The 68662-nt window shown below is 41.4% G+C and overlaps 12 protein-coding genes and 1 pseudogene across 13 annotated transcripts; 9 read left to right on the top strand and 4 right to left on the bottom strand.

Moving 5' to 3' along the window:
• Positions 1-1574: 1574 nt before the first annotated feature.
• LOC311492515 (uncharacterized protein) lies at positions 1575-3242 on the bottom strand. Its single transcript, XM_084550806.1, has 2 exons — positions 2290-3242; positions 1575-1868 (listed from the first exon to the last, which is right to left on the bottom strand). The coding sequence occupies exons 1-2, from the start codon at positions 3150-3152 to the stop codon at positions 1826-1828; spliced, it is 906 nt and encodes a 301-aa protein (XP_084406932.1). The 5' UTR covers positions 3153-3242; the 3' UTR covers positions 1575-1825.
• Positions 3243-4515: 1273 nt separating this feature from the next.
• LOC311493266 (uncharacterized protein) lies at positions 4516-6657 on the top strand (the record flags this gene model as incomplete). The annotated part of the gene is made up of 1 exon (XM_084551828.1): positions 4516-6657. The coding sequence occupies one exon, from the start codon at positions 4516-4518 to the stop codon at positions 5380-5382; it is 867 nt and encodes a 288-aa protein (XP_084407954.1). The 3' UTR covers positions 5383-6657.
• Positions 6658-6900: 243 nt separating this feature from the next.
• LOC311493231 (uncharacterized protein) lies at positions 6901-8943 on the top strand (the record flags this gene model as incomplete). Its single annotated transcript, XM_084551792.1, has 2 exons — positions 6901-7853; positions 8475-8943. The coding sequence occupies exons 1-2, from the start codon at positions 7459-7461 to the stop codon at positions 8941-8943; spliced, it is 864 nt and encodes a 287-aa protein (XP_084407918.1). The 5' UTR covers positions 6901-7458.
• A 3397-nt stretch (positions 8944-12340) lies between these two features.
• Positions 12341-13219, top strand: LOC311493456 (uncharacterized protein; the record flags this gene model as incomplete). The annotated part of the gene is made up of 1 exon (XM_084552136.1): positions 12341-13219. One exon carries the CDS (start codon positions 12341-12343, stop codon positions 13217-13219), a length of 879 nt encoding a protein of 292 aa, XP_084408262.1.
• A 2253-nt stretch (positions 13220-15472) lies between these two features.
• On the top strand, positions 15473-16997 carry LOC311493674 (uncharacterized protein). Its single transcript, XM_084552417.1, has one exon. It carries the CDS (start codon positions 15583-15585, stop codon positions 16519-16521), a length of 939 nt encoding a protein of 312 aa, XP_084408543.1. The 5' UTR covers positions 15473-15582; the 3' UTR covers positions 16522-16997.
• Positions 16998-18582: 1585 nt separating this feature from the next.
• Positions 18583-19887, top strand: LOC311492384 (uncharacterized protein; the record flags this gene model as incomplete). Its single annotated transcript, XM_084550649.1, has 1 exon — positions 18583-19887. One exon carries the CDS (start codon positions 18583-18585, stop codon positions 19465-19467), a length of 885 nt encoding a protein of 294 aa, XP_084406775.1. The 3' UTR covers positions 19468-19887.
• A 3936-nt stretch (positions 19888-23823) lies between these two features.
• Positions 23824-24613, top strand: LOC311492385 (annotated as a pseudogene). Its single transcript has one exon. The product of its transcript is annotated as an uncharacterized misc_RNA (transcript).
• Positions 24614-28251: 3638 nt separating this feature from the next.
• Positions 28252-29856, top strand: LOC311492472 (uncharacterized protein). The gene has a single exon (XM_084550764.1). It carries the CDS (start codon positions 28472-28474, stop codon positions 29357-29359), a length of 888 nt encoding a protein of 295 aa, XP_084406890.1. The 5' UTR covers positions 28252-28471; the 3' UTR covers positions 29360-29856.
• Positions 29857-30963: 1107 nt separating this feature from the next.
• LOC311492540 (uncharacterized protein) lies at positions 30964-31877 on the top strand (the record flags this gene model as incomplete). The annotated part of the gene is made up of 1 exon (XM_084550830.1): positions 30964-31877. Exon 1 carries the CDS (start codon positions 30990-30992, stop codon positions 31875-31877), a length of 888 nt encoding a protein of 295 aa, XP_084406956.1. The 5' UTR covers positions 30964-30989.
• A 3862-nt stretch (positions 31878-35739) lies between these two features.
• Positions 35740-38458, bottom strand: LOC311492516 (protease-associated domain-containing protein 1-like). Its single transcript, XM_084550807.1, has 5 exons — positions 38252-38458; positions 37900-38000; positions 37710-37819; positions 36940-37107; positions 35740-36844 (listed from the first exon to the last, which is right to left on the bottom strand). The coding sequence occupies exons 1-5, from the start codon at positions 38325-38327 to the stop codon at positions 36724-36726; spliced, it is 576 nt and encodes a 191-aa protein (XP_084406933.1). The 5' UTR covers positions 38328-38458; the 3' UTR covers positions 35740-36723.
• Positions 38459-38800: 342 nt separating this feature from the next.
• On the bottom strand, positions 38801-43824 carry il12b2 (interleukin 12B 2). The gene is made up of 7 exons (XM_084551262.1): positions 43101-43824; positions 42722-42979; positions 42417-42519; positions 42092-42282; positions 41648-41796; positions 41433-41543; positions 38801-39752 (listed from the first exon to the last, which is right to left on the bottom strand). The coding sequence occupies exons 2-7, from the start codon at positions 42963-42965 to the stop codon at positions 39609-39611; spliced, it is 942 nt and encodes a 313-aa protein (XP_084407388.1). The 5' UTR covers positions 42966-42979; positions 43101-43824; the 3' UTR covers positions 38801-39608.
• A 3907-nt stretch (positions 43825-47731) lies between these two features.
• Positions 47732-50923, bottom strand: LOC311492801 (transcription factor BTF3-like). Its single transcript, XM_084551214.1, has 6 exons — positions 50846-50923; positions 49863-49931; positions 49438-49551; positions 48949-49150; positions 48798-48854; positions 47732-48055 (listed from the first exon to the last, which is right to left on the bottom strand). Exons 2-6 carry the CDS (start codon positions 49929-49931, stop codon positions 48009-48011), a joined length of 489 nt encoding a protein of 162 aa, XP_084407340.1. The 5' UTR covers positions 50846-50923; the 3' UTR covers positions 47732-48008.
• A 317-nt stretch (positions 50924-51240) lies between these two features.
• On the top strand, positions 51241-57165 carry utp15 (UTP15 small subunit processome component). The gene is made up of 12 exons (XM_084552075.1): positions 51241-51442; positions 52107-52215; positions 52342-52434; positions 52520-52704; positions 52942-53120; positions 53334-53459; positions 53615-53750; positions 54343-54427; positions 54820-54975; positions 55130-55231; positions 55337-55470; positions 56035-57165. Exons 2-12 carry the CDS (start codon positions 52126-52128, stop codon positions 56336-56338), a joined length of 1590 nt encoding a protein of 529 aa, XP_084408201.1. The 5' UTR covers positions 51241-51442; positions 52107-52125; the 3' UTR covers positions 56339-57165.
• The last annotated feature ends 11497 nt before the right edge of the window (positions 57166-68662 follow it).

A 68662-nucleotide genomic window follows, 5' to 3' on the forward strand; every position in this document is an offset into this window, starting at 1 on the left:
GCAGCGTACACTATGTTTCTCTGCAGGCTCATGGGGTTTCACATGTAAACTATTCCATTTCAGCGTGTGATGCATGTACTGCACCAGCTGCCATCAACATAGAAAACATCATCAACCTTGTAATTTCATTTTTTATCAATTAAACTGAAAGTTTGAAGTCTGAGGCTCCAAAGCTTCAAACCTCAGTATCTCAAAATTGATAATATGACTCCAGTCACTTTTTATGTATTTTTTTAATTTTTGGTTTGGTTTTAGGTAATTATGGACAATGTCTGGTTGTTGTTTACTTTTTTTGTCTGATAGTTTGTGGCCTTTTGCGCAGGACTATAACTTAAGCTATTTACAGATCGCCTGGTGACCAGGGCGATTTTAAACTCTCGACCTGGTCTGATGATTTAGGGGTACAGATAGAGATAGAGAGAGAGGGAGAGAGAGAGGGCCTAGGTTCAGAAATTGGGCACCAGATGTGCGGAAGTGTGGCGGTACGCACTGCACAGGCTCCTCCTCTTAGCACAGCCAGACCCCTCAGCCAATAGAAATTTCCATAACCAAACCGATTGGGTTCACAAGCACACCGTTTATTCAGTCTCTAATAACGAGATGTTGATAATCGCACTCGCAGCTACCACTGCTCACTGGTTCCAAATCACTCGGGTTGATCCAGACACCGTAGAAGCGTAATGTGCCATGTTTTGTGCTTACTGCTCACATTCCACGGATATCGGCGTTATGGCGCTGTGCCAAAGTGCTCTCCTGACACTGTGTGGTTGCCGCGGAAACTGCATCCTCTGTGGAGAAGCTCGACACGCCGTGTTGCATAATCAGTGTGCTCGGATGCATTACATGTACGCAACAGCGATACAATACAATAATTCAACGAATACAGCTATATAGCTACAAAACCGCACTGCACTTTGCAGTTCATTAGGTACAGGGGTGTCCTCTGGATCCATCCATCAGCTCTGGACTGTGGATAATTAAGATAAACACCTGTCATATGTTCATTAGTATGAGGTCATACACTGGAACTTGGCTCCATAATCACGGTGTAAACTCCCATGATGACGCCTTCAGATAAGTTCTGATCTATGACCTGCTCAAGAGGCCTTCTTTCAGGGGCCCCTGGTCTCAAAACTATACACTATACTCTTGTCATTTCATTAGGCACAGTAGTGGAAATTAATGCATTCTAACAAAACAACCCTGCACTAAACATTATCTTCATTCTGGATTTACTTCAAATAAAAGAGGCTGTGGTTTGTATTGAATTGTATCGTGCTACACCGACACGTGTTTCTATTATTTTTGCACCACAAACTACTCCAGTTAAATTATCACATTTCTGACGCTGTTTCGTGAAGGATGATTCATATTAGAATGCATTCATTTTCACGATATGATCAAGGTAACAGGAAAGCTGTTGTTGCTGAAAAGAAAACAACATGTGAAAATGGCAACAGAAATAATAAAGAGTTGGCAGGGGTGAGTTTGTGCTGTCACTGGCGACTTTAACGTTTTATTTGCTGAATTAGGCACCTTCCAGGACACGCCACAGGATCTGTGTTCACTTACAATTTTACAATACATTCATTGTGATGTGAAAGGCTAAACAGAGTTACGTAAAAGCAGATAGTTTGCTGAGTCTAAGATGAAACAGATCCAACATCTTCAAAAAAAAAAAAGGAGCAAAAAAAGAAACTGAACAGAAAAACGTTTGACCTCTTCCTCAACGTTTGACAGTTTATGTTCATTCATAAATAAAACAAAATCTCCATCAGTATTTGATTAGCTTATGTTGGCATGTGTTTAAAACAACGCTGTCCACTTAGAAATGGTTGTTTTTTAGGTGGAGTCGTCCAGGATGCACGCTGTAAAAAGGAGACAGATTGAAAACAAGGTTATTTGGATCAACGTTCCTCACTATCAAACCATTGCAGCAGTTTAAGGACACTAGTGTTTTCACGAAACAAAAAAGACTGGGAGGTAAATCGTTGTCAAACAAGAGCCAACACAAAGAAACCCATAAAGCATACAGTACAATACATGCAATATCACACATATATTCATGTCAGCGAGTCCTGAAATGAGGTGGATATTTGGAGATGCATTCAGAATATTGTCACATAATCACAGACTTGGCACCCATAATGCATTTTCTGGGAGAAAAGGAAGACAAAGAAAAACAAATCTAAATGAAATTCATTTTCTGGCTGTATTCAATACTACATCACAAACGGTATCTCTTGGTAAAACAACGTGTTGACTCGTCAAACATTATCCTCCTCTCACCTCCTCCCACCGCAGGGTCTCCACACTTTGGCGAGCAGCGCCTGTTTGAGCGCAGTGCAGCCCCTGATGTACAGGATGGGGGTGAGGACAGCGTTTACACGGGGCAAAATGCGAAGCGGGTCGGTGCCTTCGTTCCTGAAGGTATAACAGGTCGAGCCAATGAAATTACAAGCCAGAATGTGACAGAATATGGGAATCCACGTCCCCAAGAAAAACGCAGCCACCACCAGAATGAGATACACAGACGAGCGCTTGTTGTCTCTCTCCTCAGAGGGCGGCTCCCTCTCCAGCTGGATCCTGGCTATGGTGAACAGTTTGATATTCAGCCCTATCATTATAGTCAACGTGAGTATGTTCCCGACAAATGAACCCATGCTCGCGATCTGCCTGGCCACCCCGAGTGGGACTAGGTTTTGCAGAGCCACTATGAAGAAAGCATAGAGCCAGTAGGCTAAAATGATCACCAGGGTCCTGTTTCGGGTCAGTCGCTGGGAGTATTTAAAGGGGGACGCTATTGCATGGTACCTGTCTGCCTGCGCGGCCAGGATGGCCAAGAACGACAGTCCTAGAAATGTGTGTACGACGTAAAAGGTTCTTGTGGGGGAGTCAAGGGTATCCCTAACATCGAGAACACCCACATAATAATAAGACACGCCGGTGCAGATGTCGCTGAGGCAAGTGCTCAGCATGTACATGAAGCGGTTCTCCATGCGCAGCGCCTTGCTCAGCAGTATGGAGAGAAACACAGACACGTTAAGGAAAACGATGGCGGTGGCCAGGAAAATGCCGAAAAGAAGCAACAGCACATTGCCAACGCTAGTGGGGGGCAGCACAAAAGACACAGCCTGGCTGATGTTACTCATCAGTGCGGAGAAAAAGCTGTGTGCGGCGTTCAGGTCTTCATTGCACTGCAAGGGCTGGCCCGCAACGCAGCTGCAACTGGACAGCCGCCTGGGTTTACTTCTGATCTGATTTATGTAGGGAGCACAGTCAAGCTTGCAGGGAGACGTCAGTGGCTTTAATTCCCATGGACGACAAGTCCACAAGCCCCTGATGCAAACTCAGAGATCAACAACTCATTAATGTATAGGCCTAGATGTTATTGTGCAATTTGAATGAATGTATATATTATCTTTATAGCATAAAGTTTATTAATGCTTCTCATACATTATTTTAATATAAAGCACTGTTAGAAACATATATTGTAGGACACCAGCCTCTGAAACAGTTTGTTCAGATCGTGCTTTTATGTTATACATCTAGTTGTGTTGTTTTTGTCCAGTGACCTTCGTTAGAGAGAAACCAAACAGAATTCAACTGTGTATAATGATAATAAAGTTAATTTATTATTTCATTCATTCGTTCTAAGGGCTATTTCTGAAGAGTGTCAGTGAAATATAACATTTCTCTCAGTGATCCACAACTACATACGAGTTGGAATGTTTTTCCAATTATAATTTATTTAACCATTTACGAAGAGCTTGTTTAGAAGTTCTTCAAGTGAACCAAATGCGTTTCAACATCATCGACTCAGATCAAGCTCATACATTAAAATCAACGCACTGAACACAACTGGTGAGACAAACGCGAGGCCACGATGGCACTGGACGAGAAGCCACGCAGCTTGTTTGGTGCAACACCAGTTGACTGCTCAGCTGCCACTGCAGAGAAGTCGGTCATACAATAGAAAGAAAGATGAGTGCTCCCTCTAGTGGCTGAAAACTGACTTGGCTTTAATATGATCGTTTAAGTTATTATACAGTCCAGTAATAATTAAATGCACAGGCCAAGACAAATGCGTAATTGGGAAGATGAGTAGAGATTTCTGAGAAGAGAAAAAATCCTACATTGCCACCGTAAAAAGGAAAGATTTGCTCAAGACAAAAAGTCATAAACTGTACACATACCTTGCCTCTTGTTGTTCGTGTTATCAGTAAATATTTGTCGACACAGATGTGATCTTGAATGAAAAGTTTGAACAAAAGTGATTACAACTTCATATAACTCCTCCACCAAGCCAGCAAAAGAGTGGAAATCAAACAACACCTTTGACCTCTTGAGATCAGGCCTATTTAGTTATTTCCATATGACCGCACCTGTAAACATGTCACCTGCTCATGCTGAAGCTCATATCCCCCGGAGATTAAGAGGTTTGCTTGAAAACTGACAGGTGGCACCGTCCATCTATAAAAGCAATCGGTGCTCGTCGTCTGGCGGAGCGTCAGGATGCTCCTCAACTTCACCATCCCTCTGTCGGTGGACTTCGACACTCCCGAGGACTTCGTTGTCTTCATCTTCCACATTCTGTTCGCCACGAGTGCCGTACTCGTGGCCGGCTCGGTGGTCGTGGCGATATCCTCCACGCGGTCTCTGCGAGGCCAGAACCGTTTCATATTCATGCTGAACACGAGCATCAGTGACACTCTGACCGGCTTCTCGGTCTACTACCTCGGCCTCTTCGACGTGCAAGAGGGCTACCCCTCGAGGAACGGCACGTACTACATTCTACCGTCATTTCTTGGCGTTAATGTGTTGACCTTCCTCTTCGCTCAGTTTGACCGGTACTTCGCTGTGTGTCACCCGTTCTTTTACAACCGCTTCATAACAAGGTCTGTTGTCATTTCGATTTGTGCTTTCTGCTGGATCTACACATACACCATCCTCACCGTGCAGAACATGGTGCCCATCTCAAAGGCGGCTCAGATAAACGCGTTTGGTGTCATGACTCTGCAGATTATAGTTCTCATCAAGGTGCTCATGACGATTAAGTTATACATCATTGCCAGGAATCACCTGGTGAGAGAGGCGCCCAGCGCTGACAGAGACAACAAAAACGAGTCCCTGCGCATCATTGTGTTTGTGGTGATTTGCTTCTTGGCTCTGTGGTGTCCTTCCTTTGTCAATATAATTGTCAGGCAGCTGACCAGGAACGGCCTGAGGTTCAGGAACGAAGCCACCAACTTGTTTGCCATTATGGCACGCCTCAACGCGCTGGTCACCCCCGCTGTGTACATCTGGGGGAGCCCGGCGCTGCGGCTGGCCGTGTGGAGAACGGTGTGGCGCAGGGTCTGCCCCAGACGCAGGGCGAGGTGAGAAAGCTTCTAAAAATGGGATGTAAAATGTGTCATGTCAAATATGTAGGCAATTTTCTCCAGATTTTGTGTTTGATCCTGAAATATTCTCTGTTTTGCAGAATTGGCTTTGCATTGAAGCTGCCTGCATCGACATCATCAAAGGTGTCATAAGGAGAGATGCGTAAATGGCCAGCTGAGAGACCATGTGTGAGTCTTCAGTCACCACGTTTAAAATGTTTTTTGTAATATTTTTTTTAATTACTATTTATATTATTGCTATTATTATAATATGAATGACATGTCTGAGATAGACCAGGTGAAGGAAGATAGTCGAAATATTCTTCCTCTATGTGCCATAATACGAGGACAATCCTTTCGCTTTGGGCAAAGCCGAACTCTGACATTTTATTTGAAAAGGATAAATTGTTTTTCACATCATACTTTTTTTGTTAAATTTTCCTCAGATGCTATATTAAAGATCAAATGTGTTTGTTCCTCCCTGTATCCGGTGTTCTAATTATACATGTCTTCTGCTTTTAAAAGTTGGGACCACATGTTAATTCTACAGATTGAGATAAAAAGATAAACAAAGAAGGACAGCTAAAAGGTTCCAGGTTATTTTCTCCAGATTTCAAACTTCCAATACGCCAAACAAATGACTATTGTTACGCTGCAAGTCTTGCAAGGTTCGCTGTTTAATTACAGATGTGAATTTCACAACCTGCTGCACGTCCTTTCTACACAATGGAACAAAACTTGAGGCACAGGTTTAATGATGGATCCAGTTCTCCTCCTCAATGGCAGACGCTCAGGTTAATGTGTTCATGTTATTGTTATGTCGAAATATTACTGCTCTGATAGGTTCAGCTGTGATGGGCTCCAGACCTGCCAGCACGCATCTGCTTCAGTGTTCAGCTCAGCTGGATCATATGTCAAATTTATTTACACGTGTGTCATGACCACCTCAGTTTTCAAGGGTATGCTTACATGCAGCATTTTCACCAGCGAACTCTGAATTTGTTCTGCATTTGTTCTAAAACAGGAATGTGCACATTTGTGTAACTGCATTTGTTATGAACCCCTGCACTTGTTTCTCCTTTGTAAAGTCTAATCATTGTGGGTGTACGAGCATACAGCCCCCAATGACCCCTTTCTGAATGGCAAAGAGCAAATGCATCTGAACCGATATGTCGAGATTCTCCAGCAGCAGAACAGCTGTCTTTACGCACGATGGATCCACAAAGTTGAGGTCAATTTCAACGCCCAAAACCACCAGCTTCACGCAAACCTACACCACTATTATTGTGTTGATATCACTGTCATCATCAAAAAGTGTTAAAAAGATGGCTAGTGGTTGGTTTATAGTTCTCGTAATGACAGGGGCGCAGTTACATGCCCAAAATTCACTTTGACGCATAGCAAAGGAGAAATATGAGCATTCGCTGGTCACAGTCTAATCATAACGTTGAGATTTCTGAGCAGAGGTACATAAACTTGTTTTGTTTTGTCAAAACATTGGGCTAAACACGAAGGCCAACAAGGTGGATGGCAGTAATGCTTTGGTGACAGTCTCCAACAGCAGAAAGCTAACATTAACTGGGCAGAAACGCAGAATGTAGGCCACTCTGATCTGCTCTTATGAGCACAAAATGAACAAATAAGTTCAGGTTCATGTTCATTCGTAATTTGATGATAAGCAACCGTTGGTGCTAGCTGGACATTGGACAATCAGCAGGTTCAGCACCATGGTCAGCGGTGTGCCCAGACGCAGATGACCCAGGCTGCGGTTGACCATCGCTGGCAAATCAGTTCTGTTGTTGATTTTCTCTACAGCAAGAAGGTCCAGAGTCGTTGTGAGGGTAAGAGCATACACTTCTACTGTAGTGGAACAACAGGATAGCCATGAAAAAAATAACACTGATCACAAAGGGAAAAGAAGATGGCGGCCTACATCATCAGTCAGTGAGTCAGTGTCTCCTCCTACATCTATCCCAGAACATCATCTTTTCAGTCTCTCGAAAAGTCTTTAAAACACAAGTTTATCTCTGTTTGTGTCGCAGTTCAGGCGGGGCTGCTTCCACTGCGCACTCTCATTATGGTCCTCTCCATCAATGTGACGTTCGTTCCTTTGTGTGTTGACTTTGATAAACCAGGAGACTACTTTCTGTTCATCTTTCACATACTGGCCGGGGTGAGCACCGTGCTCGTGGCCGGCTCCGTGGCGTGTGGTATCATGAATACTCGATCACTTTTGGTACAGCATCGTTTTCTGTTTATGCTGAACACAAGCATTTGCGATACGCTGACCGGCTGTGGTATTTTCTATCAGTTTCTGTTCGATGTGCGTGTAGACTACCCGTCTAAGAACGGGACTTATTACATTTTGCCTTCTCTTCTTGGGGTTAACATTATGACGTTTTTGTTCGCCCAGTTCGACCGGTATTTTGCCGTGTGCCACCCTTTCTTTTATGACCGTCAGGGCCGCCCCTGGCCAAACTGGGGCCCTAAGCAGAAATGTCTTTTGGGGCCCCCCCACCAGACACGCGCACACACACGCGCACACACACACACGTGTAAAGAAATGACGAGCACAAAATGCCATTTAGGTTTACAACCTTCATTTGGGGTAACAAAACAAAGAATTTTCAACTATGTACATGTATTTACAAGCATTTACAAGTTAACCCGTCTGCATTTTTTTGAAGCAAAGTCATCAATGAGGTCATCGTATGACAGCTGCTGTGCCAGTTCAGAGTTTATGCTTATCACAGACTCTTTATGGTACTCACGGTTGCCAGATTGGGCGGTTTTTCCACAAAATTGGGCTACTTGGTTTATGTCCGGCGGGGGAGTGTGACAGGTTTCCATAGGTGGCAACTTCGTGGTTTGGGCTGTTTTTATTGGATTGGGAGGACCAGCGGAGCGCTCGCGCTGGTCTCTCCGCCGCCGGAGCGCTGCGCGTCCTTTGCGCATTTTTAGAAAATGCGTCATCTTGTGCGACATGGGGCCCCCCATGGATCGCGGGGCCCCACGCGCTGCGCGTGTTCTGCGTATAGGGCGGGGCGGCTCTGATATTAACATAAAGTTAATTGTGTTCATAAATGTCTATAGCTGGTTGCATGTGTATAGTCTACTCTGCATACAGCAGGTGGTGCCTCTGAACAAAGCCATAGATATCGCAGTGTACAGCAGAATCAGTTTGATCGTGATTATTATCACTAAAATATCCATGACGATTAAGCTGTTCGTCGTGGCCAGGTATCAGATGTACAGAGAGCCGCCAGGACCCGAGAGAGACAGTAAGAAAGAGTCCTTGTTAATCATAATAGTGGTGGTTGCGCTTTTCTTGGTGCTCTGGGGTCCATCCATGCTTTACACGATTGTGTCTTCGCTGACGGGAAAATATGCCGATATTAAAAACGATGCCATAAACCCAATGAAAATATTATCCAGGAGCAACGCTCTGTTGACTCCATCCCTCTACCTGTGGGCGAGCCCTTCACTCAGGGCAGCCGTGTGGACAACTGTGTGGAGCAAAATCTGCTGCTGCAAAAAACCCAAAAGGTTGGTTAAGTATTAATTAAAGGGAAATATTGTGTGGATGTGATCAGAGTACGAAGTATAAACTTCAAAATTAACGGTAGTTCGTTTTAGTCTTCAACCCAGACTATAGATGAAACATAAATATAACTAAGGCAACGATCACAGTCACTGCTAGAAAACTAAATATGGGCTAATGAGAGCAATGCGCAGTAATTTTAAATGTTAAGACAACAACCTAATTTAATGTGTTTTCGATGCAAATTGCTGTCAACAAAATAAAGTAGTTAGGCTGTTAATTATTCACTGACTGAAAGAAAGAAAAAGAAAGGCTCGGCAGCAATAGAGGCCTTTTTTACTGCAGACATTTGATGTTTCAGGGCCTTCTATTGTCGCTTTTATTACCGTCTTCATGGGAGTATACACTTCTAATTTTAAACAATGTGTAATGGTATTGATGTTATGATGCACTTTTTAGGTGTCTGAATTACGAGGATGAGTCAAAATGATAATAATTACGTATCTCTCCATGTACAGACCGAAGCAGTGTTCCTAGAAGACAGGGTTGCAACGGTTTAGTATAATTAACATTTTCAAAGTTATTATAAAATTCAGAAGCTTATGAAATCAACTCGGTCCTGTATTATTTTTGTCATCATGTCACACAGTCATCTCCCCTGTAAAGCTGAGCTTATGAAACAAATTCACAAACTGAAAATCTAAAGTTGCAGAAGACTGATGCAATTAAAATTTAATAAATTATATCAGATTCTTTCCAGTTAAACCAAACTAATGTCAACCAAATTCTGTTGTCTAAGTATAAGTAAGAATATTATAATAGTATCGTCAATACTAACAAAAAATGTATGAATGTAGTTTCTTTAATTGTTATTGAATATTTCAGTTCTGTTTTATAGTATTTTGACCCTCACTTGTTTGGTTCAGGCTTTCATAATGCCAGATTAATTTTTACACTGTTCATATTTCAATTATTAAATCCAGTCACGCTTTTTCTTCTTATAGGACTGAAAAGGTTGGTGCAATGACTTGGAAGGTTTCACACTGACTTCTGAGAGCTCATAAAGACACCACGTGTGAAGAAGTGTTAGAACCTTTAAAGTCTATTTTTGTAATATTTTGGTGTCACCATCCTCTCATATGTCTGAGACTGTCAGAAAATAATGTACTGTACAGATGTTTAACTGCTCATATCCCAGCTGTTTCTAAAAGTTTTGCAGTCCTCTCATTATAACTTTTAAAATACACAGAGTAAAATTAGACCCATTTTCCGGACTATTTGTTGAAGTGTCTGGGATTTAACATTTTTTAAAAAGTTTGTAATAGTAAAGATACTCAACAGCAGTTTGTATTTTTAACAACCTCTGACATATTCTCCTACGTTAAATCATTTATATCTTAAGAATTTTAAACTTCTTTTGTGAACAAAATGTACAATACCACTAAGTTGGTGTTTTTTGTTTTGAACCTTTCTGTATGATTAAAAGTAATTCCATCAGTCTAATGTTGTCGTTTGGATGGAACAATTTGAAGTCCTCACTTCAGACTGTATAGACCTACACTTGGCAGAGTCATGGTCTGTTCATGACATGGCAATTTGATGTAATAATAATTTAATATATTTTTCAGTAAGTTACACTGCTTTACAATAAATTTAATGAAAGGCAGCAACAGATGCTCTTTTTTCCAAAGATATACTGTATTCTAGCTGCCAAAGGCCCTACTCTTTAAATTTAATTTCTTATCATAGTGTTATTGTAAAACAGCTAATATATAAAGATATATAAAGATAATTTTAATATATATTTAAAATTTTTTATATCTTCCCAATTATCATAATTTTCCCCTGGGATAATGACAACATAAACTGTTAATCCCAGAAACATTTTTGCCTGTTACCATTAATAAACCTTTCTGGAATAAATACCAACAAAACTGACAGTCATGTTGATGCAGGTTTTGGTGTGGTCACCGGATATTTACATTTCGTTTTAGTAGTTAGCGCCTCACATGTTCAGTTCAGGCTTTGTAATGTGCCAGATTACAAACATATTGACCTTTCAGATTTTCAGCAGTAGATGTAGTAGTTCCTGAATGTTTTCAAATGACTATTTAAGGATGGAGCAGTGACTTGGAAGAATATCGCTGTGACTAAAACCCTCACCTGAACCAGAGTTCAAATCTCTGAAATATAGTTTTGAAATATTGTTGTGTCATGTTCCTCCACACTGTCAGAAAGTCGTTTACTGTACACATTTTTAAATTCTCATGTCCCACCTCTTTCTAAAAGCTTCCTGGCCTCTCATTGTAACTTGACAGTAAATACAAATAAAATCTGATGATATATAGCTCATGTAAAGAACTTTCAACTAAATTTATGTTTAAAAACAGTATTTAGCTATCACTGGATGAGAGGTGGAGGTACAGCATGCAGGTCACCAGTCCATCCCAGTAACAAAGAGATACAAACAACAATTCACAGCAGGCACATCTACACCAGAATTCAGAATCAACCAGTTAATCGAACATGCCGGCGTTTGGACTGTGGGAAGAGGCCAGAGCACTTGGAGAAAACCCACGCAAGCACTGAAAGTACAAATAAACTTTGGTTGGTATGTTTGAACCCAGACGCTTCTTGCTGTGAGCTGACAGCGCTACTCACCGCACAACCTTACAGCTTCTTGATCTTTGCACAATGCCGCATGTTATCGTCTTGACAAATCTCTTACTACTTGTGACAATACAATGTTCTGCTGTTGGACCTGGCATTCATTCATGTGGATGTTACTTAGACATGTAGCACCCACCTAGACCAGACCAGGCACCACCACCCCATAGCAATGACACTCCTTGATGGCAGCAGCCATCCCCAGCAGGATGCAGCCTGACACAGGCACACACACAAAAACACTTTAGGAACAAGAACATCACAAGGTGTTGACCTGGCCTCCAAATTCACTAGATCCAAACTGATCAAGTGTCTGTGGGATGATCCACAGAGGGCCCTCTCCTCGAAGGCCCCCCACTAACAACATCCTGTCGCCATGACACCCTCAGAAGGCCACTGAGATGTACACAATATTAGTAAGGTGGTCATAATGTTATATCTGATTGATGTACATAAAATATAAAAAAATACTGATGGCAAATACGCAGGGCATGGATTGCAGGTATTAGATAAGATGTGTGTCTAATGCACTTCAAAATCTCTTTTATGTTTTATGTCTATGCGTCAAAACTAATTAGAAAAGTTTATTTTTTTTATTTTTTAAATGAGCATTGATTCATAAGGAGGGAGAAAAGGTTGATCAGGTTATGTGAGCAAATGTAAACCTCATCCCCTGTAGGGACAGACAGTTGTCAGGGGCTCATTACGCAGCTATATAATGACAATACATTCAAGCCGCACATAAGAAACAATGCTCCTGTCCAACATCACATCTCCAGGAGTTCCTCTGTCTGTGGACTTCGACGGCCCCGTTGATTACATCGTCTTTATTTTCCAGGTTTTATTCGCCACTACTGCTGTTCTCGTGGCAGGACAAGTAGTGATTGCCATCTTGGCCACCAGAGCGCTGCGCCTCAACAACAGATTTATTTTCATGCTGAACACTAGTATTTGTGACACGCTGGTTGGCTTTTCGGTGTATTATCTGGGTCTGTTTGACGTCCAGGAGGGGTTTCCGTCTAGAAACGGAACTTACAATATGTTGCCTTCCCTTCTGGGGGTGAACATAATGACATTTTTGTTTGCTCAGTTTGACCGCTATTTCGCCGTTTGTCATCCTTTCATGTACGCGCGTTTCATGACTCGACGGGTGATCATTTCTGCAAACGTCTACTGCTGGTTTCACGTCTACTCTCAGACGATCATTACAGTCACCTTGCCACTTTCCAAAGCGGTAGAGCTCTACGTTTTCACTATTGTCGTCTTACAAGCCATCGTGCTCACCAAGGTGATCATGACCATCAAACTGTACATTGTCGCCAGGTACCAGCTTGAGAGAGAGCCCCCGAGCGTCGAGAAAAAGAACAACAAAGAATCTTTGAGAATAATCATATTCGTTGTCATAAGCTTCTTGATGTTGTGGGGCCCCTCTTTTATTAATATAATCCTCCGACTTTTGTTAAGAAGGGGGATGACTTTTAGGAACGAGGCCACTAACCTTTTCGCCATCATGGCTCGTCTCAACGCCGTGTGCACGCCGGCGGTGTACATCTGGGGGAGTCCGGCTCTGAGGAAAGCCATTGTGAGGACGGTTTGGAGCAGGGTGTTTCCAGGGTGCAACAGGAGGTAAGAGCCGAGACAATCACTCAGTTGGTAGATGTGCAACGAGCTGCTGTTAACCCGCTTCTTTCTCAGAGTCGCCTCCGTTTCCGCGGAGAAGAGCTGCAGAAGAAGGCCGTGATGAGGATGCGTCAACCGAGGACCTCTGCAAGAGACTGGTAACAAGAGACTGAATGAGAATGACAGCTGGCGACCAGAATTCAAACTGTAAATGTACTATCAAATAATTAAAAAAAAATGATAACTGAAATATGTTCTCTGTTTCTTAGAGGCTGGTCCTGACCTTGAACTCCAGTTTGCCCATTTATTAATATCTTTTAAATTTTGTCTCTTTACTGTTACGCGCGTAAAATCCGACTCATTTAAATACAATAATCATAAATATAAGCCCCGCCAGTATTACAGTAGAGGACGTTGTTGTTTATTATTATTATTGTAATTTATGTGTGCGTAAAAAGTCAAATCAGCTGGCGGACATTCATTAAAAAAGTGCTAAAGATTGTAATTAATTCATTTTAGTTTATATAAAAAAAAAACATTTTGACAGTACATTATTTAAATCGTTGTTTATAAGATTAACTTTCTTAATAGGTTACACAATAAATAAAACAAAAATAGATCTGTTTTTTCAATATAATAAGTGTATAATTAAAATTGTGTGACAGGGTGAGAAACTATACACGGTCTGTAGGATCTTACTAATGAATTTTACTCTTCGATGTGTTGTGTTTAATAGTTCAATATCAATGTAATTTACATGCTCACTTAAGACAAAAACAAATTCTGACTAATGCAATTAGTCAACATGTTTAGTCAACGCTCTATTGACTTTGTTGTATGGGTGGATTGGGGTCTTAGTCTGAGTTTAATGATGTTGTTTCCAAAAGAAAGACTACAGCACCCCCAGGTGGACATGTTGGTCAACTATGCAGTACTTATTATTACTGTTCTTAAATAAATTGAATCGTGGTCAGTACCAATTAGCGTTTTTTAGCGATTAACAAATCTTTTTAAAGTGAAAACTGATTTTTACGATTTTAGCTGAGATCCAGCTGAATGGTGCCAGAAGTTTCACAATAACTGAAATACCTGGCACATGTGTTAATCTGCCTAGTGCAGGAAAGAAAAAGACAAAATGACTGGAACCACCAAGATATCAAGAGTAAAAGCGTCATCATCTGAGACAGGACAGGCTGTGCATAAAACAAGAAAGGATTTTGGTCCGATAACACAATCTGACTAGACGCTGTGTGTGTCGGACACGGCACAATACCACTAACACACCCATCATGAAGCAGCAGGGCCCGCACGGCCTATAACTGTGGAGGGTAAAACGAATGCAGCAAAATACAGGGAAATCCTGTATTTAGGGAAGTCTGATCCGGTCTGAGAGAAGACTTTGGAGATTTGTTTTCCAGCAAGACAATGACTCGACACATAGAGCGCAATCTACACTGACACGGTTTAACAAGGTGAATGTTTTGGAGTGGCCGATTCAAAGCCCAGACCTCAGTCTAGTAGGAAATATGTGGATGGACTTGACTTCACTCCCGATCCCCATGTAATCAGAGAGAGTTTGTGCAGGTTTGCAATGGATAGAGACTCAGAGATGTAATTTCAACCAAAGATCCATCTACATACAGACTTGCCGCCACTTATTTTACATTAGATACTTTTATTTTTTCCCCAAAAAAATAGTAAATCGAACATGAATTCATTAACAAAAGCAATGAAAAGGAGAAATCATCCAAGAGGGTTTTATATGCACTGTAAGACTGAAAAATGAGTGCAGAGATTTGTGACATTCAATTCAGTTAAAACGTTTTTGTGTCAAAAATTGTACAAACGCCGATAGTGTGTAGGTCTCCAAAGCAGTTGTGTCTCATCAAAGAATGACATGGGCCTTCTGAAGGTGTCATGTGGTGTCTGGCAACAAAATGTTGTTCGTAGAGGGCTTAACACCATAAACTGTATCATCCCACAGATACATTATCAGTTTGGGATCTAGTAAATTTGGAGGCCATGTTTCATGTTTTTTTTCAGTTTTTGTGTGTGTGAATGTGTCAGGCTGAATCCTGCATCAAGGAGTGTCATTGCTATGGGGTGGGGGTGCCTGGTCTGGTCTAGGTGGGTGCTACATGTCTAAGTAACATCCACATGAATGCCAGGTCCAAAAGTTTCCCAGCAGAACACTGAAATAAGCTGACAGTTGCTGCATTAGAATGAGGAACTACAGCTCAGCACCAGCTGAACAGAAGTGTTGAGAGTGAGGAAAAAAATAAACATTTAAAATAGTTAAGTCTTTGCAGGACTTTTACATAAATAAAAACAGCATGAGCTCATATGATCTCAAGAGATCAGGGATGGTGATTCATGATTAATATAAAATCACGGTTCCGCTTAAGAACCATTAAGGCACAGACAATGCTCCCCCCCAACATGACGGAGTCTATGTCAGGAGGAGTTCCTCTCTCGGTGGACTTCGACAGTCCTGAGGACTATTTCATCTTTATTTTCCAGCTTCTGTTCGCTACAACTACTGTTGTCGTAGCTGGAACAGTAGTCATTGGTATCTTGGCCACCAGAGCGCTGCGCCTTCAAAACAGGTTTATTTTCATGCTGAACACTAGTATTTGTGACACGCTGGTCGGGTTTTCAGTGTATTATCTGGGTCTGTTTGATGTTCGGGAGGGGTATCCATCCAGAAACGGAACTTATGATGTTTTGCCGTCACTTCTAGGGGTCAATATTTTGACGTTTTTGTTCGCACAATTTGACCGCTATTTCGCCGTGTGCCACCCTTACATCTACAGCCGCTTCATAACAAGACAGTTTGTGATAGGCATCAACATCTACTGCTGGCTTTACAACTCTGCTCACTTGCTCGCCAGGAATTTCATTCCAGTTTCCAAAGCTATACAGCTGTACGTCTTCAGCATCGTCTTCTTTCAAATGATCGTGGTCACAAAAGTGGCCATGACCATCAAACTGTATGTTATAGCCAGGTACCAGGTCGAGAGAGACCCTCCCAGCGCCGAGAAAGAGAGCAAGAAAGAATCACTGAGAATAATCATATTTGTTGTCATAAGCTTCCTGGTGTTGTGGTGCCCCTCTTTTGTTAATATCGTCATTAGACTTGCGGTAGGAGGAGGGCTGAGTTTTAGGAACGAGGCCACCAACCTTTTCGCCATCATGGCTCGTTTCAACGCCGTGTGCACGCCGTCCGTGTACATCTGGGGGAGTCCGGCTCTGAGAGAAGCCATTAAGAAGACAGTGTGGGGCAGACTGTGCCCACGATGCAAGAAGAGGTAACAGCTGCAGGCTCTGCACGCACGGTTCAAGCCATTCACATATGCACATATATCTGTGATATTTCTCCACTAGTGCAATCACTGCTCACGAAAATGATCTGTGATCCTTTCCTTCAGAGTCGGCTCCTGTCATGGGAAGGTACCCCAATAATTCCTGGAAACAACAAGGGCCATGAAGACTGCATTGATATAATCTGCATTAACATGATCACCTGTGATTTTTGCCAGCTCTTACTCTGTCTCTTTCTGTCTCCCTGAATGATTTCTTTCAAAACTATACTTGATATACAGCCAGAGGTTTTACGCACCGTAGGCTACACAATTTCACCTGAGTTAGCTGTTGATGCGTGACAGTGTCAGACTGATAATTTTTAAATTGTATACTGCGCTATAGTCAGATGATGTACTGAAGCAGAGAGCGATGAAAAAGAGGTGAGGGAAATTTATTCCGATTAAAGTTGAAATAGCCTTCAGTAAATTGTCTGATCTGATGATGATTAACACGACTAACTGTAATGGTTTAATAAGCATTAGAAAAATGAAATGCTTTTTTTATTACTAATGTTTCCAGTTTTGTTTGCAGTCATGGTAAAATTGGTCTCCCTTCTTGTCCGTTGCGCTGTCCACGGTGTGAGGTGCTGAACAGAATATGCTAATTCTCCAGACATAGCATGTTGAGTACACGGTGTGTGTGTTTTCTCCCCCTGTAGTTGTTGTATGTAAACTTTGAACGTAGACGACTTACTACTTGTCAAAGGACGCGTTCAGCGAAGCGCAACTGAAACGTTTCTCTCACATCTATTTTTAAAGATTAGGTACACGGAATGATACGACTTAACCATATGTCCATAACTTGAAACTATTTGCAATTTTATTTCATCTCTAAAATAGTATTTTTGTTCATTATTAGCAAGTCCACAAATTCAAATACAGATGGAAACAAAATTAGAGACTGGAAGCAAAGCAGTGTTATACTGATGTCGTTGGTAATTGTTGTGATATGTGATAGGCCTGATGTTTTATTTTATTTTAATCAAAATGAAATGTAGATGACAGCCCATTTCATGAAGTATTTTATGGGTGATGACTCGCTTTATGCAAAAAAAGAAAAAAAAATGCTATCTGAACGGCGGAATTATATTTTTGTCTTGGGCCTAACTTCACCGCAGAAATCCTCGCGGAACTGCGAAATCCGACAAAGAGGAAGAGAAGAGACTCTGAATCTGATCTTCTACTTTCAGAAAAAAGAAATTAAATGTTTGGAACCGTGGTTGTTTATATCAAAGTGCTTTCCAGGACACCAACACATTAAACTTAACTGATGTAATATAAAAAAAGTAACAATTAAAAAATGTTTTAATCCATCCACTTGGAGTTGGCAGCTTGGGGAAGTTTGGAAGTTTATGGTGTTATTTGCTTTGCGCAATGGCACGTAGGGAGCGAACCCTGCAGTCTAAAGTACATTCCTCTAACCACTAGGCCATGGCTCCCTGCATTTGTACTATGAGAGAGTAACAAGCCAAAAGAACAGCATCCACGCTCAGTGGATTAAAGTGGTTCAGAACCACGGTCAGCTCCACGCTGCTGTGGATTAATCCAAACTGGTTATGCTCTTATGTGTCTTGCTGGGGATAGCTGCTGCCATCAAGGAGTGTCATTGCTATGGGGTGGGGGTGCCTGGTCTGGTCTGGTCTAGGTGGGTGCTACATGTCTGAGTAACATCCGCATGAATGCCAGGTCCAAAATTTTCCCGCAAGAAAACTGAACTGTCACAAGATAGTCAATGTTATTTCTCCTCTCAGTGGTTTTAATTGGTATAGCTTGGGCACACGTTGCAACGATGAACGAAAATAAGATGATTGTTATTTGATCATATTGTTGCTGCATTAGAATGGGTAACAATAGCTCAGCGCAAGCTGAACAGAAGTGCTGGAGTGCACGGGACATTAAATATTAAGAAATAAAAACAGCATGAGCTCATACAATCTCGAGGGATCAAGGCTGGTGATTCATGATTCATATAAAATCATGGTTTCTCTAAAGAACCATTAAGGCACAGACAATGCTCCCCCCCAACACGACAGAGTCTATGTCAGGAGGAGTAGCTCTCTCGGTGGACTTCGACAGTCCTGAGGACTATTTCATCTTTATTTTCCAGCTTCTGTTCGCTACAACTACTGTTGTCGTAGCTGGAACAGTAGTCATTGGTATCTTGGCCACCAGAGCGCTGCGCCTTCAAAACAGGTTTATTTTCATGCTGAACACTAGTATTTGTGACACGCTGGTCGGGTTTTCAGTGTATTATCTGGGTCTGTTTGATGTTCAGGAGGGCTATCCTACCAACACAACTTACAATGTGTTACCGTCACTTCTAGGGGTCAATATCTTGACGTTTTTGTTCGCACAATTTGACCGCTATTTCGCCGTGTGCCACCCTTACATCTACAGCCGCTTCATAACAAGACAGTTTGTGATAGGCATCAACATCTACTGCTGGCTTTACAACTGTGCTCACTTGCTCGCCAGGAATTTTATCCCACTTTCCAAAGCTATACAGCTGTACGTCATCAGCATCGTAATCCTTCAACTGATCGTGTTCACAAAAGTGGCCATGACCATCAAACTGTATGTTATAGCCAGGTACCAGGTCGAGAGAGACCCTCCCAGCGCCGAGAAAGAGAGCAAGAAAGAATCACTGAGAATAATCATATTTGTTGTCATAAGCTTCCTGGTGTTGTGGTGCCCCTCTTTCGTTAATATCGTCATTAGATTTTTGGTAGGAGGAGGGCTGACTTTTAGGAACGACGCCACCAATCCTTTTGCCATCATGTCTCGTTTCAACGCCGTGTGCACGCCGTCCGTGTACATCTGGGGGAGTCCGGCTCTGAGAGAAGCCGCGAAGAAGACAGTGTGGGGCAGACTGTGCCCACTATGCAAGAAGAGGTAACAGCTGCAGGCTCTGCACGCACAGTTCAAGCTATATGCTCATATGTTTGTGATGTTTCTCCACTGGTGCAATCACTGCTCACGAAAATGATCTGTAACCCTTTCCTTCAGAGTCGGCTCCTATCATGGGAATGCACCCCAATAATTCCTGGAAATAACAAGGGCCATGAAGACTGCATTGATATAATCTGCATTAATATGATCACCTGTGATTTTTGCCAGCTCTTACTCTCTGTCTGTTTCTGTCTCCCCGAATGATTTCTTTCAAAACTATACTTGATATACAGCCAGAGGTTTTACGCACCGTTTTCCTGAAACGCTTTAACGGATCATACAAGATCGTAGGCTACATGTTTCACCTCAGTTAGCTGTTGATTCGGTGACAGTGTCAAACTGGTCATTTTTAAATTTTAGAAGATAGTGATATACTGAAGTTGATATTCGCAGCAGAGGGAGATAAAAAAGTGGTGAGGGAAAATCACGCCGATGAAATAGCCTTCAGTAAATTGTCTGATCTGATGATGATTAACACGACTAACTGTAATGGTTTAATAAGCATTAGAAAAATTAAAATGCTTTTTTTTTTATTATTATTACTGATGTTTCCAGTTTTGTTTGCAGCCATGGTAAAAATGGTCTCCCTTCTTGTCCGTTGCGTTGTCCACGGTGTGAAGTGTTGAACAGAATATGAAAATTTTCCTAACATGGCATGTTGAGTATACGGTGTGTGTTTTCTCCCCCTGTAGTTGTTGTGTGTAAACTTTACAAGATTACGCACACGCAATATCTAAAATAATATTTTTGTTCATTATTAGCAAGTTCACAAATTCAAATACAGATGGAAACAAAATTAGAGACTGACAGCAAAGTGTTATACTGATGTCGTTGTTAATTGCTGTGATATGTGATAGGTCTGATGTTTTATTTTATTATAATCAAAATAAAATGTAGATGCAAAGCAGATTTTATCGTGTATGAAACGCTTTATGCAAAAAGAAAAAAAATGCTATCTGAACGGTGGAATTATACTTTTGTCTTGGGCCTAACTTCACCGCAGAAATCCTCGCGGAACTGCGAAATCCGACAAAGAGGAAGAAAAGAGACTCTGAATCTGATCTTCTGCTTTCAGGAAAGAGAAATTAAATGATTGGCCCCGTTGTTGTTTATATCAAAGTGCTTTCCAGGACACCAACACATGATGTAAAGTAATAAAATCAAATCAAATAAAATGTAAATCCTTATTGACTTCGCACTTTTCCAAGGGCGCGTTCAACGAAGCGCAACGTTTCTCTCACATCTATTTCACAGTATGTATTTTTGAAGATTACGCACACGGACTGATACGACTTAACCATATCTCCATAACTTGAAACTATTTGCAATTTTATTTTATCTCTAAAATAATATTATTGTTCATTATTAGCAAGTCCACAAATACAAATACAGATGGAAACAAAATTAGAGACTGAAAGCAAAGCAGTGTTATACTGTTATCGTTGTTGTTTGTTGTTGGTATGTGATAAGTGTGAGGTTTTTTTTTAGGGGAAGTTTGGAAATTTAGGGGGTTAGTTGCTTTGCTCAAGGGCACGTAGGGAACGAACCCTACAGTCCAAAGTCCACTCCTCTAACCATTAGGCCATGGCTCCCTGCATTTGTATTGCAATGATATAATCCGAATTAACATAATCAGCTGTGATTTTTGCCAGCTCCTACTCTCTGCCTCTTTCTGTCTCCTTGAATGATTTCTATCAAAACTATACTTGATATACAGCCAGATGTTTTACGCACCGTTTTCTACTGAAACGCTTTAACGGAGCATGCAAGATCGCACGCGGAATGATACGGTTTAACCATATGTCCATAACTTTCAGAGATGGGAAGTAACTAATACAAATACTTCCTTAATGTACTATTTTTCAGGTATCTGTACTTTACTTGAGTATTTTTTTTTTCTGACGACTTTTTACTTTTACTCCCTACATTTGTACACAAATATCTGTACTTTCTTCTCCTTACATTGGGAAAAACAGGCTCGTTACTTTTTTAACCTCCACGGATGACAAGACGTAAAAGACGTGACATGATCGGATATGATAGGAGCATCGGACTAGACGAGTAAAATCGATGATGCGCTCGTAAAATGACCGGCCTGTTGGTGATACCTGATGACCTGATGCTGATGCTGAAGGTGACTGTTATCAATAGATGGAAATTCACAGGGGACTGACAAACTGAGCCTAGAATTAGACCTGGCGTGTCATATTTAGTAAAAAAGGCGATCTATGCACATGCTCACAGTTATAAAGGAAAATACCCTCCATCACACCGGTGTGCCTGTGTTCTTCTTCTACTGGGTTGAACAGGCAGCCTGTTGGTTAGTTTGAGCTCTGCTGCCACCTACTGGAGGCTTGTTTATCGTTCAAGCATTAATAAAAACACAAATACTGACCCAACTATTTGAGAAGTACTGGTCTAATCTGGAAAAAAAATATATATATAAATCAGGTGTAGTTTCTGTTGCTAATTCCTGTCATTAGCTTTTTGATGATTTTTTTTGGAAGCCAGTTTACAACGTTAGCAATGCTATGGGAACACATCGTTTTGATAGCATAGCGTTAGCGAGCTCTCGGTTTAAAAACAACAACCCAATAACCCTCAATTTATTATTAAAAATTATCCAGATGCTCATGCAGGACCTCTGGTCAGTTCAGTCTAGATTATTCTGCTAGAGCCTTTTTCGTTTTGCAAAATTATCAAATATATGAATTGTTTCATTAATGGCAAAATCATTTTTACTTTTTACTTAAGTACATTTCAAAGCCTGTGCTTTCTTACTTTTACTCGAGTAAAGGAGTTGAATCAGTACTTTTACTTTTACCAGAGTATTATTTTACACACATATCCATACTTTTATTCAAGTACAGAACGTAAATAATTTTGCCACCTCTGATAATACTATTATATGATAATACTTCATACTACTTGCAATTGCAAGGCTTTCCAGGACACCAACACATTAAACTAACTGATGTAAAATAAAATGGAAAAAGTAACGATTAAAAAAAACATGTAAATCCTTATTGGCTGAGTATGCCTATATACACATCCAAGAAATGTATTCTCTGGATTTAATCCATCCACTTGGAGTTGTTGGCAGCTAGGGGAAGTTTCGGGAGTTATTTGCTTTGCTCAAGGAAACGTAGGGAATGAACCCTATAGTATAAAATCCAGTAAATTGTCTGACCTGGTGATGATTAAAACGACTAACTGCAATGGTTTGATCAGCATTAGAAAAATTGAAATGCTTTTTTATTACTGATGTTTCCAGTTTTGTTACACACACACAGTTTTCCATTTTTGAAGGTTACGCACACGGAATGATACGAGAAATGAAATGTTTGGCTCCGTTGTTGTTTATGTCAAAGTGCTTTCCAGGACACCAACACATTAAAGTACCTAATGTAAAAATAATAATAATAAAAACGTAACGATTAAAACAAAAATGTAAATCCTTATTGGCCGAGTATGCCTATATACACATCCAAGAAATGTATTCTCTGGATTTAATCCATTCACTTGGAGTTGTCGGCAGCTAGGGGAAGTTTGGAAGTTTAGGGAGTTATTTGCTTTGCTCAAGGGCACGTAGGGAATGAACCCTATAGTCTAAAATCCATTCCTTTAACCACGAGGCCATGGCTTCCTGCATTTGTTCTATGAGAGAGTGACAAGCCAAAACAACGGTATCCACGCTCAGTGGATTAAAGTGGTTCAGAACCACGGTCAGCTCCACGCTGCTGGGTGGTTTAATCCCAACTGGTTATGCTCCTATGCGTGTCTGTGTCAGGCTGCATCCTGCTGGGGTTGGCTGCTGCCATCAAGGAGTGTCATTGCTATGGGGTGGGGGTGCCTGGTCTGGTCTAGGTGGGTGCTACATGTCTAGGTAACATCCACACCAATGAATACCAGGTCCAAAAGCAGAACATTGTATTGTCACAAGGTGGTCAGTGTTATTTACTTCTCCTATCAGTGGTTTTAATGTTGTGGCTGATTGGTGTAGCTTGGTCATATTTTGCAACGATGCTCCAATAAGATAATCTGATAATTATTTGATCATACTGTTGCTGCATTAGAATGAGGAACTACAGCTCAGCACAAGCTGAACAGAAGTGGATGTGAGGAACAAAATGTGACATTTAAAATAGTTAAGTCTCTGTAGGACTTTAACATGAGACATTAAATTTCAAGAAATAAAAACAACATGAGCTCATACAATCTCAAGAGATCAAGGCTGGTGATTCACGGTAGGCCCCTACATATAAAATCATGGTTTCGTTAAAGAACCATTAAGGCACAGACAATGCTCCCCCCCAACACGACAGAGTCTATGTCAGGAGGAGTTCCTCTCTCGGTGGACTTCGACAGTCCTGAGGACTATTTCATCTTTATTTTCCAGCTTCTGTTCGCTACAACTACTGTTGTCGTAGCTGGAACAGTAGTCATTGGTATCTTGGCCACCAGAGCGCTGCGCCTTCAAAACAGGTTTATTTTCATGCTGAACACTAGTATTTGTGACACGCTGGTCGGGTTTTCAGTGTATTATCTGGGTCTGTTTGATGTTAAGGAGGGGTATCCATCTGGAAACGGAACTTACGATATTGTACTGTCAATTCTAGGGGTCAGTATGTTGACGTTTTTGTTCGCGCAATTTGACCGCTATTTCGCCGTGTGCCACCCTTACATCTTCTAAAGCTATACAGCTGTACGTCTTCAGCATCGCCGTCTTTCAACTGATCGTGATTACAAAAGTGGCCATGACCATCAAACTGTATGTTATAGCCAGGTACCAGGTCGAGAGAGACCCTCCCAGCGCCGAGAAAGAGAGCAAGAAAGAATCACTGAGAATAATCATATTTGTTGTCATAAGCTTCCTGGTGTTGTGGTGCCCCTCTTTTGTTAATATCGTCATTAGATTTTTGGTAGGAGGAGGGCTGACTTTTAGGAACGAGGCCACCAACCTTTTCGCCATCATGGCTCGTTTCAACGCCGTGTGCACGCCTTCCGTGTACATCTGGGGGAGTCCGGCTCTGAGAGAAGCTGTGAAGAAGACAGTGTGGGGCAGACTGTGCCCACTATGCAAGAAGAGGTAACAGCTGCAGGCTCGGCACGCACGGTTCAAGCCATATGCAGTTCATACATTTGTGATATTTCTCCACTGCTGCAATCACTGCTCACGAAAATGATCTGTGACCCTTTCCTTCAGAGTCGGCTTCTGTCATGGAAAGGTAATGAAGTCATGAAGACTGCATTGATATAATCTGCATTAACATAATCACCTGTGATTTTTGCCAGCTCTTACTCTCTGCCTCTTTCTGTCTCCCTGAATGATTTCGATCAAAGCTATACTTGATATACAGCCAGAGGTTTTACGCACCGTTTTCCTGAAACACTTTAACGGATCATACAAGATCGTAGGCTACATGTTTCATCTCAGTTACCTGTTGATTCGGTGACAGTGTCAAACTGGTCATTTTTAAATTTTATATCGCGCTATAGTCCGAAGATAGTGATATACTGAAGTTGATATTCTCAGCAGAGGGGGATGAAAAAGTGGTGAGGGAAAATTATTCCGATGAAAATTGAAGTAGCCTTCAGTAAACTGTCTGATCTGATGATGATTAACACGACTAACTGTAATGGTTTAATAAGCATTAGAAAAATTAAAATGTTTTTTTCCCCCTGTAGTTGTTGTATGTAAACTTTGAACATAGGCGATGCGCAACTGAAACATTTATTTTTGAAGACTACGCACACGGAATGATACGACTTAAACATATGTCCATGACTTGAAACTATTTGCAATTTTATTTAATCTCTAAAATAATATTATTGTTCATTATTAGCAAGTCCACAGATAGAAATACAGATGGAAACAAAATCAGAGACTGGAAGCAAAGCAGTGTTACTGATATCGTTAACTGTGTTTTGTGATAAACTGTTAAGTATTTTCCTGTAAAATAACAGGAAGGAACTGGCACCAGGGTTGCCATTATGTTACTGTAAAATTAACATATTTTTACTGTCACTAAAATTAGTGTCACAGTTTTGTACTGTTAGTGAAAAATACAGCGTTTACTGTTTTTAAGCTTACTTTCACAAGACTTTACATTCAACTGATTTGTTTAAAAATACATTATCAGTCTTCGCAAAAAATTCTACAAACTACAACAAAATGTGGTTTGTGAATTTAGAATAGATCAGCATGTAATTGTGATGTGAAAAAAAAAACACATGTTCTTAATGCACTTTGACTTTTATTTTAACATGAATTTAGAATCTCCACATTCTGACAGCAATAACAGCACCTGGCAACTTGCTTTCTTTGTGAAGTACTGACAGTTACAGACAGTTGAGAAATAAATAAATCATGCATTTACAAACTCTCAGATGTGTGTGTGCCCTTCGTATCCTCTTGTAATCTGCTATACATAGTAACGTGATCCATCAACATAAAAATCCAAAGAAAAGTTTCACAAGCTCTGAAAAAATATCCAAAGTCCTGACCTAACACCTCAGACAGTCATAACCTGTCAGCGTGAAACATTCAAACAGTCGTACGTGTATGTTCACAAACAGGGCACAAGTAACTCAGCGAGAATAACAGGGATTCAGACTTTCTACCTTGTAAGGGAGAGAGAAAGAGGGTGAAATTGAGAGGGAGAAAGAATTAAAACAATGAGACAAGCTGGTGTCTCTGTGTGTGTATGGGATTGAATAATCTCACCATTTTAAATGAAGTCCCACTAAAAGTCCACGAGTCTTCTCAGCAGAGTGGATACACGTGGGTTGACTGTTGTCCTCTTTTTGACAAGACTTTGCCACATCCAGCCTTAGTGCCTCGCTCAGGGCCTGAAAAATAATAGCGTCTCTTCAGACAGTGTAAAAATCAAGTTGTGTAACTCACTTACATGAACAACACAATAAAAAGCAGAAAATGCAATTTCTCATTCAGTGTAAAATGGAATTGTGACCAGCTGACGTCACGGATTGACTGCAAATCTTCAATGACTGTCTGAGTGGTGGATGATGGAAGCAGCAACTTTGCTTGCAGCTTAAGATAAAAGAGCGCCAGATTCCTCAAGGACGACGTATCATCAGTATTTTCTGGGGTAACCTCTAAATGCTCAGTATTGTCAGCTGCATCCACTTGCACCTTCTAAGTCAGTAATGGACGCCATTAGATTTCCCTCTGCGCTTTGTTTATGTTTTCTGGATAAATGAGAAGTAAAAGCTGACACCGTGGTAAATGTCTAATCAAAATCTATAAAATGACATGCAACTAACTGCTCGTCCTTCTTTAATGTGAACTTTAGGGTGAGAGTAAAATCAAGCTGGACTCAGTATCATGTTTCTTATGATCTGTCTATAGACGTGCTTTCAGACCTGCACATTTTCAAAAAGCCCTTTTGCAGTTAGGCATACAACACCACAGTTCTAAATTGGGCTTACTGCTGTGAATTTTCATGTGTCTCACACAGGCAACTGAGTCGTTACACTGATGTGCACATATCTGATAAGAAAACATTACCGCAAACTTGACTGTTATGATTGAATAAACAGTAAACCGCACTGTGAAGCACTGTGCAGCATGAATAACAACTCCTTTCACCTGTTCACCTGAACGGCAAGGACTTACTTTGATCAGCAGCGCAGCAGCAAATAGTCTGCAGTACCTGTAATGTCAAAGAAACCTGTCAAAAACTGTACAGTCCAACTAAAATTATGCCAAAAACACTCACCAAACAATTAATAGATCAAATAATACACTGGCTGCCATAGATTCATTAATTAATGGCAAATATGGTAACAACAACAGTGATTAATAATAAACTACAATAGAAAAAAACAATCTTATACTAGAAAAAGTTACAGTAAAAGAAAGCTTCTTCAGCACTCAGTCTGAACTAACATTTTGAATCAGGAACACCAGCCAATAAACACCATGAACAGAAGTCTCACGTTGTGGTGCGTGCTGTATTTACGCCATTAAGGCATCATAATTATGCTTCATGGATTCACTGGTACAACATGTGTGTCCACAGGTTACCTTAGACATGTGGCAATCAACTATCATCTGTGAAAATTAGGCTAGCTACTCAATCACTCTGTCAGGCCATGCACATATTCAAGAGGCTGATGAGAACAACCTGAAAACATCGCCAATATACTTTGCACCAATTTACGAATTAAATAAAACTGCTACTCACCACATAATTTGCTAGATGGGGATGGATAAAGACAGGAACACGGATTAAATTTCCCAAAGTAACGATTAAAAAAAAGTGTAAATCCTTATTGGCCGAGTATACACATCCAAGAAATCTATTCTCTGGATTTAATCCATCCACTTTGAGTTGCGGGCAGCTATGGGGAAGTTTGGAAGTTTGGGGAGTTATTTGCTTTGCTCAAGGGCACGTAGGGAACGAACCCGACAGTTCAAGTCCACTCCTTTAACCACTATAGGCCATGGCTTCCTGCATTTGTACTATGAGAGAGTGACAAGCCAAAAGAACAGCATCCACGCTCAGTGGATTAAAGTGGTTCAGAACCACGGTCAGCTCCACGCTGCTGGGTGGTTTAATCCAAACTGGTTATGCTCTTATGTGTTATTTACTTCTCCTGTCAGTGGTTTTAATGTTGTGGCTGATTGGTGTGGCTTGGTCATATTTTGCAATGATGCTCCAATAAGATAATCTGATAATTATTTGATCATACTGTTGCTGCATTAGAATGAGGAACTACAGCTCAGCACAAGCTAAACAGAAGTGGATGTGAGGAACAAAATGTGACATTTAAAATAGTTAAGTCTCTGTAGGACTTTAACATGAGACATTAAATTTCAAGAAATAAAAACAACATGAGCTCATACAATCTCAAGAGATCAAGGCTGGTGATTCACGGTACATATAAAATCATGGTTCCGCTAAAGAACCATTAAGGCACAGACAATGCTCCCCCCCAACATGACAGAGTCTATGTCAGGAGGAGTTCCTCTCTCGGTGGACTTCGACAGTCCTGAGGACTATTTCATCTTTATTTTCCAGCTTCTGTTCGCTACAACTACTGTTGTCGTAGCTGGAACAGTAGTCATTGGTATCTTGGCCACCAGAGCGCTGCGCCTTCAAAACAGGTTTATTTTTATGCTGAACACTAGTATTTGTGACACGCTGGTCGGGTTTTCAGTGTATTATCTGGGTCTGTTTGACGTTCACGAGGGGTATCCATCTAGAAACGGAACTTACGATATTGTACTGTCAATTCTAGGGGTCAGTATGTTGACGTTTTTGTTCGCGCAATTTGACCGCTATTTCGCCGTGTGCCACCCTTACATCTACAGCCGCTTCATAAAAAGACCGTTTGTGATAGGCATTAACATCTACTGCTGGTTTTACAACTTCGGTTTCTACCTTGTCAAGAATTCTATTCCACTTTCTAAAGCTATACAGCTGTACGTCATCAGCATCATCGTCTTTCAACTGATCGTGATCACAAAAGTGGCCATGACCATCAAGCTGTATGTTATAGCCAGGTACCAGGTCGAGAGAGACCCTCCCAGCGCCGAGAAAGAGAGCAAGAAAGAATCACTGAGAATAATCATATTTGTTGTAATAAGCTTCCTGGTGTTGTGGTGCCCCTCTTTTGTTAATTTAGTCATTAGATTTTTGGTAGGAGGAGGGCTGACTTTTAGGAACGAGGCCACCAATCCTTTCGCCATCATGGCTCGTTTCAACGCCGTGTGCACGCCGTCCGTGTACATCTGGGGGAGTCCGGCTCTGAGAGAAGCCATTAAGAAGACAGTGTGGGGCAGACTATGCCCACGATGCAAGAACAGGTAACAGCTGCAGGCTCTGCACGCACGGTTCAAGCCATATGCACATACATTTGTGATATTTCTCCACTGGTGCAATCACTGCTCACGAAAATGATCTGTGACCCTTTCCTTCAGAGTCGGCTCCTGTCATGGAACGGTAATGAAGTCATGAAGACTGCATTGATATAATCTGCATTAACATGATCACCTGTGATTTTTGCCAGCTCTTACTCTCTGCCTCTTTCTGTCTCCTTGAATGATTTCGATCAAAGCTATACTTGATATACAGCCAGAGGTTTTACGCACCGTTTTCCTGAAACGCTTTAATGGATCATACAAGATCGTAGGCTACATGTTTCACTTCAGTTAGCTGTTGATTCGGTGACAGTGTCAAACTGGTCATTTTTAAATTTTATACCGCGCTATAGTCCGAAGATAGTGATATACTTAAGTCTATATTCGCAGCAGAGGGAGATGAAAAAGTGGTGAGGTAAAATAATGCAGATGAAAATTGAAGTGGCCTTCAGTAAATTGTCTGACCTGGTGATGATTAAAACGACTAACTGCAATGGTTTGATCAGCATTAGAAAAATTGAAATGCTTTTTTATTACTGATGTTTCCAGTTTTGTTACACACACACAGTTTTCCATTTTTGAAGGTTACGCACACGGAATGATACGAGAAATGAAATGTTTGGCTCCGTTGTTGTTTATGTCAAAGTGCTTTCCAGGACACCAACACATTAAAGTACCTAATGTAAAAATAATAATAATAAAAACGTAACGATTAAAACAAAAATGTAAATCCTTATTGGCCGAGTATGCCTATATACACATCCAAGAAATGTATTCTCTGGATTTAATCCATTCACTTGGAGTTGTCGGCAGCTAGGGGAAGTTTGGAAGTTTAGGGAGTTATTTGCTTTGCTCAAGGGCACGTAGGGAATGAACCCTATAGTCTAAAATCCATTCCTTTAACCACGAGGCCATGGCTTCCTGCATTTGTACTATGAGAGAGTGACGAGCCAAAAGAACAGTATCCACGCTCAGTGGATTAAAGTGGTTCAGAACCACGGTCAGCTCCGCGCTGCTGGGTGGTTTACTCCAAACTGGTTATGCTCCTATGTGTGTCTGTGTCAGGCTGCATCCTGCTGGGGATGGCTGCTGCCATCAAGGAGTGTCATTGCTATGGGGTGGGGGTGCCTGGTCTGGTCTAGGTGGGTGCTGCATGTCTAAGTAACATCCACACCAATGAATACCAGGTCCAAAAGCAGAACATTGTATTGTCACAAGATGGTCAGTGTTATTTACTTCTCCTGTCAGTGGTTTTAATGTTGTGGCTGATTGGTGTAGCTTGGTCATATTTTGCAACGAAGCTGCAATAAGATAATCTGATAATTATTTGATCATACTGTTGCTGCATTAGAATGAGGAACTACAGCTCAGCACAAGCTGAACAGAAGTGATGGATGTGAGGAAAAAAATGTGACATTTAAAATAGTTAAGTCTCTGTAGGACTTTAACATGAGACATTAGATATTAAGAAATAAAAAATAAAAACAGCATGAGCTCATACAATCTCAAGAGATCAAGGCTGGTGATTCACAGTACATATAAAATCATGGTTTCTCTAAAGAACCATTAAGGCACAGACAATGCTCCCCCCCAACACGACAGAGTCTATGTCAGGAGGAGTTCCTCTCTCGGTGGACTTCGACAGTCCTGAGGACTATTTCATCTTTATTTTCCAGCTTCTGTTCGCTACAACTACTGTTGTCGTAGCTGGAACAGTAGTCATTGGTATCTTGGCCACCAGAGCGCTGCGCCTTCAAAACAGGTTTATTTTCATGCTGAACACTAGTATTTGTGACACGCTGGTCGGGTTTTCAGTGTATTATCTGGGTCTGTTTGATGTTCAGGAGGGCTATCCGTCTAGAAACGGAACTTACAATGTGTTACCGTCACTTCTTGGGGTCAATATTTTGACGTTTTTGTTCGCACAATTTGACCGCTATTTCGCCGTGTGCCACCCTTACATTTACAGCCGTTTCATAACAAGACAGTTTGTGATAGGCATCAACATCTACTGCTGGCTTTACAACTCTGCTCACTTGCTCGCCAGGAATTTGATACCACTTTCCAAAGCCATACAGCTGTACGTCTTCAGCATCGTCTTCTTTCAACTGATCGTGCTCACGAAAGTGGCCATGACCATCAAACTGTATGTTATAGCCAGGTACCAGGTAGAGAGAGACCCTCCCAGCGCCGAGAAAGAGAGCAAGAAAGAATCACTGAGAATAATCATATTTGTTGTCATAAGCTTCCTGGTGTTGTGGTGCCCCTCTTTTGTTAATATCGTCATTAGATTTTTTGTAGGAGGAGGGCTGACTTTTAGGAACGAGGCCACCAACCTTTTCGCCATCATGGCTCGTTTCAACGCCGTGTGCACGCCTTCCGTGTACATCTGGGGGAGTCCGGCTCTGAGAGAAGCCGTGAAGAAGACAGTGTGGGGCAGACTGTGCCCACGATGCAAGAACAGGTAAGAGCTGCAGGCTCTGCACGCACGGTTCAAGCCATATGAACATATATTTGTGATGTTTCTGCAATCACTGCTCACGAAAATGATCTGTGACCCTTTCCTTCAGAGTCGGCTCCTGTCATGGGAAGGTACCCCAATAATTCCTGGAAATAACAAGGACCATGAAGACAGCATTGATAAAATCCGCATTAACATAATCACCTGTGATTTTTGTCAGCTCTTACTCTCTGTCTCTTTCTGTCTCCCTGAACGATTTCTATCAAAACTATACTTGATTTACAGCCAGAGGTTTTACGCACCGTTTTCCTGAATCGCTTTAACGGATCATACAAGATCGTAGGCTACATGTTTCACCTCAGTTAGCTGTTGATTCAGTGACAGTGTCAAACTGGTCATTTGTAAATTTTATACCGCGCTATAGTCAGAAGATAGTGATATACTGAAGTTGATATTCGCAGCAGAGGGGGATGAAAAAGTGGTGAGGGAAAATCATGCCGATGAAAAGTGAAGTAGCCTTCAGTAAACTGTCTGATCTGATGATGATTAACACGACTAACTGTAATGGTTTAAAAAGCAGTAGAACATTTTTAAATGCTTTTTTTATTACTGATGTTTCCAGTTTTGTTTGCAGTCATGGTAAAAATCGTCTCTCTTCTTGTCCGTTGCGCTGTCCACGTGTGAGGTGCTGAACAGAATATGAAAATGTTCCTAACACAGCATGTTGAGTATACGGTTTGTACGTTTTTTCTGTAGTTTCTTCGTGTAAAGTTTGAACACGGACGAGTTAATATTTCTCCAAGAGCGCGCTCAGCGAAGCGCAACTGAAACATTTCAAAACTATTTGCAGTTGTATTAAATCTCTTAAGTAATGTTGTGGTTCATTATTAGCGAGTCCACAAATAATTGATGGAAACAAATCTGGAGACTGGAAGCAAAGCGGCGTTACTGATTCGGAAAAAGTGTTACTGAAAACATGAATGCTGTATGTGTGGTCAAAAAAGCAGAAGCAGACCCAAAAAAATAAAAAAATAAAAAAAAAATAAAAAAATGTACATGTGCTGTAAAGTTGTCTGAAAAAGTAAACAAGCATAAACAAGTACTTGGTACTTGTTTATGCTTATTTACTTTTTCTTGGTACTTGTTTATGCAAAAGTTTCATTTTCCATACATGTCTCATCAGAGAGTCACCCACGTCAAAAGGTTAAAGCAGACCAACAGGAATTTCTACAGTTTGACCAGAGAGAAGACTCTGCATGTGTTGTATTAATTGCACATCATTATTATATTAAATCTCTTAAGTAATGTTGTGGTTCATTATTAGCGAGTCCACAAATAATCGAAGGAAACAAATCTAGAGACTGGAAGCAAAGCGGTGTTACGGATTCGGCTGTTAATTGTTGTGGTTTGTGATAAGTCTGTGAGTTTTTTTCTTTGTAAATCAAAATAAAATGTAGCTAGATAAAACGTGGATCGTGGAAAGAGAAATTAAATGATTTGCCTCGTTGTTGTTTATATCAAGATGTAAAATTAAAAATGCCTGGATTGTATTCATCCACTTGGAGTTGTGGGCAGCTACGGGAAGTCTAGGGGGTTATTTACTTTGCTCAAGGGCACACAGGGAACGAACCCTACAGTCTAAAGTCCACTCCTTTAACCACTTGGCCATGACTCCCTGCATTTGTACTATGAGAGAGAGACAAGCCAAAAGAACAGCATCCACGCTCAATGAATTAAAGTGGTTCAGAACCACGGTCAGCTCCACGCTGCTGTTTTTTTTTTTTTTTTTTTAAATCCAAACTGGCTATAATAATTTACTTTCCATAAAGGGACGAAGAAAGAAACGTGTGTTAAATAATAAATCACTACATGAGAAGGAAGAAACAAACAGGGCGTCATTATTATCAGTTTTCAACCAATCACTCTGCTCCTACACGTCATCCAATAATCTATATATTAAAAAAAACAACAACTTTAAAACCACTGGGTCTGCATATATGTGTGGCCCGTGTCGCAGCTCAGAGTCTCCTACCATGCTCCTCTCCGTCAACATAACCCTCCTCCCTCTGAGCGTCGACTTCAACAGTCCGGGGGACTACTTTCTTTTTCTTTTTCACACCTTGTCCGGGGTGAGCACCGTGGCTGTGGCCGGCTCCGTTGCGTGCGGGATCCTCGCCACCCGGTCGCTGTTAAGACAAAACCGCTTTCTGTTCATGCTCAACTCGAGCATATGCGACACCCTGACCGGCTGCAGCATTTTCTACCAGTATCTCTTCGACGTGCGGGTCACGTTCCCGTCTAAAAACGTGACCGATTACATTTTGCCTTCCTTTCTCGGGGTTAACATCATGACGTTTCTATTCGCCCAGTTCGACCGGTACTTCGCCGTGTGCCACCCTTTCTTTTACGGCCGCTTCATCAGCATCAGAGTCACTGTGTGCGCCAACGGGTTCTGCTGGTTGTACGTTTATGGTCAGCTGATTGTGCAGTTTATCGTGCCCCTGTCTAAAGCCATACAGATGGAGCTGTACAGCAGAATAAGCTTGCAGGTGATAATCGTAGTTAAAGTGACCATGACGGTTAAGCTGCTCGTCGTGGCCAGGCACCAGCTGCACCGAGAGCCGCCGGGCCCCGAGAGAGACAGTAAGAAAGAGTCCCTGTTGATCGTAATAGTGGTGGTCACGTCTTTTCTGGTGCTCTGGAGCCCGGCGTTGATCTACAGGATCGTGTCTCGTCTGACAGGTGTAGACGTTTACTTTAAAAACGACGCAGCGGACCCGGTGAGGTTTTTATCCAGCGGCAACGCTCTGTGCACCCCGTCCCTCTACCTGTGGGCCAGTCCGTCGCTCAGAGCAGCCGTGAGGAAAACTGTGTGGGGCAAAATCTGCTGCTGCCGCTGCAAAGGACCCAGAAGAGTGGCTAGGGTGGTTGATAGAAAAGTGTAACTCGTGCTCTGTTTGGATTGAGTCTAAAGTTGTATTTACTGCAAGTCCTGGCAGATTTTAAATTAAAGATGACCTTTCCAAGTAACTGCATTATTAACAGGACAGTAAAGAAGACAAGGGATGCCGGTGTAGTTAGTTACTCACTTGATCATTTAAGAGGATGTAGTTTATGGTGCCCTTAAACTGCTTTTCTGTTTTTAGCCTAGCCCGCAGACTAAAAGCGGACTGTCAAAACAATAGGAACACATATGCACCACAAACCACAGCCGTCAGTCTGAAAACACAAATGAATCATCAGCTTTCAGTTGCATTGAACTAATGTTAATTCCCATAACCTTAATGAAGATAAGACTGTTATCTTAATGAGCTGGCAAGAGAGTGTATTTAAATATGAAGACGTAATAGAAAACATCTAAACCTACACGTTTTTTTTTTTTTTTTTTTTTTTTAAACTAAGCTGACAGCTACATTAGGGTTTTAATAAGGTAAAAACTAAAACCCAGCAATACCTGTAGCCTAATTACTAACTTCTGTTTTGAAGCAGATTTGTTCAAATTGTGGAAATTTTGGCTACTTCACTCAAACGTCCCTGAAACCAGTTTACAATACAAACTTAATATTGGCACAGCACTGAGACAGGATCATGGGATATTAACAAGTCATTTCAGATAGCATCAATGACTGAGTTATATTCTCATCGCAAAAGACAGAGCTGGAACGGCTACATGGAAAATACCTTTGATGTAATTTGGGATGATAAACAGGGGACTGAAGATGTTTTTGGTAAATGTGGGATTCTTTGAGTTCGCTCTAAAACTCCACTGAAAGTCACGCAGAGTGTGATTAGTATAGAATCATGAGTGATCAGGTACTTTTTGGGGTCAGAGATCCATCCTCTTGGTTTGGGATAAACAAACAAACTTAACGCAGTAAGGCAGTAAATATAAATGTTATACTAAGATCATATATTTTCCTGACAGTTTAAGCGCTTGTTCTGATATCGCTGGTCTGCCGCTCGCTGCTGCAGGAACGCCGGCACTTCCTTTTATTCTGCATTTTTATTGTTATGTTATTATTGTTATTGCAGTTTAGTTTCAGGCCATCAATACAATCTTTTCAATTTTCAACAGGCAACTTTGTTGGCAAAGAATGTAAGAAAGCAAAATACTGTGGAGAATTTGTGACTTTTAAGAGAACAAGTAATACAGGATCATCTACACCGCCCATTACTACTCTGAGCTTTACAAGAACTGGACTCCAGGTTACTTTGAGCAGGAAACAATGTTTAAACTATTTATGCTATGTCTCTGAAATATAATTCTTACTATTATTATTTTCAGCAAGGCTGTTTTCTCTCGCTTGGTGTACGTATTTTGGAATCATTTCATCAATCTTATCTTATCTAAACTGATTTAACCACATTAAAGGTTGAAAACATGAATGCTGTATGTGTGGTCAAAAAAGCAGAAGCAGGCAAAAAAATAAAAAAAAAATGTACATGTGCTGTGAAGTTGTCTGAAAAACTGAGAAAGGTAATACATGGTATTTGTTTATGCAAAAGTTTCATTTTCCATTTATTTATCATTAGAGAAGGAATGTCCATTTCTCATCAGAGAGCCGCCCACGTCCAAAGGTTAAAGCAGACAAACAGGAATTACAGTTTGACCAGAGAGATCACTCTGCATGTGTTGTATTAATTGCACATCAAAATTTTGTGTGATCTAATCATGTGTACATGTGTTAAATTTATTGAGTCATCACCGGGGCATGTGAAGTTGTTTGACTGATTCTGATTCTATCACCACAAATTTCCTTATTGAGAGTGTATTATTACTGTTGACAGGGTGAGCACTGATGAAAGATTGATTACTGGGTGAGGAAGTGGATGAAGAGGTGGGTGAGTAATTTCTACCAAAGTGTCCACGGGGGCTGCTTGAGTGGGAACGAAGCCAGAGCGGAGACATTGACCGGAATTGAAATGACTGCCCAAGGCAATCCTTGTCTCTGAAGAGATCGTCTGATCATCATCCTGTGACACACGGAAGAGGAGCAGTTAATTCTGATATTAGACTAATGCTTAAATAAAACAGGTCTGAATGATTTTCTTTTGAGTGTCTCTCTTACCCGTCGCGTCCCAGCAAGAATAGGGCAGGTATGTTCGGTTTGGCAGCGCTTCCATCGGTGACCATATCAAGGTACTGACTGTCATTGTCCTCTGCGTTATCAGCAATCAGAACAGCTTTCCCTCCCGCTTCCTCCACATGCCGGGCCTTTTGTACGAAGGAGCAACCTCTGGGGTGCACAAAAAAGTAGAAAGAAATGTGAGAAACTATTTCAAAATCTGCCACAAACACTGGTTGTAAAAGCACATTTAACACGTCTCACCATAGAATAAGCGCCATAATTACATCTGCAAATGATGTCTACATACAACTCTGCTTATGACACCTGAGCGTGGGTAAGACTTTTTCTGTCGAATGCCAAACTATGAGCAAACTATTGTTGGTCAGAAGTCACCGGTTACACAAGAATCTGGTTATTGATGATTCAATATCAAAATTACTTTTGAGGTTAAGAAGGTTTGACGTCAATATCTTTGTGTGTGTTTCGCAGTGTACAACCCATGTATAACTTGGTTTAGGAATAGATAAACTATATAAACCTGTCACATGCGGAAGCCTGAAGGATCTTATGTGTGTATGCGGCAGGCTGTGTGAGTTGAAGGAGCTCAAACTGATCTCTTAAGGCTGTGACACTCTTTCTTCAAGCGGAAACTCGGCTTTAACCTGTTTCCTTTCCTATCCCTGCACTGTTCAACCGGTTTGATCTCAGCTTCCATATTTCCCGACTGGTTTGTGTTCACGTAGTCGATGTGCTGAAGCACGTGTGCGTACCCCCTTTCCACCAGGATCACTTGTCCCTGAATGTTTTCTGTGTCTTTCATGTCCGAGCAGCCGTCAGCGGGGTCTGCGGGGACGAGAAAGATCTCGTCGTAAGATGAAGTCTGAGGAGCAAAGGAGAGAATGAGAGGCAAACAGAGGGTGACAGCGGATGCATGCGCTGGACACAACTCAGAGTACTCACGAAAACTCCTCCAAAATCTTTTGCAGGTGCTGCACTGAAGATGTACCCTATCTCCTCAGGGCTGATGACACGGAAATACAGCAGTTCATTTACCCCAAGACCTGGAGATGTGCACACAAGAAAATTCTCACCACAGATAGGATGTGGTCGAGACGAGAACTGCATCATCAAAACTATAAGTCAGTGTTTGTCAGCCACACAACAGGGTAACATGAGATGGAAATTTACAGTGAATGACTCAGTTCACCCTAAGAACTAGCAAGTGACCAATAGTCATAATTACCATAAAAACGAAGCTAAAACCAACTGTTAGCTAAATGAAATGTTTGCTAGCATGTTTTATTGCGCTCACCCGACATGCTGCTGAACTGCATGAAAACACTCCACAGGTATAAAACTAAAGCTGTCGTCCGAGCCACGTTTGCCATGTTCAAGACATTTGTAGGCCTCTACAGCGTGACACAGGTGCGACTTCAGTGCAATGGTTTTAAATTAGAGTACAGCGTTGGGTCCATTTCTAGCTGTGCATCTGTTACTGAACAACAGACCTGCGGGTTTAGAAACCACTTCCGGGTGTCTTTTTCTTGCGCATGCGTACACGCGCAAACCTGGGTTAACCAGACAGGCGGCTGCAGAGCAAAAAATAGATGAGGCCCCTTTAGCCTCGTTTTTCTTTTTCTTTTTTACATCTATTACAACACCTGAATATGTGCTTTTAGGCTTCTTTTTGCAGGCTTTCATAAGAGGTTTGATGCCACTCATAACTCCATGATCGTACTAGTTTAGCCTTCCTTCACCCTTTTCTCATAACACAATATGTATTGTTTGGCTAATCCATACAAAAAAGTGTGAGGGTTGTGTGTCTGCCAGTTGCACCATCTAAACCAATAGATATATATGGTTTGGAATTAAATCAACTACAAAAGCAGCCATACCTAAATACGCTGTACCAAAATATACTTTCGAAGTGTTCGTACATATGAAATGCTGTTTAGTAATAAAGTCCTTTAATTATAAATTGCATGAATTTTTCACAGTATACAAGTTTTACAAAACATCACGTCGGCAGATATAAATACAACCATGTAACACTTGTGTAAGCATTACTCTTTCTGGAGGGTAACAGCAAACATTTGTTATTTTTTTCTACTCTTAGCGTGTCCCATTAAGCATCGTAACAGTCTGATACTGAGCCATCACACCATTCTCAGTGCTGGGACCCTGAAATCAGATAAAGGGAACTGGGCCATTATACATTTTTTCATTTACGACAAGTCCAAATATCTTCTGTGAAAAGGGAATACTCACAATAAGCACAGTTCTGTGATACAAAGGTGTCAAATTTTAAACAATCACCACAAATCCACCCTCCATACAAAGAAGGAAATTCATAATATTGACTTAATTGAAGAACAGTTTTAACAAAAACTAAATATCCTGACCTTCATGTAGCCAGTATTTGTTGGTTGTATTTAGCCAGGCAACTGAGGTAAATTCACAAACAAGAGACATTTGGGCTGAATAAGAGGAAACCATGTCACGCTTCAGTTTACAGCTTTCAGAAATCCCCTCCAAAACACTTACCATGTGCAGGGTTTTATTCTTGAAACTGACCCAACAAATCAATGCTTGATTACTTTGCATATGAACAGCACAAACATTTTTACACCAATCCCAAAATGTTCACAGTCGTGTTGAGCATATTCTTTTCAAAATGCCTGACTCCGCTCAGAGTTTTTAGTTTTTTTTTTCTTCCTTCTCTTCTTGCAGTTGTCGAAGTACCCAGACGGTATCTCTGGGCAGCAGTATTTCGCCTGGTTTTTGCATTTGCAAAGCTTTTTCCCTGTTTTCACCTGCAACAAGTTCACGACAGGTTAGCGCCTGAAACGATTATTTGAAAGTTAAACAAGCAATGCTTTATGTCTTAGCAAATTTGAAATGTAAAAGTCAGGTTGCCCTTGCAAGTTCTAGCCATGAATATCTAAAAATCTTATCATACTCAAGTGGTAGTGCTAAGTGTTAATCTTTGTCTATTTTAAGACACGTTATTTCTCTTCCTTTATTGATAAGCTGTCATCAAGTACGTTAATTTACTTTCACTTTTCAGGAGTATTTCTGTTGGACATCAGTTTGCTTACATTGTTCCGGGGATAAAAATGGATAATATTACCAGTCAACGCAGAAATTTTATAGGTTACTGTACGATAAACGTTTGCTTGACTTCTTTGTTCGCTATAATTAGCTAGACGCAAGTAAATCGCTGCTGATGATATTAATGTGCTAAAAATATTAGCATTATACTGTATCTGACAGCCTCTGAGAGAGTGAGCCTCTAACCCTGTTTGCCTTTATGTCACAGCACCTATCCTGTTTGATATCTGATTGTGTGTATATAAAACAGCTTTTACTTTTTAAAATACTTCGTCTGTGTTATATATTGCTTTCAAAAAATTCATCTCAGACCTTCTGTTTTGTCCATGACTAAGTATCATCAGAATGCACAGCATGCACCCTCAGTGACTAATGTTTCTAATATGTTGTCCTGCACATAGATAGACAGATAGACAGATAGACAGACAGATAGATAGATAGATAGATAGATAGATAGATAGATAGATAGATAGACAGATAGACAGATAGATAGATAGATAGATAGATAGATAGATAGATAGATACTAAATTTATCCCGTGGGATAAATTTAATTTACTTTAAATGGAAATTTCTGTTTGTCATTGTCTGTACGTGTAACATGAGCAACACATAAATGAAGAAGGAGTGTGTACATATGAGGAAGGAAGCACAAAGCTCTTTTAATAGCCATTTGTTTAGCACTGCAGCAAACCACCAAAATACACAGAAACACCAATACACTTATACAGAAGTAACAAGGACAAGAAAAAAAAACCACAACATGTGAAAGTCTGTCTAAGGTGCAGACTAAACTGGGCTCCTCCAGTATATAAGATAACCGGTGATTCATTCTGAATAGTTGATTACGTAAATGTGAACGCCCATAAATGGACAAAAGTACAGAAGTCTGCGTAACCACATCTTACACCGACTGATTCAATTTAAAACTGAATCACAGAAGTAGCTGTGTTGTGGAACCTAAACGGTGTACTGATGTTTAGTGTCTACATTTTCTGCTCATAAGGACTTAAAATTGGTCAGTAGTGCTATAGTTTGAAGTCCTTTACAATTTCTTATCCTAAAGTGGTGTTTGCTTTACTTTTTGTGTGTATGATTTCGAAATAAATAATAAATATATATACAAATAAATAGATTTAAAGTTAGAGTACGGTCCCAAATAAGATGAACAATGAGTGTGTGTTGTACTGACTTTCTGTAAATAAAACCTGGCGAGTGCTACGCTATCTCCTGGCCATCAGTATGTGAGAGTCCCAGATAGAGACGGGACAGGAACACAATGTGAAAAACAGGTGGGAGGACGTGAGAGGACACTGCAGACATGTAAGAACAAAGAAAGAGCAAGAGCTGAGAGCACTAGGCTCGAGTAATTTCAGTAGGTTACATTTTTCCAGGGAGTCCACTGACTCCAGGAGGAGAACACCAGTGAGTCTCTGGAGCGGACCCTCAGCTTGCTGATCCTCTTCGGTATCAGGGTAGATGAAGAGCGCTTAGTCTAAAGTCAGACAGGAGACACGGGGAGAGAAAAATGAAACGTTGAGAATGAAAAGCATTTAGACTTGACAAGAGTTTGTTTCTGTGAAGGCTCTGTGTGCGTACCTCGCCGTTGTCTTTAAACATGTATTCAATCTCATGCTCTAGACTGAAGAAACTGTGAGGGGTTGACCAGCTGGATGGCGGGTCGATGGTCACGTTCAGGTCCTGCTCCACCTCCTGACACTTGACAATCGTGGGACTATCGGGCTGAACTGGATCGGGTGCAACAGTGAAAACATTTTTTAAAAAATCACTATGTGTATAATTCAAAAAATTGAAGTTTAGTCATAACGGTTCTAAGGATAAGGGTCAAAGGGATAAAGTATCCTTAGACCATTATGACTAAACTAACTGTTAGTATTAAAATATCATCCTTCCAAATCAGTGTTGGCATTTAGCCTTGTATCTTTTGAATTACACTGTGCCTGTGAACTTCAAAATCTGCTCTTTACGTGACAATCTTCTGCCTTTAACGCCTTTAATGCTGCTCAGTTTCACTCAGCTCACCAATGTCTCTGAGATAAAATCTCTTGGTTCTCTTGAGGATGGAGTTGTCGATGATGGCCTCAGCAGTGAGTTCCAGCATACTGCTTTCCTCAGCGTATGGTGAGAGGGTGTGGGACAGCTCAAACTGGAATCCCCCCTCCTTGAGCTGGTCACTGCTGCTGACCCAGCTGCATGACTTCAGACCTTGGCTGCTACAGAAGCAAACAGAGACTGGATGAAATGCTGCAGGTAACTCAGAAAGACATGTTTTTTTCCTGGCTTTAAACACCGTGAGCTGCAGTTTTGACTTCTTTACTCAAATTTCTCTGTGCTGTTTTTTCTTTACCAGTCACTTCCCAGTCCAAGGCGCAGCGCTGTGGGTTCTTCGCGGGTCCAGACGCAGGTGAAATTGCAGTCGTAAGACTTTGCCCGACAAGTGAGGAGAGAATCTACAGGGACAAATTTGTAATGGGAAAAGATTTTAATATTACAGTACATCAGCGTGTGCTAATTTTCAGTATCAGACTTAAAAGTGTCTCTGTCAGTGCTATACAGGCTGTGTATAGGCACTGTAAGACTGCCTAATTGAGACATTCCTATCATTTTCAGTGTACAAACAGAACAACAAATAAAAAAACAAGAGAACCTCACCAAACTCTTCATCCACCTCACTCTCAGGCAGCAGATGAGTGGATGACAACATCTCCTCTCCTCTCCAGCAGCTGTATTCTCCCAGCATGGGCGCCTCTACGTCTGAGACTTTCAGATTTTGACCGTGCTGCTTGATGTTGTCCTCAAAACCGCTCTCCTCTACCGGTGCGTCGTCAAACTTCCATGTGACAGCTCCTTCGGTCTCCGTAGCGCAGGTCAGTGTGACTGGATCTTTATCGTTCATTTTTGCCACCACGTCTACACGAAAGAAGACATGTACAGACAGGTAGGAACGTGCATGCGTGAAAATACATACATTGTCAAGTCAAGACCATTTGAGATAAGCCAAAATTGTTAGAAGAATTTGAACAAGACATACAGTTTTGAGGAAAGGGGCTGAGTCCATGTGCTCCTGTGAGGCTGGCGCACAGAAGCCCAAATATCCACAGGGACAGGGTCTTCTGAGGGATTAAAAATTGATTAATTATCCTGTTATTTGCCAGTCAGTATTGTCCATTTCATCTTTGTTTGGTAAAGAAAGCATAAATCTGTACATGGGACATGTCAGACGGCTAAATGCATTCAATTTGGAAAATGTGTTACAGTGCAAAATGACAAGAATAACAACGTTGGTCATTTGCTCCTGATTCTGTTATTAACATACATACAGTAAAATGCCACACAGACTGAGCAGATTAATCAGTAAACAGTGGTATATCAGGCATCTAATTCCCTGCTTTGAATCCCAGTAGTTAGTACTCACCATCTGGATGGCGTTATGCTGAATGTGAGGCTTTAAAAAAGCAAGAGCAGAAGTTCATCCGTGTCAATCCTGATGGTTGTATGCTCCAACAGCTCACTGAGCATAATTTTTATAGGGTTGAGAGCCGCTTGCATCATCGTCATCATCATCATCACCATCACCACCATCACTACCACTGTTTTAGCACCTTTGTAGGTGAGACAGAAACTGACCAATATAGTAGACTGATAAGAACGCTCTGATGGCAGGCTGTGCATTTCCTCTATGCTGTTTTGCATGTCAAATTTCGTAAACACATAAACTGTGAGTTTCGAATGTGATGGACTGAGAGATAGAGACATATATGTGTGGGTGTTCACTGAGGTGGGGGGTTGCCCTCAACTTTTATGGAGAAATACTGTAGCGTAACACTGCATGTGAAAGGCTATTTTTCTAATTAACATACCTGGAACACATTTTCAGTCTTTATAGGAACCAAATATCTGTTTTCTTCTGTGATATATATTATATCTTTAATGATCCATTGTGAATTACAGACACAGGTAGATATTCTTATAATTAATTCACTTTTTTAGTCACTGATTGCTGTTTCTCAAACATTTTTGCTTTTAATACAAGAAAGGCTTTTGGATCGTTAGTCACTCAGTGAAACCAAACTGAACATGTCAAGCTGGGCTTTGAGAAATACGGCATTTTTCACCGTTTCCCCGCACTTTGAAGAAATAAGATTTATTAAGTGAAGGAAAAAAAATGCACATCTTTGCATTGATTATACTTCCTAAATCCTAATCGAATTCCAACTTTCAATCCTGGACTTCCCAGAAATAATGGACAATTGTCTTGAGAAGACCAGCGCACGCATTTCACAAAAGAACGGGACTGACATCAGGACTTTCCCTGCCCATTAGTCATGTAGGGGCAACCCATTTTTTGTACAGCCAAATGTCAACTATGACAGAACTAGAACGAGACGTTCAGTTTTCACTTGAAAAATTGTATTTCTCCTCTCACCTACTGACCATGGATCACACGTTTCTGTCATGTGAAGTACCTACGCTGGAAGGCAGCGTTAATATCTGGCATCATAGTTTTCCTTTTTGTCTTTCGTAAGTTCAGAAAGTATATTCATGACTATCTAACGTCTACAGCATGACATGTGAATAGTAAATAGACTGCAGACCTACAATTCTGCGAAACCTGTTAGGTCATGTGAACATAAATAGTCGGTTTCAGGTTTCAGTTCCTTAAAAGCTTAATAGAATTATTTGTGTGTGTGCAGTAAGAGAGTCATTTAGATTACACAGAGGTAAAGTTATTTGCTGATATTCAGATCTAAAAAAGTTCCTACAGTGGTTCTATCCTATCCGTTATCTCTCCTATGGAGGCAGAAAACGTATCGTACACTTTATGTGTCGTCACTGCCTGGACGGATTTTCCAGTTTGACTTAATTCAGTCCTGAATTTGATCTAGTAACGTATGCTTTAACACTGTTTTTTCACTTAGCACTTTTCATGTCACAGTAGCGAAACATTTCAATTGTTATTTTAGTTCCAAGATGGTTTTGAGTCACCTGTTTTTCCTCTAAATTAAAAGGAAGAACAATGCCAGAAAGTCCCAGTCAGTGTGAAGAGTTACTTTCTTATGAACCCAAGAATTGAAAACATGTCCATATCTGATTTTACACTGTGTCCACCGCTATGTCGAGCCCCGAGGTCATTTCAGTTCAGATAACACCCAGCGATACTGCCTAAGGGGGGGAACAACCTCACCGCATATCGTGTGTTAACACATTTTGAGAAGTACATATTGCCAGCTGATATTCAGTGACAATGACAAAATACCCTATTGCATGATGTCAGAGATAGGGTCATAACTGTGCAAGCGTAAAACTCTCTTCTGCAAATATAACCTTTTGATAAACAGCTTGTTGCCAGCATTTCCATCAGAGCTTTAGTGATTTACACACTAAACACATTAAGCACAACATTATGACCTAATATTGTGCAGGTCTCCCTTTTTGCCTCCAAAACAGTTGTGACTAATCAGAGAAGGGACATGGGCCTTCTGAGGCAACAGAATGTTTTTGGGAAGGGGGTGGGTCCTATGGGTTCAGGGGAAGGGCCTCTGTGGATCATCCCACAGCTCCTTTATCAGTTTGGGATCTAGTGAATTTGGAGGCTCCCGGGGCATCATGCACGAAGGTTACGTGCGCACAAAAACGTTCCATACGCACAAAAACGTTCCGTACGTACTCGTTCACGGAAAAGTTCAGATGTATCAAGAGTGAAATGTCCGCGAATTTGTACGTGCCTCACGTCAACGCCATGGCTGGCGTACGCATGGCTTCTACAGTAGTTGAGCCTTTGGCGACACTTAATTCAATTCAATTCAATTCAAAGCACTTTATTTGTCCCCAAGGGGCAATTTAAAAAGGCGCATAGTAGTAGCTTATTCAAACAAGGGACAAGAGACACAGTCAACAACAAAAGCAGCACGCATACTGTACAATCAACCAGCACATATTCCACAGGCACACTGCACAATCATACACTGCATACCACATATCGTCATTCATCGCATAGTATTGGTTCTAAAAGTTCTAAGAGTTCTTAAAGTGCTTCCTTAGTGCTTCAATTAAAACAAGGTGCATAAGAGGCAGTTAAAATCATGTGTTCATTAGTCTGTTGTCATTCAAAAGCTGGACAGCCCTCGGGATGAAGGTTGCCTTCCTCCTCTGCGTCCGGCAAGGCGGACGCAGAGGAGGAAGGCACGTAGGGGGTTGTACCCACGGTGGGTACAACCCCCTACATATCGGTCCGTGTGGAAACAAAACTAAGGTGCACAGCTGACCACACCATAGTTCCTATTATTACAAAAACATTTTCATTCGATCAACTTACAGATCATATGTGATGCGCAAATGCAATTAACCAACATTGTGGCGCGTAGAGGACAGCGTGCCAACGAGTACATTTTTTGCGCACCTCCACTCCAGTGAGTAGCGTCTCGCTTTCTCTTAAGTTCTTCATTTTCTCCGTCTTACTCATTCTTACGTTTTCATTTTCCGATCGTGCAGAGACGGGAATCTCAGGTGCAGGGTCAATTTAAATAGAATTTCCATATTTTAAAGGGGCGTGGATAGGGAGGGGTCAGGTAGCCTACAACATGTGTGCTCAGTTCCACGTTGATTGGGATGTACAAAGGAAATGTGCTTCTGGATCTGAGCGTGCGCCGCGTTTTAGAAGGAAATCCACGCAAATCTTTGTACATGAGGCCCCTGGGGTAAACACCTTGTGCTGTTCTTCATGTTTTTTGAGCTGCTGGTGGGGGTGCCTGGTCTGGTCTAGGTGGGTGCTATTTGTCTAAGTCTATGCAATATTTTACAATTCAACCCGTGCAATATTACAGTTCAATCTGTGCAATATCCCTATCCAATTCTATTTCATCATTTATCTTTTATAGCTACTCTTTTTGCTCTTGTTATTTTTTATTCTGCATTTTCTGTAAGCTGTTGTAAACTGCAATTTCCCCATTGCGGGACTAATAAAGGCTTTTCTTATTCTTATTCATAAGTAACATCTACATGAATGCCAGGTCCAAAAGTTTCCCAGCAGAACATTGTATTGTCTCAAGATGGTCAATGTTATTCACTTCTCCTGCCAGTGGTTTTAATGTGATGCCTGATTGGTATACATGGGGAAAGCTACAATACTACCCGGTGCAGCAACTTAAAAGGTTAATTTAGGTTTCGCTTCGACACACAGATCTGAGAGATAGTTTCAGATAAATGACAAAAGGTGCTAAATTTCGATATGAAAATAAACTTGACCTTTTTTCTGCAAAGAGGAACATCGCTGGTCTGTGTTTGAAATAGTCCTACTGTATGTCTACACTAAATGTTTGCCTGGGTTCCTTTCTTCAGTATCATTGAGCAGACATGTTTTCAGCTATACAGAAGCTGCTGCCATCTACAAAAGCTTAAAAACGTGTAACACGCTTAATATTATTTTGTTTGGCTGCAAAATCTGTTTGGCCTACATTTATTGACTTTGTGCTGCTCTCCCTGAGAAAGCAACAACATTGAACTTTCTGTTATATTGGTATGAGTAATGATGGTTAATAAATGGCAGGACTATGTGTTGGCATAGACCAAACCACATGTTTGTGGTTTGCTTTTAAAAATGTAATGGAAATTTGCCAATAAACTGTACACTAAAAGTTGAAAAGAACTGATGAGGCAAAGAAATGACAAATTCAAATGTAATCTTTATTACAAGATTTACTCCACCTACACATTTAGGATGCGTGGGCATCACAATGCAGGACAGGCAGCGTGAGAAAGAGAACGGGTTTGCACATTCCACTGAATTAAATAAAATTTCACTTGAAGAACAAGTAACGGTTGGCATTAAAAGTTGATGTTACATCTGTTTGTAGACACAAAACTATAACGGATGAGCAAATTGTTGCTGTGCCGAAGTACAGTGAGTCGAGAGGAGCTCTGAAATATCTGCAGGTTTTTGTTAGTTTGCCTCGTCCTTCGACGCCTCATCGAAGTTTTCAACGAGATCTAGACGTGGAAACAATGGAAAAAGAGAGTTAAGGAAATGTGGTGGACAAACCAGTAACTGATCAAGAATGTGTTTCAGTAAACAACAGATTAAGAACACAACTGACTGATGAGTGATGCACAAGGCCACAACAACCGACTTGCTGCAAGAGCTGATTCGCAAAAGATATGCATTAATCTCAAACCCAACCAAACCAGCAGGGTGGCTTAAACCCAACTGTGAGATTTCTAATCTAGTTCCATTTCATTGTCTTGTTAAAACTGTAATGTAAAAGTAATGAGTAAATTCACACTGACATCAAGACTGAGTTTATTCAGGTACAGCTTTCTCATGTTTTTCTCAGTATAGTATGAGCTGTACTATTTCAAGTTACACAACCTACATTAATGTAAAGCTGTAGCAACAGGTTCCTTTCATTGGTTTCCTTTCCTTGTGGACAAGAAGCCACAAGTCAGCCCATTCCAAGCAACTTGTGAGTTATTTATGATTTAGTTAGACAACTCCTTTTTGACTTTTTGGCCCAACCCTGTGATACTTTCTATTAAGGTTACCCAAAACCTCTTGAACCCAGGGGTTGAGGATCGAGTCTCTGCATCGCTATTGACTGAACTAATAAGACAATAAAGTGTAGGTTTGACCCAGTCGAGAACATACTGAACCAGTACGTCTGCCGTTAATAATACTATAGTACAGCACACAATTAGTAATCTCTTTTGAAAAGAGATGTGTAAAATTGTTTACCTGGAACCTCATCATCTTCCTCTTCAACAGCAGCCATGGGGGCTTTGTTCTCTCCAGCTGTGAAGGCAGATAAGAGGTGACAACAAATTGTTAACGGACAGCACACAAAACTACTGATACAAACAGGTCAAGACAGAAGTGTTATGCATACCAGGTTTGGGCAGGCTCTCCGCCAATCTTCTGAGGCTTGTAAGACTGTCGGCTCCCAGCTGGTTTAGGATTCCTGGGAGCATCTCTGTGAGCTGTTTGTTCTCAGCGTGGCCTGTGATTGTGAAGGTGTTGGCGGCCAGGGATGCCTGAACCTTGGGGTTATTGAAGTGGATCACTGTGCCCTGGTTAGTGAACATATTCACCTGCAATGAAACACAAAACAAATGGGTGAGGGAAAAAAAGAAAGAAAAAGGGGAGTCGTCCTTTGATAACTAATCGTGTCACACTTTTATTTACCTTTATCTTAGTTAACTTTGCAATCTAAATAGTTCTATTTATCTTTAAAACACCAAAATAAAGTGATTTTACATTTAGCTTCATGTGTCACGTTATACGTTTATTACTGTTAATTGAAGAAACCCATCATAACCTTGCCAGTGTAATAAACTTATCTCATTTTGCTGTACATCACAGATATGATTTTCCGTACCTCCTCAATGCCAGAGATGTTGTTGACTCCGAGTTTCTTCAGGGAAAACTGCAGCTTCTTGTCATCTGCTGTGGCCGTTCTGTGCACCACCTTCTTCTTTCTGCGGGCTGAACCCTACAGAAGATCACACATTTTGCTGTGATATTTAGTTCCCAAACCAGTTCGGGATCATGGTAGTAACATAAGCAGCAGCAGGGACACCCAAACCTCCCGTGTCCACTAGCTTTGTCCGGCCCCCTCTGAGGGATTCTCAGCTACTCCTAAATCAGCCGGGGATGTAATCCCTGCCTAGCAGACCTCTAAGGGGAGGCGTTTTCTCATTTTCTGCATCCTTATCAGATGCCTGAACCACCTCAGCTGCCCCTCTCAGTGTGGAGGCGCAGCGGGTCCACACTGAGCGTCTTCTGTATATTATGTATACTCACCTTGCCTCCTATGCGGACCTGCGCCTGCAGTTTGTTAAGCTTCTCCTGGTTCATTATTGACTCCTTCATCTGGCATAAGAAATAACAAATAAGCATCAGCAAAATTCAATTGTTGCACAAAAATTCCAGTCATTTGGGTAAAAAAAAAGTCACTTTGGAAACACCACAGGAATACTTAATAGTCATCACAATAATACAGTGACAACACTAATATGAATGAGTCATTTGTGTTTTAGTGATTTTGTTTTAACACTGTCTGTCTAGCCTGTCTCATTTCAGTTTGAGAGACGAAAGTCACTGATAGATATATGCAAAATGTGTTACTGTCGAGTCAAACAAACTGGGGACTGTTAAAAGTGTAAGCACCTGATGTCTGATTTCAACAGTTCGCAGGAAAAATGAGGTTTGTAGTTACAATGAAAAGGAGAATCTAAAACTCCCCAATTCCCCCCCGACACCCCTCCGCCCACCGTATTGCATTTTGACGCAACAGACTAAAATGAATGCACAGCTGCCAGACGCCAGAAATAGCTGCACACTTTTTAAAGTCTCGGCTCAAAGCTCTGCGTGAATCGGACAGAGGTGCTCAGCTAAAGTTAGTGGCTAAGTAAGAAACGTTATCCCAAAGCACACAGGTATCAGTTAGCAATAACTTAACAAGCATACTCTTTCTAAACAGCACTGACGGAAATATTTGAGTATGTCCTTGTGGTTTATTTTACAGCTTTCAAGACTGGGAAGTTTAATAATAATAATAATAATAAAGATTATCTGTAAATAAGGCAATTGCACTACCGGCTAGTTAGCAAACCAAGCTAAACAGCTAGCTTGGGCCTCCTCAAATTGATGTTAGTATACCAGTACAACGTGAGCTGTAGTCGCATCTGAACGCTTAATGTGACACAGGGGGTGTTCATTTCTTGTCGAGGTAAAGTTATATGTGTCGGACACAGCTAAAAAACCGTAGACAGACACGAACTGACCTGGGAGTGTGTAAACACGCGGGTCACACAGTCGATAGAGGCTCGGAGAAAGGAGGGAAGAACGGAAGTGACGCACTCAGATGGCTAACTTGCCGGATGTCTACAATTATTTTTTAAATAATATATTAAACTTTTATTTTTCAAGTTGCAGGACCTACACCCATCCTTTATTTACGTTTACAGTACAAAATATATATTTTTAACTATTTAAAATATGAATAACATGCTTCTTGTACACAGCTCTGTTTCAGACAGACTTCGCCGAAAAGAAAATATATTTAATTCTTAAAATTATTATTTATTGGGACAATTAGTATAGTAATTTGAAACCGATATAAAAAAAAACATACAAAAAAAAGTCTCTAAACTGAGCATACTTAAAATGAATAATAAAGATAAAGGCTTTCATAGCGGAAGTAGATACTTTTACAGTCATGGCGTCCTCCTGTGCCCAGAGGAGCAACGTGATCACTCTTTAAAATGTGCAACTTTTTAGTTTACCTGGACAACCAATATCGCTTTCAACTAATTTTCGCACGTCACACGTGAGAAAACAAACAAACAACGGATTTTCTTCTTGGATATCTTTGTTGAAAGGTGAGAACCATCAGTTTAATAGAATATGCTAGCCGGCTAAAGTGGCGTGTGCTAGCTAAGCTGCGCTGGACTGAACACGTTGGGTCATGATCTGTCTAAAAAGCTGTTTTTGTCCTCAAATCTGGAACATTTGACGTTACGTGTCGTTGTGCACATTGTATTTAGTTAAACTCTTAATGCACAGTTCAAAACTTTAGTAAAGTGGACTTGTTAGCTTAGACTTTCATGAAATGGTTGTGTGTCATGCTGTTAGGTAAATTGAAGGCTACAAACAACTTTCTACCAAAGTGGATATTGGTGTTTTGCCTGTTTTTATTATTGTGGATCACTACAGTATCATCTTATCAAAAATTAATTCCTCTTAAGAAGCTTAACAGATGTAAAATTCGCCTATAAAATGCCTATTTTTTTTATACTTAGCTAATTTTATTCTATTTTTATACTTTTACTGTTTCTGCTATTGGCTTGCACTGGGACCAGAGTAACCAACATGTGTGAAATGACAATAAAACTCCTTGAATCCTTAATCTAAGTAATAAAATCTAATTAAAATGGTGCAACTCTCTTGTTTTTCACACTTACACCGCTTCCCCAAAGTACCAGCCAAGAGGTTAAGGAAACCCAGGTGACACATCTCTAACTGTCTGCGTTTATGTTGTTACAGATAAAAGAGCAACGCAGACATGGCTTCATTTAAACCTACAAAAATCCAAGTCTATCCAAAACTTGGAGAGAAAGTCACACAAGACACACAGTACTGGAAAAACTACAAGGTACGTTTGTTTTCTTTATGCTGTTTTTATACACCTGTGAACCAAACATGTCTTGTACTATGCCCCGGTCTTTGAGCTGCAAAGTTGCATATAATGCATGTTAAATTTGTTTTTTCTACCCCGCAGGCTCCGGTCCAGATAAAAGAATTTGGAGCCATCACAAACATAGACTTCTCTCCTGTGCATCCACATAATTTTGCTGTGACAGCATTCACAAGAGTAGGTTTGCTGTATGTATTCAGATAAGTTGCATTCACTCAGTTCTGTCCTCAATGACTAATCGAGTATTAAATGTTTTCTACAGATCCACATATACGGGCCGTTCTCCCAGGAGCCTGTCAAGACATTTACGCGGTTTAAGGATACAGCGTACTGTGGCAGGTTCAGGTCCGACGGCCAGCTGCTGGTGGCGGGATGTGAGGACTCTGTTGTCCGGCTGTTTGATGTCAGTGGCAAGGTGGCACTCAGGATGTTCAAAGGGCACACAAAGTAAGCAACGCACGTGTCTCTATCTGACAGTGTTTTAGTTATTTTGTCATAAACGGAAAACGTGTGCTGTTGAGCAGTATCTCGGAATTGTTGAATGATGATTCCTTGAGTGATCCATCGACTGAATTTCATGATGATCTCAAGAATTCTGACAACACCTAAATCGACTTCCTGTCCTAAGTTGTGCTGTGTAAGTGAACTGATGTGACCTATGTCTACGATTTTTCTTTTCCTCAGGGCTGTGCACGTAACAGACTTCACCACAGACCGTTACCAGATCCTCACGGGGTCAGATGATTACACCTGTCGACTGTGGGACATCCCGAATGCCACTGAGCTCAACAGATACCGAGAACACACGGATTACATTCGCTGCGGTGTCACGAGCAAACTCAACAGCGATCTCTTCTTTACTGGTGAGAAGGAAGATCAGTCTTTTAAATATTGTCTGTCCTCTCTGTTAAAGAGAGGATGGGAAGTTTTAACACTCTGTGTAGTCAGTAAGACAGACATCACAGTGACTGGTAGTTTAAAGCAGTCAACTTTTACACTGTAAATGGAGGGATCTGTACCAGAAGGAAAGAATTTGTCAGTTCTCGCGTGACTTACAACTTCTGTTTTCATCCTAGGATCGTACGACCACACGCTGAAACTGTTTGATGCCAGGGTGGATAAAAGTGTGATGACCATGGACCATGGCCAGCCTGTTGAGAGCCTCCTTCTGTATCCCTCGGAGGGACTCCTTGTTTCTGCAGGTTTGTTTGTCCTTGTTCAGCTTGAAACAGTTGTTCTAAAAGACGCAAATGTTAAAATTGTTCTAGACTGTGACAAACAAGGACCAATAATGTTAATTGAAAAAGAAAAAAAAAAACACTTTCTAATAATTGTTTTTCCCATTATTCTACTTCAGGAGGGCGCTACGTGAAGGTGTGGGACCTCCTAAAAGGAGGCCAGCCCCTGGTGTCACTTAGGAACCATCACAAAACTGTCACCTCTTTGTCTCTCGGCAGCAACGGACAGAGGCTGCTATCAGCTTCTCTGGACAGGTGAGGAAACGAGTGGGTGTAGAGTTGTCTGATATGGCAGAGAAAGAAAAACATCATTGAGGTCAGAGGCCGCTAAACACCAAGTACACTAGTGAAAGTGAATGCATTCATATAGGACAGCCGTGCTCTAAATCAGGCTACGGTATTCAGCATTAGTTTAAAATAACAGGGAGCTGTTGATTTAACTGTGTTTGTTGTACTCAGACGTGTTTCTGTTTTTTTGGCAATGCCATGTTACTCAGTGGGCTGGATTAAATAACAAAAACCACAAACTACATCCTCCAAAATGATCATACAGGTCAATTACCACCTTACAGACACAGTTTCAACATAAACTGAACATTACTACAGCCTTGTGTTTTAGAATACATTAATTTTCACTTGTGTACCTAAGGTTAAGTTGAGCGTATCTGTCAAGATGGTTACAAATAATAAATACTCAATGTATTATTTGTCCATTAATTGTCCTGTTTACACAGGGCGTCCATTCAAAAAGACAGTGAAACTGCTCTCTTTAGAACCACCCTGTGTAAATAAAGGCTGAATGAATGAATGAATCCGATCTAATGAATGGCCTCTGTTTGTCTTTCAGGCACGTTAAGGTGTACAGCACAACCAACTATAAAGTGGTCCACAACTTTGACTATGCTGCCTCTATCCTCAGTCTGGCTCTGGCTGTAAGAAATACATTCAACCATTTATTGCATTTTCCCTTTCCCCCCCACCCCCCTCCACTGTTAAAATAGAGTCTGGGAAGGTACATTCAAGGACAGTAAGTGAATCAAAAACACAACTTTGTCTTTGAAGGTCACCTTCTGCTCTGAGACTGCAAGTTAATATATTCAGTGTCTGTGGCAGACAGCAAAAAATATCCAGTACTGCCAATCATTTTAGTAAAAAGCAGATGTAAGCTTAGTGTCGACTTTCATGAGAGCACAAGTTCAGACAGCAAAAGTATTTATTACTTACTGTTTCCCTTTTTGTCACCGCCACCACAATCTTTGATATTTTTTTCTTTCCCAGAAATGAGCACATGACATTAAAGCTATAAATGTTTATTTGTCCTCAGCCAAACGATGAGTCTATTGTTGTGGGTATGACCAACAGTATTCTGAGTATCAAACAAAGGAAAAGTCCCGAAGAGTCAAAGGACATGGGCGGCCAGCAGAGGCGGCGGCCGACATATCGGGTTTTTGTGAAAGGGAAGAACTACGTCCCTAAGCAGGTAAATTTAAAATATAGCAACGTCCTGATAACTGACAACTGTATAAGTGTCTAACCGACAGTAACATAAGCATATCATCATTTCAGTGTTTATATGAGAATGTTTTCCTTCTCTGCCGTCGTTTATTTATTTCCTGATTCTCCATCTTTTCCAGGACGATTATCTTGTCAGCAAACCAGTGAAACAGCATTTGGCCAAATACGACAAGGAGCTCAAGAAATTCAACGTGTCCAAGGCTTTGGATACAGCACTGGGGGTATACATTACATCTATTTATAGTATTATTAGCCAGGATTAATCAACTTTGCAATATAAACAGAATGTCATTAATGTACATGTATATATACAATTTTGTTCATAGACATGGATAAGACTAAGAAAGCCAGAGGTCACGGTGGCTGTTATAAAGGAGCTGGATCGAAGAGGAACTTTGAAGAACGCACTTGCTGGAAGAGACGAGCAGGGGCTCTCTCAGTTACTCAACTTCCTCATAGGGTAAGTGAGAATGTGGACTGTAGTTGAACATTTGATGCAGTCATTGTACTGGATTCAGAGAAATGGGCACTCACCAATGTAACCACTGGTGAGTAGTACCTGGCGACAGCGACCCGAGGAGAGATAAACTGTGAAGCAGTGACACAATATTGGGGTATGTGCCGAAACAACTGTGCTGAGCAGCGCCTCCTACTTGCAGCTTTAAGGATCTGCTGCTGAAGTCATGGTGTCAGATCCAAGGGACGAATTCAGAGGTCTTTTAAGGTGCATTCCTGCAGAGATATTTATACATAAAATTTGTAGCTGCCACTAATGAACTAAAGGTGCTGATTAGTCTGAACCGCTCTGATTTGGCTAAAGCATGTAGCTTAACGTCTGACAAAGTGAGTCCTGATTTTGTGTCATATCTGTTTTGGTAGCACACAAAGAACCATATTAGGCTAGGGTGGTCATAATGTTTTGGTTCACCATTGTAATGTGTTATTAGAGGCTTTTAAGAATCAATTCATTTAAATCATGCAAAAATTTTGCTACATACATTTTTCTTTTACATCTTTTCTGCAGAAACTTGGTTGACGCCAGGTTTGCTCCTGTCCTCGTAACCGCCGCAGAGATGATCCTGGACATCTACCAGTCAGTCATCGGACAGTCGCCGGTCGTGGACCGACAGCTTCTCCGTCTGCAGGAGCTCCTGGAGAGGGAGATCGACTACCAGAAGGAACTCCTGGAGGTTCTGGGAATGTTGGACACAATGTTCGCCTCCTCCCTGCCCAGGAAGGAGGTGCCGTGCTCTGGCGTCAGCAGGTCAAATGGCCTGGCTCAGGCAGCGGAAGCCAGTACGTCGAGGCCCGAGCTCCAGGTCACCTGACACTTGTAGAAGGTCTACAGCCGCTTTAGACTGGGTTAAGAGTACCTTTACAACTCTAAAACCTCGTTCGGAAACTTCAGACATACTTTACCTGACGTGGCTGGCTGCTTGTCATAGACTTCCCCAAACAAACATTTTGGAGCCGGTTTTAAGAGGCTGAAAGAAGCCATAGTCTCTCTGATGTTTGACTTCAGTGTGATTTACAACAAAACAGGCAACAAAGAGAACATGCTTTTACTCTATTTAGAGTACTATCTCTGTGTAGAAACACAGCAAGGTCTTGATTTTTAATTTTCAACTGTAAATGTGTGTGAGCGTTTGAATGAGTCCTCTGTGAATGTCTGCTTTGTGTTTTCCTTACACCATGGCATTGTTTTGTAAGCAGATGGAAAAATAAAATAAACTTTGTCATATTAAAATCGGTAATAACTGTGTTCAAATGAAATCGGGTTATTTGTTGAGCAGATCTCCACGTGGAGGGGTTTTCTTTCCTTGCTCGCTGTTCTGTCGCCTCCCGCTGGAGGTCGCTGTAACCACAAGTAAACTTTCACCTGTAAGGAGGAATTTGCATTTGACCAGACGGAAGACAGAAAGGAGAGAGAAAAAAAAAAAAGCATCAACAGTGAGAGGAGCGGGTGATGCTGTGTCAGAGGAGGCTGGAGATCAGACTGCGAACAGCTGCTGCTGCCGCTCCGAGCGAAGGCCGTCTATCAACTTGTAGCCTCAAATTATCAGCCAGCAAAACGAGGATGAATCCGAATTAGCGGGGGCTTTTATTTTGGTCGTGTCAAGGGTGCTGTCAGGGTTTCTCCAGCCGGAGTTTGAGCTCCTGTGAAGGTAGGTACAAGAGTGATGTCCCCCTTTTCTGTTATCTCATGACTTATTTCTGTGTCTGCTCCATATTATTGTTATTGCTAACATGTAAACACTCTTTGTTTGGCTTTATGAGGAGAGCCTTGTTTACTGTGCAGCTAAATAGGTCAGCATTGAAATCTAATTACTTTAAGCCTTTAAAAATAAATAAAAACGCAAATGCATTTGACAGCTGCTAATATTTCACCTAAAAATTAACACTTTTGCTGTGTCACAAAGCTAGCACACTTAGACAAAGTCCTCTCCCCTTGTTTGATGCATTGCTTTTGCAGAATTTTCCTTAGTTTATTTAAAATGTGCAGCTATAAATGGAAATGCAAAACTAAATGTGACTGCGCATGAAACATTTGTTTTATGTTCAGACCTTGCTGCTGTGTCCAGTCCAGGAAGTAGCTACTGATAAAGAACAGATCTGAACCCTGCAGCAGTGAAAATTAATCGATTTCCCACCAGCACACACACACACACACACTGGGACACTGTTAGACCCCCTGCATATCAGGTTTGTTCTGGTACAGTCTCTACACGCCAAGGCGGAAAGTACAATCATTAAAATCATTATTCACATACTTAGGATCAAAAGATTATCCTGTCTCATCAGAGGACCCTCTGACACTGCTTGGCACAGAGAAGGTTTGATAATCTCTTCAGGATCAGGGGGGAAAGGCAGAATAAACTAAAATAACCAGAGGAAGAAGTAATGTGGAGTCACGTGGCTGCAATGTGAGTTTTTTCCCCTTTTCTCAAAATTCAATTTTTTTTATATTAATGTCTGTATTTGCTTGCAGTTGCTGCGCAGATGGAGCTGAGCAGGAGGAAAGTACCTCTGTATGTAAGTATGTGCTCCACTTTGCGACGAGCTTCTTCTATTAATCTCTAGAGTGAGTTATCCCTCTGGAAAATCTCCGCAAATTGAGTTTGGAACGCAATGAGGGATCAGCAGCCTCATTTAGAAAAGAACTGACAGCACAAAGATTTCATGCTTGTGACCGTAATGTTGCGTCTGAAAGGATGCAACTGTGTTCTGTTCATGCATCAATACGGTATGTGTCGTTCAATCAGGTTCTCTGAAATGACCTTATCTATAATTTTTCTAATAAGAGCCTCATGTCAGATCTGAGCTCAGACGAGTCGGGGCTGGTGTTTTTATCCGCCGTGTGTTTCTTGGAATTAAACATTTCCGGAGGTTTTGCTGAGCACTGAATCACAGTTTCCCTGAAAAAAAAAACTAAAATAATAATAAACTTATCCATCAGCACAGCAGTGACAATAGCAGCCTGTCATTTGTGTACATAACTAGCAAATCAGTAACTCTGTGATTCATTCCCAGCAGTGTTTTTTATTTGTATTTTACTCGGCCGTACTTGGAGAAGAATTTGCTTTTCGTTTGATTTGTGATGTTTTCGGTCGTGGTAAAAAAAAACCTTTGACTTGATCTGCTGTCTGTGATTTAACTGTAGTCAAACAGGGCAGGACTGTGGTCAGATATTTTTTTCCGCTGGTTTCGGTTTGGGATCTTAACAATGTGCTGTAAGCAAACACTGATGAGAAATAATGCTGCTGCAAAGATCAAAGGGAGCATACAATACATTAATCACTCTGTTTTCAGTTCAATTCAATCCTTTCTAATGTCATAGTGTTTAAAATTTTCGTTTACTCAGGATTACTTAAAGTTTAATGGGGGCACTCTGTTTTGCATATATCCTCAGATAGTGTGCTTGAGTGGAACAACATTTCAACAACATTTTTTTAAAAGCAGAGGGCAGATTTTAATACTGAAGAAAGGAAACCAGCGTTTTAAAGCTCTAGAGACTTAATGGGAGTGAAGCAGATTGCAATTAACTTGCCTTGCCATGTCGTATTACAAAGGATTGAACCTTTAATAGAACTAGTCTAAAGACACGCCAGAAACTCCGCGAGGCTTGGAGCCAACATCAGCGCGCTAAGATGCTCACAATCGCAATCATTTAGCGGGAATGCGAGCATCTTTCCAAGTATATTTCATAAACCTGACAAATATTGGACGCATTAAAGCTTTCGGCCCTGGGGGAAAGATGAACGTTTGCTCTAACTTTCATGGCAATGCTTCTGATGGTTATTGAGACATTTCGCGCAAAAACACATCAACGTCAAACTGCTACTGTCACTGGAGGGAAACTCAAAGACATTTGGAAACACTGATTGATTGTTTGATGCTTTGGGGATCGTGAATAAATGTCTGCATAAAATCTTGTGCCAAACTCTCTAGTGGAGGATGGGATATGTTATAGTCTGCTTGGAAACTCTGCCTTACTGGTGTTGCTGTATGAAATGACACAGGATCAACAAAGCCAATTGAATTAGTCCTTTGTGCAACAGGGATTGCATGGCAATCTATTTACTAGCTGTTGAGATGTTATTCTATAAACCAATAATGTAAATCTCCCTAGAGAGAAAGTCAGGAGATCTGCAAAATCCTTTGTCTCTACGAAACTCTACGAAAAAGCAACTCTGTGATGATCCTTCCTTCCCCAATCCTCATGCTAGCTAAACTCCCTTACAAGTTGGTGCATTAATATAGCGGTAGCTGACAGCTAGTTTGGTCTTCATTTGATTGCCCAAAAGTGTGAATGCTTATCTGTGCAACCAGGACTTTCAAATCAATCAAATTCATTGATCACTTCATGCAAGATAAACTAAGAGTTTTCAGTGCTGTTCCAGAGTCCACTCCTCCTCCGGTAGTCCCTATTACGGTGAGGTTCAGTATTTCATTTCGTAGCCACGACATCGTTAGCGGTCACTGTCCTGGTCAATCAACCAGACGTGAGGGGTCTTAATGAGGCAGCAGGACAAGCTGTGTGGACATTTTGAACTTTGCGGTAAACCCGTTTTCTCTCTGTCAAAGAAAGGAGTAAGTGAAGCCGAAGGTGGGATTAAGTGAGATGAAGACAAATGGAGGAAGGATTACTCGCAGAGTCTCTGTTCGAGACAGCGCGAGGAGTAAAAAGAAAAGCCTTTAAGTTTTCTAAAGAAATCAGGTCAGCTGTTGAGGTGATGCAAGGCTAATGGCTGGTCATGCAAGCGAAAATAAAGAGAAAACACACCTTTAAAGCTCCCCAAACATTTAACATTAAATCTTATATTTTACATTTTTGCTCTATGATTTTTATTTTTTTTTCTCCAGCTTGTCTCCTCTTCTCCCGCCTCAGTCAGTCATGTTTCCAAGAATAACCCACACAGGGTGTCTTGTGTCCTCAATTCAGCGGTCTATCGAGGCCACTGTAGGTGGACAAATTGATATCTTGTACAATAGATTTCTTCCCCGTGACTGTTGGATGGCGGTACAAGGCAGCGGCTCGGTGAAACCACACATGAGCACTGAAAGCTGTTTTGATCAATTTATCTGATTTATTTTTAGGGACAGAAGCTAAATTTGGATGTTTGGTTTTATTGTGTTACGTGTTAGATATCTACCCACTGCAGCCATTGATGCACAGTAATAATACACTGCCTGGCTAAAAAAAGGTCTTATTGGATAATTACTGCATGGGTGATTATCTTTCAGCTGGCAGCAAGTTATAGTGGGGAACCATCGTGTATCCTGATTGATTGTGATTGGCAGTTTCTTTGGTAGCAGAAAAACAACAGTAGAACTCAGGGCTATGTTTATTAGTGAAAGTAAAAACATTTCCACATGTACAATGTGAAGGGAACTCAAGGGATTGGGACTGAACAGCTGTGTAGCCTTAAGAAAACCACTAATCAGTGAGGCTAACTGGAAAAAAGGCTTCAATTTGCTAGGGAGCATAAAGATTGGACTCTGGAGCAATGGAAGAAGGTCATGTGGTCTGATGAGTCCAGATTTACCCTGTTCCAGAGTGATGGGGGCATCAGGGTAAGAAGAGGGGCAGATGAAGTGATGCACCCATCATGCCTAGTGTCTACTGTACAAGCCTGTGTGGGCAGTGCTATGATCTGGGGTTGCTGCAGTTGCTCAGGTCTAGGTTCAGCAACATTATGTGTCCAAAGAATGAGGTCAGCTGACTACCTGAATATACTGAATGACCAGATTATTCCATCAATGGATTTTGTCTTGCCCCTGATGGCATGGGCATATTCCAAGATGACAATGCCAGGATTCATGGGGCTCACATTATGAAAGAGTGGTTCAGGGAGCATGAGACATAATTTTCACACATGGATTGGCCACCACAGAGTCCAGACCTTAACCCCATTGAGAATCTTTGGGATGTGCTGGAGAAGGCTTTGTGCAGTGGTCAGACTCTCCCATCATCAATACAAGATCTTGGTGAAAAATGAATACAACACTGGATGGAAATAAATCTGGTAACATTGCAGAAGCTTATCGAAGCAATGCCACAGAGAATGAGTGCTGTAATCAAAGCTAAAGGCGGTCCAATGAAATATTAGAGTGTGACCTTTTTTTGGTGGCGACTTTTTTTTTGGCCAGGCAGTACCAAAAAGGCAGCGTCGAGGATGAGTCTCACATTTCTTCCCCCTTGCCAATACCAATTTAGCAGCATTGTTGGAGCTTCAACACATTTTTGCTTTGCCAGTTTTGTGTATTTAAAATGTACGTTATCTATGTATATTATGCGTCATACAGGACTTTGTCAGATTTTGTTGATATCACACAAAAGGACCCACTGTATATGTTCTGTAATCTTGAATAGTTCTGTATAAACATTCTGCACATGTCTGTGGTTGGGTATATAAACCAATAACAAGACTTTAATGTCTGCTTACATGTAGTTCCAGATTCGTATCACTATGTTCAGACTCACGCAAATCCGTTTTAAACCACTTTGAGCCTGTTGTTATGGTTATAATTCATTTATCATTTTCTTATTTTGAATTCAAAACTGGGGCACAGAATTGGCCCAATTGGCCTCAACCTCTAACCACTGATACATCAGTGACCGGGAACGTAATCAGCTCAATCTGGGCCTTTGAAGTAAGGATTTACAGTCCTGAGAGGCTGGCATATAACATGTTGTCATACCCACATCTGACCCAGTATTTTAAGGGCTACCAATCATTCCGTATATCGCCGTGACCGTTCTGCCCCGTTTCGCTTTCTTCTGCCTCAGATGTGAAGACTAAAGTGTTCTGGCCTGTTGGGATCAGAGCAGGTCTTTGCAGTAGACACTAAGGCATTCCTGTTTTTATTGAGGGGGGATGTTTTATTGTACCCTCAAGAGGAATGCTGTCAGGGGATTTGGTGTATTTTACAGAAATGTCTTTAAAATGAGCCGGCGTACTTAGGAACTGATATATGCTTAAGTCTCTATCATCTTTCTCTTTTATTCTCCCTCTTGATCGCTCCCGCCTGTCTTTTATTCCAGGGCGAGGCGAAGGTATTTGCATTGCTGGAGGGTTTAGATCCGTTGCCGGAGGATGCAGAGGTCTATGTGGTTTTGGAGGGATCCACGCTGGTCCATGTCACCAGGGCTCAGAGTGATGTCATGCTCTGCTTTATCGTGCCTGGTAGGTGCATCTATTATATGTCTGTATGGATGTTTACGCGTCCCGTGCATCCTGACAGTCCTGTGTTTTCCACTCATATCTGTGATAAACAGATGTACAGTGTGTCACAGACAGTTTGCATCTTCGCACACACACACACGGTCACACATACAAATACAGTACACGGTCGATGACTTGAGGTCTGGAAGGGCAAAGCATCTTATCAGCTTCCTCTCTGGAGGTAAACGGCTCCATGAACAATATATCAACATTACTGAGCCTCAGTGAAGGTTGACACAGAAAACAGGCAGTCCTGCAGAAGAGCTGGACGAAGAAACTACGACCTCCCTCTCCGACAAAAGAGAAACCGCCTTTGCTAGCATACAGAAATAATATCTGAGAACATTTTTGTCCTTAAGCAAACCTTTTATAGCGTTTGGACTAATATAAATGAAGGCATTATTAAAGGATTCAGAGTGATTTTCTTGCCAGGAAGCCATCATTTCTAGCTAATTTCATTATAGTCTTTAAACGCTTAGACAGGTAATCAAATAACATTTGTGCAATATTTCTGTTGCATTCGTTGCTTTAGAGGAAAACAACTGTTTTTGCCCCAGACGAACAAAAATCATATTATACAGTTGTGTCTGATGTAAAGTTGAGCTTTTGTTGTGTCTCTTTAGGACATAACATGGCTGAGGTGGTCTCTGTTCAGGCCTACCTGTGCTCTAAAACCACTCCCCTCACCTGGGTGGGCGGAGCTTCATTAGAGTACGTTCATGATGACGCTCAGGTAAGGAAGGAAATACGTGGAGAGTCAACCTATCGCTTATATAAAACATGGTTGTATTAGAGTGTAAACATTTGAATGAATTTTGAAGTTTCTTGTCTTGCACTTGTGTATTTCTGCTTGATTCTTTTTTTTTCTCAGGACCTTGCAGAGCACCTGGTCATCCATGGACATTGTCTAAGCTCCACGGATCACAAGGAGCTGTGCAGCCTCTTCAACCTGGGCCAGCAGAGCTCTCGCTGGGCTATGGATCGTCGCGTTGCCCTGGCCATGGCCAACTTGGATATCCCCCAAAGCTGGAATGTGCTGGGGAGCCACCGTGGAGACGGTGAGAGCTTACCTTTCAAAGTAGCTGGATTTCTGTCAGATTTGCAAAATCACGTGAGAATCTGTGCAACACGTGTCAAGTTAGGTGAGCAATGTTACACCGATACACCGATCAGCCACAACATTAAAACCGCTGACAGGAGAAGTAAATAACATCTGGGAAACTTTTGGATCTACCATTCGTGTGGATGTTACTTAGACATGTAGCACCCACCTCAACCAGACCAGGCACCCCCTCCCCATAGCAATGACACTCCTTGATGGCAGCAGACATCCCCAGCAGGATGCAGCCTGACACAGACACACACACAAAAACGGTTTAGGGACAACTCAAAAAAACATGAAGAACGGCATAAGGTGTTGACCTGGCCTCCAAATTCACTCGATCCCAAACTGATCAAGTATCTGTGGGATGATCCACAGAGGCTCCTCCTCCCACTAACAACATCCTGTTGCCAGACACCACAGGACACCCTCAGAAGGCCCATGTCCATTCTCTGACGAGTCACGACTGTTTTGGAGGGAGACCTACACAGTATTAGGGAGGTAGTCATAATGTTACGATTTTAATTACATGGAAATGTGTGCAAAAATTTCTAGAGAATCTAAAATGTTTAAAACAGCACAAATCAGTTGTCTAAATAATAGTTAAATTAAATAAAAAAATTGCAGTGCAAACAGATTTAACTGGATTAAAGACTGCATCTTGTATATTTTACCCATCTATTCATGAGCAAACATTCTTGAGAGCAGAGATGCAGTTAACAGACCTCATCACTCAGCATTGTCCTGGAAACTTGAAGCCAGTGCTGTGCGAGGAGGGTGAACTCTTCAACCCCCCCCTCCCCACCTTCTTCTCAGCCATCATTCCCATTTTCCACGCTCCCTGGGCTGAAATCGGAAGTGAACATGGTCACATGTGTCCCTCTGCTGAATTCATCAAAGCCAATTAAGCAGGCATGTAATGTGGTTATTAGAGCCTTTCCATCTGGAAGTAGCCCTTAGGCCGATCTCCATAAATCTCAGGGTGCGTGTGTTTATGTGTGTGCGTGCGTCTTCTGTCTGTGCCGACCTCCGTGTTTATAGATGCCACCATCTCTTTGTACAATTGTGCAGGGCCACCTACACAAATAACAAACTAGATTTAGCCCTAATATAGTTAGGGCAGTCTGTTTCGTTGCAGTGTCTCCTTCTAAAGGTCTACAGTTAATTTGATAATGCTGCTCATGACATCACTCTAATTCAGATTTTTTTATATGACTCAATTATCAAACTTTCCTTTTGCTTTCACCGCGTTCAGATTTCTTAAAGGCACCAGAAAAACTAAACAAGCCTGTACGACTTTCACAGAATCAAGTGTTCAGTGGTGCTGTGTTCTTACTGAACTGATTCCAGGTGAAAAATGTGCATTAAAATTGTGACATACAGCTGGCAAACGGGTTGGAAAAGGCCTGTAGCCTGATCTGCCTTTGGAAACAGCATATCCTTGGACAAATAGAAAAACTGAAAGCGCTGAAGAAGGGCGTATCTGTAAAGTAAATATAAGCTGGTTATAAACTCAAATAAATTAAAACATGTCTTGCGGTTTTTTGAAGCGTGGGGAAAGTGTTGCTTTTATCAGCTGGCGGCTTCTAATATGAAGCGTTGTTTCATGCTGGAAAAATGCCACATCCACCGAGAGAGGCGATTCGAGAGTCTATTGCTGCCTGTAGTCAAAAATTTCTACATTAGACTCTGTCATAGACAGCACAGCTCGGCTAGCTAAGTTTCAGTTAGCTATTTATATGATTGTCGGTTCACTCGCCACTATCTTGCTTTCTTTTCATCCCTTTTTCTATCCTTTTTTCACCCCCGGGGCAAAAACATCTTGTCTTTTTGAATGAGGCACCGTTGACACACTTATCTACTTTACAAGGACTCCTACTGTCAATGAAAACTTGACAGTGAAAAACACATTGTCACTGCTGTAGTTTAACGTTTGTCGGCCCTTTGGGGTGCATGCTGGCTGGGGTCACCAAACAGTTGCTTGCCCTGCCTGGTGAAAAACTGCACCTCTGTCAACCCCACAGTACCACAGTATTTCATCTTCTCCTATAAATTATGACATGCACTTTAAAGTGCGGTTTATGCCTCTGCAGGACGGCGGTGTAACCTGCGTACGTGTCCGACAGCGGTTACGAGCCATTTATACTTGTGCCATCGTCAGTCGGGCTCTGTTTTTTTCCAGTTGGGTTCATTTCTGTTTCTACTTCCTGCTTCACTTTCAACAAGGGCGATTGAAACTTTTGCCAAGTCTTACAAATGTTTTGTATCTCCGAACCTCTTCAGTTAACCTTTCCTCGATGTGTTCCATCTTTATTGATCCAAAACAATCAATCCAAAAAAAAATGGCATAGATGGAGAAGCAGCCGGAAATGCTAAAGCGGAAATATGCTACTATCAAGCGGACCAATCATAGCTCTTATGGTCTGTGTTGCCGTGACGCGTAGTTACATTTCTGGGGAGGTGCACGTCAGGCTACGGTGTTAGGGTCTGCGTAGAGTCTGTGCTGACGCCGTAGCTCAGATTGACGCAGAGGTATAAACTGCGCATAAGGCTTTGCAGCTAAACAGGTCCCTCCATTTGTGGCTGTTGATTGTGTTCTGCGGTCATATTTGAGTCCATGTTTGTCGGGTTTCATTAAAAGTCGTTCTGTTGATGAGTCTTCGATAATAACACACATTCAGGTCAAACAAGAACTGTCTCGCCTCTTTGTACCAGTATAACTTGCCTCACGTTGCCTTGAAAACTCAATTACAGAGCTGACAACTGTCGTACTTTTTTATGAAAGCTGCTGCACACTCGTCTTCTGTTCAGTTTAATATCACTGTCAGTTTTCTTTCTAATCGTGACCTATTAAAGTCAACTGCTGAGTCCTGGCTGCTGCTCAGTCGGTAGAAAATACTGCAATAAGTAGGGCGAAAGCCACACAACCATGATGACAAATGGCAAACAATAAAACTGATCAAACATGATCACAGAGTTCAACGGAGTTTGTTGCCTTTGTGTTGTTTTGTCCATATCGGTGGGTGTTATTTGGAAGAGTGGCGCCCCAGTCTAGAAGAAAATCAAAAATATTTTAAGAGTTTATGCTTCAAGAATAAAACTGAAATAAAAAATTAAACGGTACACGTCCAGCGTTACCAGTCCTGGGCTGGCAGATACAGAGATAAGGACATGCCACCATTTTGTCAAAAGGCTTGTGTTGTGTTGAAGTGGGTCAGTGGAGCAGAGCGATCCTGTCCTGTGCAAGAAAAGAAAAGTCTATCATTGACAGTAAAGTTAATTATCCGAATCAGATGGTTATCAAGACGAGATTCTCAACATGTTGGTCTCCTCCTTTTCTCACAGTCTTCTGCAGCTCTCTGGTCCTATTCTCTCTTGCTTCCCTCTTGCGTTAGATCCTACAGCACGCTTTTATCTCTGCAGATGTGTTACATTTCTCCTTTTATCTCCAGAGCACAGTCCCAGAGAGTCCCCCCTCCACCTGGCTGTTCGATGGGGCCTGTGCCGCCTGGCGGAGCTGTTGCTTTGCCAGCCGGGGGGGTTGATGGCCGTCAGCCTGCCAAACGAAGAGGGAGTCACACCACTGCAGCTGGCACAGGCTGCGGGCAACGCTGAGCTCCTGGAGCTGCTCTCACAGTAAGATTATAAGCTCCGACGGGGCACTTCCAGGAGGGACACTGACAAACGAATCGCTGTGTTGCTGAAACATTATGCATTCAGTGTAGAACTTTCCCACACGCAAAAGTAGAAGAGGGATTTCCTTAAAATGTAGAAGCAACACAGTTTTATGCCTGGTTAATATCCTGAATAGCTTGAATACTGTAGAAATATTGGCTGAAGTGCATTTTATGAACACATAAAATGCCTTTTAGTGTTACCTGTCAAACTGAGGCTCAGTCCGGATCATAAATCTTTAGTACAGCTTTATTACTTGGCCTGAAACCTAGAAAACCATCATCTGCACTGAGATTACAGAACAGATTACAGATGAAAGTACTTCTAGATACCTAGTTAGATGTTCCGGTTTAAAAAAAAAACAGTCTTTCCACACATAATAAAGCAGTAATCTCTCAGAGGATCAACCCTCATGCCTAATGCGTCGTGACTAACCATCCCTCCGGTTATGTTGCAGTCCTCCCAACCCTCTAGCCACACCTCCGGCGGGTCTGTCCCAGGTGTGGGCAGACCGGTCTCGCTTGCTGCGGTTCTGTCACGACACCGGGAACCTGACTCTGACCGTCAGACAAAACCTGAGGTGGAGCTCAGAGGAGAGCCGGCACGCTGACGTCCTGCTTCTCAGAGACCGACTCAGAGATGAGGACTTCCTCAGGGAGGTGAGTGGGAGTTATCAAAAGTTTGGAAAGGTAACGTTGGTAAAGGTTTAAGCAGAAATCGACAAAATAATCACAGACGGAGCCTTTCTAAACAGACATGGTACTGTTTTTGCTTCATCTGCCTAAAAATACAGTTGTGCATTTAAGTAAGCCATTCAAAGTCAAAATCGGCCCATTCTTGGTTTAATCATGTTAGTTTCCTGTATTTTGTTTACTATAACACAACTTTTGGTCTCGCAGGTCAAAGCACTAAGGAGGGAACGTGCGGAGACCGTCTTAGAGAAGGAAGAACTAGTGGACGATCCTGCAGACAACGGTATCGTACGCTTTCTAATCCGTCTGTTTTGTGTGATTTGGGATTGAATTCAACCATCTCGTTCATGCAGCAATGATTTTCCATTTTTCTTGGCACACTTTCTTTGACATAGATTCTGTGGTTTTATGCATATGCTCATAGAAGTTGACTGCCCTCCTCTGGGACTTTAGAGG

This window comes from Chelon labrosus (assembly GCF_963514085.1).
Source record: "Chelon labrosus genome assembly, chromosome: 9".
NCBI lineage: Eukaryota > Metazoa > Chordata > Actinopteri > Mugiliformes > Mugilidae > Chelon > Chelon labrosus.

Bases quoted from the DNA above. Each gene is read 5' to 3' on its own strand.
- LOC311492515 (XM_084550806.1), bottom strand. From the start codon at position 3,152: ATGAGTAACATCAGCCAGGCTGTGTCTTTTGTGCTGCCCCCCACTAGC. The intron at 1,869-2,289 runs GTGAGAGGAGGA...TCCTTTTTACAG, and splicing joins AGACCCTGCGGTGGGAGGAG to CGTGCATCCTGGACGACTCC.
- LOC311493674 (XM_084552417.1), top strand. From the start codon at position 15,583: ATGATTAATATAAAATCACGGTTCCGCTTAAGAACCATTAAGGCACAG.
- LOC311492472 (XM_084550764.1), top strand. From the start codon at position 28,472: ATGCTCCCCCCCAACATGACAGAGTCTATGTCAGGAGGAGTTCCTCTC.
- LOC311492516 (XM_084550807.1), bottom strand. From the start codon at position 38,327: ATGGCAAACGTGGCTCGGACGACAGCTTTAGTTTTATACCTGTGGAGT. The intron at 37,820-37,899 runs GTGAGTACTCTG...TTTGCTCCTCAG, and splicing joins AAGATTTTGGAGGAGTTTTC to ACTTCATCTTACGACGAGAT. The intron at 36,845-36,939 runs GTAAGAGAGACA...CGTGTGTCACAG, and splicing joins TTCTTGCTGGGACGCGACGG to GATGATGATCAGACGATCTC.
- il12b2 (XM_084551262.1), bottom strand. From the start codon at position 42,965: ATGAACGATAAAGATCCAGTCACACTGACCTGCGCTACGGAGACCGAA. The intron at 41,544-41,647 runs GTACGCACACAG...GTCTGACTTTAG, and splicing joins TGTTTAAAGACAACGGCGAG to ACTAAGCGCTCTTCATCTAC. The intron at 39,753-41,432 runs GTAACCTACTGA...AACTTGTTGCAG, and splicing joins AGTGGACTCCCTGGAAAAAT to GTGAAAACAGGGAAAAAGCT.
- LOC311492801 (XM_084551214.1), bottom strand. From the start codon at position 49,931: ATGAAGGAGTCAATAATGAACCAGGAGAAGCTTAACAAACTGCAGGCG. The intron at 49,552-49,862 runs GTGAGTATACAT...GATCTTCTGTAG, and splicing joins AGGTCCGCATAGGAGGCAAG to GGTTCAGCCCGCAGAAAGAA. The intron at 49,151-49,437 runs GTACGGAAAATC...GTTTCATTGCAG, and splicing joins ACATCTCTGGCATTGAGGAG to GTGAATATGTTCACTAACCA.
- utp15 (XM_084552075.1), top strand. From the start codon at position 52,126: ATGGCTTCATTTAAACCTACAAAAATCCAAGTCTATCCAAAACTTGGA. The intron at 52,216-52,341 runs GTACGTTTGTTT...TCTACCCCGCAG, and splicing joins AGTACTGGAAAAACTACAAG to GCTCCGGTCCAGATAAAAGA. The intron at 55,232-55,336 runs GTATACATTACA...TTTTGTTCATAG, and splicing joins CTTTGGATACAGCACTGGGG to ACATGGATAAGACTAAGAAA.